Source organism: Ischnura elegans, chromosome 6 (genome assembly GCF_921293095.1).
Source record: "Ischnura elegans chromosome 6, ioIscEleg1.1, whole genome shotgun sequence".
NCBI lineage: Eukaryota > Metazoa > Arthropoda > Insecta > Odonata > Coenagrionidae > Ischnura > Ischnura elegans.
In genome coordinates, this window is record NC_060251.1 from 100,692,682 (window position 1) to 100,764,335 (window position 71,654).

The 71,654-nt window shown below is 41.1% G+C and overlaps 2 protein-coding genes across 4 annotated transcripts; one reads left to right on the forward strand and one right to left on the reverse strand.

Moving 5' to 3' along the window:
- Positions 1-11,949: 11,949 nt before the first annotated feature.
- LOC124161428 (atherin-like) lies at positions 11,950-12,891 on the reverse strand. Its single transcript, XM_046537745.1, has one exon. The coding sequence runs from the start codon at positions 12,889-12,891 to the stop codon at positions 11,950-11,952; it is 942 nt and encodes a 313-aa protein (XP_046393701.1).
- Positions 12,892-16,133: 3,242 nt separating this feature from the next.
- Positions 16,134-53,008, forward strand: LOC124161259 (NEDD8 ultimate buster 1-like). 3 transcript variants are annotated; one of them, XM_046537545.1, is made up of 11 exons: positions 16,134-16,344; positions 16,432-16,665; positions 16,886-17,148; positions 17,229-17,349; positions 17,519-17,614; positions 20,301-20,458; positions 24,449-24,645; positions 27,202-27,363; positions 33,489-33,844; positions 43,151-43,262; positions 52,194-53,008. In XM_046537545.1, exons 2-11 carry the CDS (start codon positions 16,537-16,539, stop codon positions 52,406-52,408), a joined length of 1,809 nt encoding a protein of 602 aa, XP_046393501.1. In that variant the 5' UTR covers positions 16,134-16,344; positions 16,432-16,536; the 3' UTR covers positions 52,409-53,008. The 3 variants fall into 3 exon arrangements, with proteins under 3 accessions (XP_046393501.1, XP_046393502.1, XP_046393503.1); XM_046537546.1 differs by having other exon boundaries at positions 16,437-16,665; XM_046537547.1 differs by lacking the exon at positions 43,151-43,262.
- The last annotated feature ends 18,646 nt before the right edge of the window (positions 53,009-71,654 follow it).

Below are 71,654 nucleotides of genomic sequence, written 5' to 3' on the forward strand. Positions count from 1 at the left end.
GCAGAAGAGACCTGGGTATTCCACGACGAGGAAGTGTGTAGGGGAGGGATTATTCCAAGGAGAGGAGGGGTAGAGAGGGCGATGATCAAACAGCTGGGAATCTGCCCCAAAAATCGCCCCTGTTGACTCTCAGCTCCGCCAAGCATCAGGTAATCCCATCCAGGGGAGGAGGGGGGGAACAGCGTTCAGGCCAGAAATTTCCCCTCAATCTTCTGGGTTGGAGACATCAGTCGAATCAGAGGGATATTCATTGGAACACAAGGAGGGGAGAGACATAGTGGGGTGAGGTGTTGGAGGGAGAGAGAGTTGTGATAGGACTATGGTAATACTTCTCACTCCAAACTGCATACTAGGGACTTAGCACCCATTTCCCCTTGCTTGCCAATGAGTAAGTATTCCTCCGCAGTAGTCCTATATAAGTCTTGCACTGCAGGTAGGCTGGGTTCGGGGCTGGGTTTCTGGGTGCTGGGTTTCTGGGTGCTGGGTTTCTGGATGCAGGGTTTTCCGGAGGCAGGGTTTTCCGGAGGCAGGATTTTCCGGAGGCAGGATTTTCCGTAGGCAGGATTTTCCGGAGGCAGGATTTTCCGGAGGCAGGATTTTCCGGAGGCAGGATTTTCCGGAGGCAGGATTTTCCGGAGGCAGGATTTTCCGGAGGCAGGATTTTCCGGAGGCAGGATTTTCCGGAGACAGGAGTTTCCGGAGACAGGAGTCTCCGAGCCTTTGTCGAAGGGCCTTTGCGCGAAAAACCTTTGTCCTTAGCGGGAAAAGTTCTGCGGATAAGTTCGGAGGAATTTCTGGGGGGGGTACCAGAAATTTTGGGGTGGGGGGAACACTAAAAAATGCCACAAGATATCACCCGTGTTTTAAGTTTTTCATCCAAAATTTTTAAGAATTTTTATTATAATAACGAGAGCTATCAATTATAATAACATCAAAATGCTAATATTAGCAGTTACACACTCATATAACTTCATGATACATTTTCTCCCATGATAATGATGAATAAAGAGTTTCTCGAAAGATAATCGATAATCTTATGTATTTTCTGTAGCAAAAAAGAATGTAAAATGTGTGAATAAATAAGTTTTTATTGATTTTTGTGGATAGCATAACAACAACTGCCGCTAAATTGTTCTGTATTGTTCGATTTGGCCTGCTCTCTGATAGCCTCCTTGATCCCCTGCATCACCTGAACCTGCTTTTCTATTAACACCTGCAAGCCCTTTGTGGCCTCCGTATTGGTCTCCACTGCCATGGCTAGCCTCTCCAAGACACGCCGGGAGCCGCAGGATCTCGTTTGGGGTGGAGACTGGAAGCGGTTTCCCACCCATGGGTCGCCGCAATGGCGAGGATCCTTGTCCATTTGTAGACTATGTTCCTGACCGGAGTGGAAAGAGATAAGCGCCCGGAGCCAGCATTCCGGGCGCGGTGGCCGGGAGAAGCTGTCGAAAAGCCTGATCCAAAGGCACAGCTTGAGAGGCAGGCTGAGATGGCTGGGCTTGGGACCCGGAGAGTTGCGACGGCTCCTGCGTCGCGGGAAGAGAAACGATTGGATGCAAACCCACCTGGGTTAGAGGGATAGTGGAAGAAGTACTCGGCCCAGCTAACGCCCAGGCTCGTGGCTGCTGCTCGAGGAGCTTAATCAAGTTCGCCATCAGCGCGTTGGCATCGGAAGGCTGCGGAGATTGGTGGATGAGAGAAGGGCTGGCCCGGGGAGGCTGCAGTGGTAAAGACGGCGGGATGAGATTTGGAGAGGATCCCGGCGAGCGGAACCGCGATCTGGAACGTCGAGTGGGAGAGCGTTGCGGTGAGCGCTCGGCCCTCTTGCGCCCTTTTCCCTTATTGGTGGCCATAGTATCGTACGTATCCTCCGCGCTGGAAGGATGCCGCGAAAGAGACTGGGCGCTCGTCCCGGTCACAGCCAACTCCGAATCGACCGCGTCCCTTACCTTACCCCGCGTAGATATACTGTATTGTCTCCACCTTACTACTATTTTTACTCAGATACTTTTCGAAAGGAATAATTACAATCTCTAAAACCGTCAACCATTCGCAAGCTTGTTTATTCAACAACTCAACAATCGGCAGGCTTCTTACTCCGCAGGGATGGGGGGGCGGCGCGCGCGTGTTCCGCGACACCTTCTCCTTGGTAGCCGCTGGGATGAGCCTTGGGGTAGGTGACGAGTGTAGTTGCAGCCATTGTCTCCTCCGGGGCCGCTGGCAGTGGTGTCGGTGTTATCGCCCTCCTCCATCGGCGGATGATCAGGCCGCCTATGATGAGCAGGATGACGAGTAGCAGCAGTAGGCGTTGGCGTTGGTCTCTGTAATGACGCACGCGAATGAGTCAATAACGTATTTACAAGCCACCTCCTCCCTAACAACGTCAAAAAGTCTTAAAGGTGAACGCGTGATCCATTATTATCCACGTTGCTTTCGAAATAACTTTTAATCGCAAAGTAAACCATTACATCCAGTTGATAAAGATAAATGATTTATTTCCTTTTTCAACCCCTCCACTCGCCAAACGTTTCGAGGTGTATACCAGGAATTAAATGTCTCTCCCTCAGCAGCGGCATATTATTTCTTTGCATCCATTACACAAGCCTCCCAACACATTACACATGTTAAAACAAATGAACGTATATATTAAAGGAATAAACGAAAAAAGATGTAAATATTATATCACAAAGCACCAAAAATACATGTAACAACTAGCTACACATCACAGCAGTTAAGCTACTTTCCATTGCAACCTAGTCTTCTCCTGCTGGATATTGTCCGTCCTGATAGCAGCCTTACACGCAAAATGAACCCTCGTTAACACGAAGAAATGAACAATGGTTTCTGTTGAGTAAAATAAAGGAGCACGTTATGGTATTTACCAAAATTACAGATTTAAGAACAAGTAATTCAACTGATGGCATTCAAGGTAACTCAACCGAGTTTCTTCATGGGAGGTTATGATACACCGCTGATTTTTGATCAAAGGTGGAAAATCTGAAGAGAACCATAGTCTCCTCGAAGTATCAAATGGGCGAGATGTAGAATCATATCACTTCAAACTCCACTAGCCAATGACATGAAAAGCAATATAAAAAGCCTCTTCATTAAATGCACGGGCCACATCCATCTTATGGTAAGGCTTGGGGTGCACATGATCAGCAGTGAGTTTGGACAGGCTTTCAATTGGAAGCTGTAGACATTGTCCAACATCACAACCGTTTCCCAATGCTTCAGTTTAAGAACAACATCAGGAGTCTATTGAGAAAAATAAAGGAGCACATTATGGTATTTACCTTAATCGCAGATTAAAGGACAACTAATTCAGATGATGGCATTCAAGGTTACTCACCCAAGTTTCTTCACGGGAGGTAATGAAATTCCGCATAGTTTTGATCAAAGGTGTAAAATCTGACGAGAACAACAGCCTCCTCGATAAATCAAATGAGTGCTCATAGCTTGGTTTCTCCTTCTCTATACCAAAGAGCTTCTTTCTACGTGGATCTGTTCTAATGGGCCCCATCGGTTGTAATCAAATCCACGTGAAACCCTGACTTCTCCAAGATAATGATACTCTCCATTATTAGGTGGTGCAAAACTGTGCTTGGAGCACAACCCTGGCTTAAGAAGCAAGCCACAGATTGCACCCATCGTCCCCTGAATGGCTGGTACATCATAACCAACGCGTGGTCCCCTCTTTCATACTTATCGTGGAATGGAGTGTAATCACCCAAGTAAATTGCTTTTGCGAGATTCATCTCATCTACAAGAACACCTACTTACCTGTTTTCAGCAACAATTGCTACATCCTCTGCAAAAGCTAGCACAATAATCTTGTCCGGAATTATGAATCCACCAGGTGTACTCCTGGTTTTCTCTGATGGACTATTCCAATTGAAGAAACGGGATATTTGGAGTCCGATACTGTCGTGGGTTATGTGTCGTGTGGTTGAGGCTTTACGTGAGTTTCGGGAAAAAAAAAACTGATCGGTCGACCGCGCCTGTGGTACGTGCCATTCTGTATCTTCACGGACCTATTGCCTAAATATGAGTATAGGAGTTTTTGATCAAAGTGTTGAGAGCATCTCGACCTACCTTCTGCGCCTAAACAGCTATATGAGGACATTACGTCCTCCTGTTGAGGATCTCGGCAAGAAGGATTTCTTAATTGGTCACATAGGAGGGGCAGCATTGGAGAAGCTAGCTGTGAATCTTCACCCTCTCACACCGGACCAGCTGACTTACGAACAATTAGTGGAGGAGCTTAAGACCATATTTACACCGGTGCGCTTCTTTCGTGCTGAGAGGCTGATCTTTCAACGTCGTGTTCGTGAACCCAATGAAAGTTTTTCGGAGTATGCCCTGGCGTTAAAGAAGTTGGCTGCCACCTGTGATTTTGGGAACAGTATAGAACAATTGTTTTTTTTGTAGAATAATTGTTAGATTGTAGAATACAACAAAACAAACGAAAGCCAAATTGTTCTATTGCAGGAAAACACAAGAGTCCATTAGGAAATAAACTTTTAATTCTGGGCTATGCACGATACAACGCATGGCGTAGTCCCGCCAACAACTGCCGGGCGTGCCCCGTCCTCACATGTCTTATCCTTGGGACAGGGCTACCACCCTGGATACAACAACTCCCCTCCACTAAAATAACCCTTTACTGAGTGTACGAACGTACGTGTTCGGCTGTGGTGCCCAAAAAGAAGGCAAGGTTTTCGAGCTGCATCTGTCTTCTAGCAGCTCTCAGGTGCACGAGAGCCTTCCTAGCAGCCCTGGCAGATCTGGCTGCCACCACCCTCTCATGTTTGATACTCTTAAGCACCATCTCGACGGTGGGTCGATCCTGCCTTGCCTTGTAGCTACGCTTGAGGCGGGCTACCTCCCTATCTACAAACTTGCTGTCATGTTTGGACAGCATGGCATCGTCAATGCGCAGCCCAGCAAATCTGCACCGGATGTGATCTTCCAGCGTAATCTGGGGTTGACGACTTCGCCTAAACGTCAGAACAGGCGCATGATGTCTGACCATTGCATGGCCTTCGAATCTACGCGGCACAAGATTGGCCTGCCGCTGAGACTTCTGCTTCCATTCCTGGTAGCAGAATTCAAGCTCCTCATCGGAGCACTTAAACCCCCATGAGTGAGGCGCGTAGGGGCCGTGTTCTGCAAAATGCGCGGAACGCACTTCGCGCCAGGTCATGTGACAGGTGGATCTGTCACCGGATGCCCTGCTACGTCGCTTGGTGGGTGACACACGCTCGGCATGTTTCTGGGCCCGCAATTCAGTCCGCTCAAGACGGCGAATCAGTCTGCGGTGTCGCTCTTCTTCGACCTCGTGTTCAGGCCTAATAGAAGCATAACGCTTCTTGTCGACGTACTTCACATCAACTACCTCGCCCGCCAGCACAACTGGCACGACCACGGTTTTCAGGCAAACCATGTTCAAAAACTATAAGAAAAGAAAAAGAAAACTTATATTTAAGATAAACAAACAAAGTAACACACAAAAATATAACACTCAGCAAAATAATGTGAAAAAGGAATGACACAAACTATGAAAATGTTAATATTTATAATATATGAAAATAAAAGGAGCTGGAACCGAAATACGGTAATTAGCTCACTCTCACAAATACCTCCAAAAATTGGAGGGGGGTAGCTCGGGAAAATCAAAAACTAAAACAACTAATGAAAGTAATTAAAGTTAGCCTAAACAGGCCCCCTTACTACCAGCGCTTCTGTCCGCAGTTACAATTTATGCCCCTTGCGGGTACACCGGACCTTCAAACCCCCAAGACACTTAAGCTCAGGAGAGTAGAGAAAATACTTAAAACGCTAAAGCAAAAAACACTTTAAATCCGCAAAGGAAACAAAGCAAACCTCTCAAACTCGCACACGAAAACTCGGGTAAACGCTCGAGAAGAACTCTCTATTGTTCTATTGCAGGAAAACACAAGAGTCCATTAGGAAATAAACTTTTAATTCTGGGCTATGCACGATACAACGCATGGCGTAGTCCCGCCAACAACTATGGGATTAGGTCCAGCCAGAGCACTGGCCCTAATCCCAAAAGATAGCTACCTGCTTAAGTTTGACCTCCGGTCGGCCTTCTACCAACTACAAGTTCATTGCCGCCACTGGAGATTCTATGGGATTAAGTACAGAACGAAAGGATACGCGTTTACACGGCTGCCCATGGGTCATCCCTTATCCCCCTTCATACTACAACGTTGGGCAGAAGACGTGAAGATATTGATTCAATCCAAATTTAAAGTGCAAGTGATATGCTACCTAGACGATTGGCTCGTGTTCAGCAAACGACCCCAATGTGGCTATCAAATAGCAACCTATTTAACAGATACGCTCGGTATACAAGTAAATATGTCCAAGTCAGTGCTTGTGCCACGAAAATTAATCAAGTATCTCGGTGTCCAAGTCAATACAGAGGAGTTATCCCTACAACTTACAGCTAAATCCCTCAGACGAGTGCGTGAACTTATCCCAATACTACCTCGACTACGAGCATCGGATATTCCCCGTGCAGCAGACTACCTAGCATGGATCCTGAGACTTCCGACATTTCTTATTAACCATATTTTTATCCGTGATAATGCCATGTTAACCAGGCTCCTAGAAGCCGACTATTTCTCCCATAAGGTGTTCCTGCCAAGGGCATCCGAATCCATTGATGTCTACACGAATGCCACACTGCAGCAAGGGGCGGTGGTGATCCCAACTTGGCAACTTTCCAGATCATTCCTGGTCCCGGAGAACTGGCACATCAACGCCATTGAAATGTACGCAGCCCTCGTCGGACTACGAGAGACAATACTACTTCTAAACGATTTGAACTTAACATGTATTAAAATTGTAATGTATTTGGATAATCAGACTGCTCTGTATACCTTAAGAAAAGGCAATGGCATGTTATATCGCACTCACCCAGAGCTTATGGATATGTACTTTAATATTATAATAAATGCACAGTCACAGGAAGTGACATGGGCCTACGTCCCCACTGCCCAGAATCCGACCGACGAGCCCTCGCGGGCCGCACCCGGCTGATATGCGCGCGCGGCCATATTCTGGTCTGCGCAGACATATCCGCAGGGACGGCGCTGCGACCTCAGTCGATTTGCGGGTTCTGAGTAGTGAGGACGGAGGTCCACAGCAGTTGTGATGGGATCAGGATGCCTCCTGTACAACATCCCCAAAGGATTCAGGGTGGGGTATCCACCGAAGTCTTTCGGGAACTGGAGAATAAACGATATTAATGAGAAGTCAAGGTCTAACTTGTGTTTTCTGACTATCTTGTGCAACCGGTCTCCGAGTAAAACTCCGTGATATATCTCTTTCTGGAGGGTTAATACGAGCTCAAAGTACATCAACCATAGGATTGGAGTCATCAAGAACGATTTCTGACAAGAGGAATGAGCGGTAGAGCAAAGAGAGGCCAATCGAGATGAGAGGTTAGGATAGCAATCAGACATATCGGGGTACATTCTGCTCACCTTCTTCAAGGTGCTTGACAAGAAAATTCCCTTATGTAGGATCTCTTTACCATAATTTATCAGTGATGTGGAAAACCATGTTTCAGACGATTTCAGTTCCCACCCCATTCCCTTAACAAGTTCCTGAAGCTTGAGAAAATAGTTCCTCAACCTCATTTCTGCCTCCTCTTTATGGTTTCTCAAATATTCCACCGCTGAACAGCCCATGATGTTTATTGGCATCTCTATTACTGAAACCTGATTATCTCCTTGTCCTGTGACCGTGGCTCTGATTCCTGTGATGTGCTCTAAAGCAACCAACAACCCGATTGTGGTTGCAGTCCATCCTTTTTGTCTTAACCCTTCACACCCCCCGAATTGACCATACCATGCGCAAGGATCTTCCTGTTCATTAAGGACTTCTGCGTTGCTCACGTTCTCTCCTCTTTTGCGAGGGTGAGTGGGAGAGGAATGCAGATCGACTTTTTTGCAGTCTGGAGGATGATATCTAGATGAGAGATAAAACCAAGCGTGTTGGAAGAATTTGTGAGTGAAGTTATATAGGTTAGGCACACCCATGAGATCCTCCATCATTTGAAAAACCAGAAAGTTGGCAAGAAATGTCTGCAGCCAATTCCATTTGATGAAGTCTAGAGATCCCGACACTTTAAGACTTTCTACTGCTGGAATATGGCCCTTCTTCTTTCTACTGTGTGTTTGAGCCTCATCGTGTGAGGCTGTAGGAAGATCCAACTCGTGCTCAGCCTCTGCTTCTTCCATGTCTCTTGCTGTGCATTTAGTCTCTCTTGAGATAGACATCAAGTGATTGTGCAGCTCTGGTTCTCCCATTGTCATGGTCTGTTGAGGAATATAAGGGAAGATGTTCTTAGATATATTTGCCTCCGTCACTGCGAAATAAACTCTCATCTGCAAGACCATCATAGCAAAGAGTCTTGCTTCTATCTTCATCTCCCTTTCTTTTGAATGGAGACCAACTATGTACCAACTTGCGGGAACGTTTCCTTCCATTACTGTTTGCATTATATTCCTAATTGAAAACTCTGGGTTCTTTAGGATCTCGATCAACACTTCTATTTTCATGGCTTCTTCCCATCTTAAAATGTCTTTCAGAGCCTCCTGTGACTTACCAGCCCACTTCCTGGATGGAAGCCATTTGCTTCTTCAGCTCACCCATATAAACACCAATTATGAAGGATTGGGAAAAACAATTACTGAAAGGATAAAGGTGTAACTTCAAAACACTATTACGACAAATCTGCAAAATTCCATTCACAGAACAAAAGTTGGGAAGAATGTTTTGCGCAGCGCAGAAAAGAAAACTTGCGATGAAGTGGTCCTAAATGTCCCTTTGTTGGATTTGACCCTTTTGACACATGCTTTGCCAACTGAGGGTCCCAATTATATCGACTGTTTATCCAAGCAGCAAGAGAGTACTGTAACAAGGTAGGCGGAGGAGGCCTAGGAAAGGTCTCTTTACACTGAAGATCCATGCTTACTTGCAAACGATGAGCAGAGTAATGGAAGGTAAGTTACAACTCATCTAACAAGCGAGAAACCCTACCGATGTTACTCCTCTGGATTCACAACTGGAACTGATGCCTTTCTCCTATCCACAACCACTTTTATACCAGCGGCGCTACCTTCTGACATGCTGGGTACTTGCCTAGCATAAGATTTCCAATCTTATATTCAACACCAACAGCATCAGCAACCGATGGGTGGGTAGGGGAACGTCCGACCTTGACCTTAAATCGATTTATGCCGGCGCTTTAGCGCCATGGCGAATACATCATGATTAAAGGTCAACATTACTTTTCTTTACAATTTTCTTCATGCGTCCAAACATTTGGTTGTTAGTTGCAATACAAGAATCATCATCTTTTTTTATCCCTTACATAGACTGATATACAATATTTTCTCCCATTACGTAACAAACTTTAAAAAAGCAATTCTTAGCAATAACTCCCTTATCAATGAGGCAGTTACTTTCTTCATCTGAAGAGTTACACTTTTCCCTTTTACCAAGCAGTAATATGCTCTCGCAACGAGCATAATGTTGCAACTTTCTATTCAATCGATTTCCACAAAGTTCAATTACACTTTTTAATGTAGCTAGCTCATTACACAAGGAAGGGAATTACTATGTACCACCTGTTTCAGTACATGACCAGGGCTTTGGACGAACTGCCGCAGATGACGGCTCTGTCCTTCATACATAAAAGCATTGAGTCCATAGTGGGCCCCAGTTCAAGACACCTTGAGTAATATGGCTTATAAGATGAACATTTAATACCATTGATGTGACACCAAAGTAGTTGTTGAACAAGAAAATACACCTGGGAATAATTCTTGGGCTTCCTCTACTTCCTCATTGGAAATTCATCTTTGTAGGATCAGATTTGTGGCCTTAAACAATGATGAAAGGTGAAGTAAATGCTTACTTTTGAGGAGACCTCTCAGGCAAGGCACAATATGTAACACCAACCATGAACCCCTCTCAGATGCTTTCCAGAGACTACTATGAGAGATTCGACGAACTGATCTGGTAATGGAGGACAAAGCACAAATTTTGGTTAGCCATTCATCGATTCCGGAAATTATATGACTGAAGCGTATGTCACCATTTTCCATACCAATCCAAAACATTTTTCTTGTAGATTCCTAAATTAATTGAGTGTGCAACCTTACAACTCCAAGGAAAAGGCAATGCATGTAATCTGGGACAAATCCGGCAATTAAATTAAGGTACATCAATCTTAATTATGCTGTTGGTCCCTTCACTCCTTCAATGGTTTTGCTTTTCTTAACATTTTAATTGCGTTCTACCGTAATGATTAGTGCTAAAAAAGAAAATTTGCAACTAATTATCAGAATTTCACTGATATTAATACACAAGACGGCGTTTCCTGGGTTAATATGTATAAATGTGTGAATCATCAATAATTTCAAAATTTTCCAAGTCGTCATTCTGTAATGCTGCCAACGCTGCCTAGGAGCGCGCTCTCACCCTTGGCTGGCGGAACCATTTCCCTATACTTCTCTTCACCACCACCACCATCGCATAGTCTGAAGTCTTACATTTCTAAAATGAGAATCTCCACAAATATCTAAATCAAAGTTTGAAATTAAACAAGCAGGAGTTCTCTTGAATATCTTATCTCCTTGATATTTCACTCTAATATTAAAAGCAGTCCCTTCACAGAATTTTTTAAAGACCTCCTTTGCTCCTTCCATTGAAATTTCATTACCCATAACCAAGCGTCTATTATAACAATCTTGCAAAGCAAACTGGTTGGTCCGATTATTAACTCTTCCAATATGACCAACATTCATAGCAATAGCATCCCAGAAATAATTTTTACCACTATTAGGAGGATCAATGACAGCAATACAATTTATTTTTGGATTAAGTTGATATTCCCTTATGCCATCCTCATTTATAATAGGAATGGACCAACCCAAGCGATTAAACCAAGTTTTAATATTACCAAGCAATTCCCTTACTTTATCTTCATCGCTACTCATTTGAAATTTAAGCAAATCATTCAAATAATCCGCACTGGTTTGGCGATGGTGATAATAAGAAAAAGGATTCATATCATTGGCATAAACGACAGGAGTCTTGCCTTCGTAATAAGTTTTAAAATCAAGCAAAGTCTTTCTATTTACATTTAACGTGGCCAAGTGACAAGCAGCTTCACACATTTTCAAATTTTTAGGATCATGAAATTCAAGCCTGTAATCAGAGTGATCAGGCGATATTAAATCTTTAAGTTCAGTGGGAGGCATGCAAGAGTACTTATGTAGTAGTATTTGAACCGTTTCGGTGATTCTTTCAAACTTGCCCCTCTTCGGTGGAGTGCCTCCTGCGCTTCTCTGAACACGTTCTCTATTTTCTTCATAACCGGGCTGTTCTCGTTCACTGTTATGTCCAACTCCCTCAGCTTCCCTTGCCAGTATTGTTCCGGCGAGCGCCTGCACGGTTCCCCATCGTACACTTTCACTGTCAGTCGGTAGTCTTTGGCCTGCCTTTTGGTTCAGCCCATAGTTCTTGGAGACAGATGGCTTAGGGAGCATACTCCTTTTTCCTGCATTCTTGGGCAACCCATTGGAGGATGCCATTCGATTATCCACTGCCTTCTTGGACCCTGATCTGGATACATCTGACATGGACACCATCCCAGATTTGCTGGCAGAAGCAGCAGAGGGTTGTCGTATCCTCCGCTTCTGAGTCGCTGAGGGGTCCTTGCTGGGAACGGGTCCGCATGAGTAGACTGGGAGAACGACAAGCAAAACAAATGACACACAACTACAATCTTAGTTTGACCCAAGTTTATTTGGTCGGTTGGTTACACATAGTGGCCTAACTCTGCGTAGGCTTGATCAAACAATAGCAGTTTGCCTGAAGGGCTTCAGGCCGCGGTCTGCGGGCCTAGTTAGTCCTGGGGTGCTGGTCGCCTGGAGGGCCGCTGGTCGCCTGGAGGGCCGCTTCTGGGGCGAGGGCCCGAACAGCATCCTCACCACCCTCGGGTCGCTGATCCTCCGGGGTAGCCTGGTCACGTCTGCGTACGGGGTGAGCGGCGAGTCGAGGAGTCGCAGTTCGTACGGCGGCGGCGTCGGCGGCAGCGGGCTGAGGAGCGGCTCGAACTGGTGTAGTGCGTGCGGCGGCGGCGGCGTAGGCGGCAGCGGGCTGAGGAGCGGCTCGAACTGGTGCAGTGCGTGCGGCGGTGGCGTAGGCGGTAGCGGGCTGAGGAGCGGCTCGAACTGGTGTAGGGCGTACGGCGGCGGCGTCGGGCTGGAACCTCCAGGTTGGTTCGGCTGGCGGCGCGCTGCTTCCTCCTGTAGCTGGCGGGCTCGGGCGGAGTTCCGGGCGAGGCGGGGTCGTCTCGGCATCCGTCCTCAGTGAGGTCTGCACCGTGGGGTGAGATACCGTGTCGCCAAAAGCGCGAGTACGGCGTAGGGGTGAGGATGTACTCGCTCCACCCCCGTAGTTGCTGAAGGTGACGACTCGAGGCTGTGCGCGCTGCGGTCCGACTCCTTGTCCTCCCTCCTCCGTTCTGCCTTTTCGGGCCCTGGGGCCCCCGTTATATTTGGAGCTGGGCCCTGCTGCTAGCCAATGAGCGTTCGTCTTGAGGCCCGGGGTAGGGGAAAAGAGAAAGTCACTGCGTCGTTGGCGTGGGTGGAAAGGGAAGTGAGGAGAGGTGAGGGGAGATTCGGGCTTCCCGGCCACGTGGCCCGATGACGTCCACCCGTCCGCCCCTTCTCCTTGGCGTGGGGGGTGGACGGTGACGCAGGGGAGGTTAGGGGGGGGAGGGTCCACGTGGTCGTCCTTAGTGCCGGGAGATTTGAATTTCTTGGCGCGGGCTTTGGCCATGTTGGTGGCGCACATCAGGGTCCACGACTTCGACTGGAAGGTCCTAGATATTTCATTAATTATAAAGAGCAGTTGTAATAATTACTATTCAAGATATATTTCTTATTTAAACATTTCCAAGATATGTGAAAAGCAAATTACCTGGTGTTGGCGGATCACTCAAATAATCAATATCTGAGCACTCAGCCTCAGAGTTGCTCTCTCCCGGATACCTCTGATCCTTCACCTTCCGTTTCCTCCTAAGCCTCTCAGACGAGGGAAGAAAGACCTCAAGGTCCGTCTCCTCGCAACCCACCACTTCTATTCCAAACTGCGTGGCAGCATGCAATGTTTCTGGAGAAAAAAATAAATGAATCTAAGCACAGTGAATTCATGATTTTCAATAATTTCAAGAAAATGCAAATACATGCCAGAATGGAAAATGATATATATAAGGTTTCTTACCAAATGGAGTTGTTACATATATCAACGGGAGTACGTCCCTTTCCTCACACGGTTTCATCTGTTTCACTATCATCCTCGCAACAATAGTTGACTTGCAAATGCGAGAAGGATACAGAGCGAAGAACTTGTCCCCCACTCTGTTCACCCAACTATTACGAATTGTTTAGACAGTTTTGTCAAAATCCCTGTGCGGCAGGAGTTCAGCAATCACCCACGGCATTCTGGAACGTAATATATGTGGTGAAGCATTGGGTCATGGAAATTGGGTTATGAAGATAATTACGACAAACAGTAATTTACATTATCTTACCCACAGGTTAATGGCAGTGAATAAGCTCAGAAATAAAAATACTTTGGTGCGATCCAGCATAGGGAATAGCACAAGCCTTTCCCCTAACATCTTTCACCGCCCATACATTTAAATTCGACAAATCACTAGTTTCACATACACCAACATTCTGTGACAGTGATAGACTATTGTAAAAAGGGGACACATTTTCAAAACTTTTCCCTACAACGAAGACTTGGAGAAGAAATCCCACAAGTTTTTATGTTGATTTAATTGTAAGAGTACCTCTTTCTGTACCTACTAGGCTTTTTGAGAATGGTCTGACATGATTCCTGTTAGATTATTTTCTGTTTTTACTTCTCAAGGTATTGTACGAATGTTTTAGAATTGTTTTCTTTTGTTATTGTTTCTCTATTCCAAGTACATATTTCCCAGGAAATTACCCGAGTGGTTCACCTAGGCTTGTATTTATTAAATTTTATTTCCATTAGAAATGCACTAAACAATGGAAGGGCTTGCATTGGTATGTTAATAAGCAAGGCGTCTAAACCGTGATTCAGGTTTGTTTTTTCTAGGTTGCTGCAAGCTTGATTCTGGCTTGCATTGCTATATGGGTACAAGGGTGGACTGGCCAGGTTGGCAATCTCTGAGGCACCCAAGGTTAGGGGGGCCCTGCTGCATCTTGAAGGGATATTAAAGGTGTAATTAAAAAAGATATTCATTACTTAGATTACTTGAACCAATGTTTTTTGTAATTATAAAATTTTTCGTATTCATTTGTTGCTTTCTTAACTGCATACTCATTGTAAAAAAATGAAGTGATTTAGGTGTCCCGAAGACAAAAAAGAAACTGCAAGTGCTTATTTGGAAGGGTTATTCGAAAAGATTGTATTTAGTTTCTTTTTTTAGATTTCATTGCTGTTTATGGGGCAAATTCACGAAAGAGATATCAGCTCCCTAATACTTTAATAATTTTCTCACTTTTCATAGTATTTTTTCATGCTAAACTTCTTTTTTATTAACTTTATCTACTATTTAAGAGTGAGAATAGTGTCAAAGTCCATTTTCGGGCATGCAGTTTCCTAAAATTTTCGAAGAAGGACCTCCGAATTCCCCCATCAGGACCCAAATCACCCCAGACCGCTAAATACTACCATCATTGGAACAGATATACCCTCTGTCTGTTTCTATCATTCACGTTTGGTATTGAGCACATCTATTCATGTGAGTACCCAGTAGGGATGCAGCTAGGAATTAAGGCTGGGGGGGGGTTTAGGTGCAACTAATACATGTGTGTGTGGGGGTATAGAATACCCTCCAGGATTAGTGATAGGTGCGAGATCAGTAAATTGGCGAATTTTAAGATAAATGGTGAGTTTTACTGCTTTCTGAGGGATATTTTATTAGTCCTTACACTATTCTCTTGGTAATATTAATCCAATTAAGTAAAATGGATAAAACTTAAAAATTTCTCTTGAGCTCTGGGGGGGGGGAGAATTTATCCCCCAAAACCCCCCTCGCTGCTCCACTGGTACCCAGGATCAAAAAAAGGAGGGCATGTCGTGGTCTTTCAATTAGTAACATTTTTGCAAATAAAGAAGAAACCAAAATTGTAAGTAAATTATGACAGCGTTTCATTGGCCTATACAATGAAGAGAATGATTTTTAAATTTGTTCCATGCCTTATGCGAGTATAGTTTTAAAAATAATTTCTTTAAAATTTTCGTTACGAGCTTAATTTATTTTCGCTTCTAAGGGGGGGGGGCGTAGCCAGGAATTTCGTTCGGGTTAATGATCGAAAAAACTTTATTTGTCAAAGAAATCTCTTGTAAACTCGTCATTTCTCAATATTTTGTTTTTTATATTAATCAAAGTAACTGTGTTTTCATATTGTCGGGGGGGGGGGGCAGGGGGGTCCGATCCCACCGCGCTACGCCGCTGAAGGGCTGTTTCCAGCTGGTTACGCCCATTCATGTACCCGCTGTCCTACTATCTGATTTCAGTCATTAAACTCGCGGCGGAATTGCTTGTGTCAGTACATATTTTGCAAAGAGCCTTTTTATTGAGGGTAAGAGTTTCCGTTAATAGTACTTTCAGTGATTATTTAGCGCAATTGGGTGTCAACCCATTAAAATAAGGGTTCAATCAGGTCGTAATACGCTTAGCCTTTGCCGTGGTTTTATTTTTATTATCGTCGTTTCCATTGTTGTCATGCCTAGAAAATTTGTATTTATGTTACTGAAGGTTTCGAGAATCAATATCAACTATCCGAAAATTACCAACATTCTTCGCTTACCAAAAAAACGAAGAAATTTTACCACATCTCCTTATGGGAAAACGGGGTGTTTGTACTAACAATGGCGGACGTCGTGAATCCCATAGTGGAAGCCTATGCGACGACTCGACATGATGAGAGAGTAGTGTTGAGAGAGCAATCTAGAGGACTCTGGTGTACGTTGGTGTGTGCCGCCACCTACGGCCATTCTACAAATTATCACGTTTGGTCAAGCACGTTTTGTATACAGACCATGGTGATACAGGGAAAGCGCATGTTTGTGGATTGTGGATGATAGCGTGGTCTCCTGTGGACAATTAGGATCATAAATATTCGGAAAGTTTGCTGTTGAGTTTAAGTAAATATTCTATAATTCGCCTATCAGCAGTTATGAAATCATTTGACTCATCATGGCGATTACATAGTCCCTGGCAAGCGGTGAACGGTGAGTAATGCAAGACTATTCACATGTGGTGAAAATTATATTCTTGTCGTGGTGGTTCTTATTATTTAATTCCATACCCAATTTCAGTGCAGTTATCGGGGAGTTATGCATGTGCTCACATGTTGGAAATGATTTTATAATCTGCGGTACATAAATAATCAAAAAGCGTAGCTAAGTTGTATATCCTTCAAAATGAATGCGATTCAGAAACGTGAGGATGTACTTATGAAAGTACGAAATAAGCTTAATATAGACGGTATTAAGCTTTGGATTCAACCTTACTTCATCGAAGGCTCTGGAAGGTGTGATGAGCAATTGGAGGTAATTTTTTTTATATGTTTCTGTACTCACAGAACGACAGCTGCTAAAGTAATACCATTTATATGGAACCTAAATCCTCATTTTTAGCATCATTGGTAGTCTCTAATCTCTACTCCATTGTAGTTAACAGCCTTTTGCTTGCTAGTTACTAATTTTATGCCTTTTATGTTGTAATTAAGCCCCTGCAATAGCTCTTGCCTGAAATATTTTATTTTTACAGGGACTTGCTGTTAATTTAAGTAAAGAACTCAAATTAGATTCGTCGAGTATTATTCCTGTATTACAAGATTTGCAGGCGAATGCTCTCGAGAAGATAGCAGCACGTGAAAAATTTCAAAAAACGGGTGTTGCTACGTTGAAAGTTCGAGTTTCAGCTAACCATCGAGAAGCTGCATTCGTGCAAACCGTAGAAATACCGCTCTCCGAAAATGGATTGGCTCTTAAGGTAGCCTTGGCTGAGAAACTAAACATTGACCCTGTTTGGTAAGTAATACATACCTGTTGCTTACTTGATAGGGGCAAGATAATCAATTATTAATAGACACAAACCTTTCATTATGCAGGTTGAAACTCATTTCTAGTGGTCAAGTCATAAAGGATGAGCTCCTGTTATCTTCTCAATCCATCCGCAATGGAATGCAGTTGATGGCACTTCAGTTGGATGGATCACAGTCAGACTTTCAGGTATGCTAAGTGCATTAATGTGCGTCGCCTGCATTTTGATATGTTTACCGTGATTGGAAAATCATATTTTTTAAATCATGATTTTTATCAACCCTTATCAGTTGCCATTTGTACTTATAAATGTAATTTCAGTGCCAAACTTTATCATTTCAATCCTTTCATTTTCTAGGATGAAGAGAAGAGGCAAAGGCACTTAAATTCCATCAAGGCTGATGCTCAGCTTTTGGCCTGTAGAAGAAATGATCATAATGTTTCGTATCTTCAGGTTTGTTTCTAATTTTATTGCCACTTTACTGCAATAGATATTTTAACTCTTGAAATTTGTTTCTTATGGAAGTGTTGCTCTAAGCAATGTCGACTTAAGTTCATACAAGGAACGTGAAGAAAGTAAAGAGTACTGAAGTTTTCTTTTTTATAGAAAAGAAATTCGTTTTTTAAAATTTCATGATATTGAAGGTATGTACAGTGTTATAATGCAGATTTTAAGCCATGGCGCAAGTGTTTGATTCCCTCTTCATAGAACTCTCCCACCATCTACTTCGTCCACTTAGAGACCTCTTGTTTCACCTTGTCATCGGTTGAGAATTTTTTTCTACCCATGCAAGTATTCAGAAAGGTGGGAAGATGATAATCTGAAGTTACCAAGTTTGGGGAGTATGCAGGGTGGTTTAAAATATCCCAACCAAGCCAGTTCATGAACTCCTTCAGTGACAATGAACCTTATGACGGTGTGCACTTGGCAGCATTTATTATCAATGTATTTTACAGTGTCCTTATGATGAATAATCCTTATGAAGCAGTATCCTTATGATGAATAATGATCACTTTATCTTAGCTCAGAACCAAACCATTATAAAGTTACCATCCTTTGGACATTGCCGAGTCAGACCTCAGAGTAAAAAAATGAAAAATCACATAAATGCTGATTACTAAGGAACCATAGCCCATGAAGCAGTGGTTATTGTTTTATTTTGAAGAAATTCATTTATGCACATTGTGACATAACTTGCAAGTCATTGGAAGCAATAATAAACAAATAGGACGTGTTTAAACAATAAAAATTAGTCATTATTTAACAATTTATTACTAAAAAAGGCCACCTTTTATGTTCAGTGCCCCACTATCACTCAATGTTGCCAACTGTCATAAAAAAATCACATGGCACAAGAGGCACTTACTTTCTGGACATGTATCGTAATTATCACTACTCTTTACGAGTGGTAACCACTTCATGTTGCTACAACTAGCTTCATTTCATTACTTTTGATTCATACAGAGTTTCTGGTTTGCAATTACTAGCGGAGTGTCATACCTTGTTTAACATGTTGATGGCTAAGTTCTAACAACACGTATCTCAATAATAGCAACATTTCAAGCAAGGGTTCAAAAGAAACTATTTATATTTTTAATTGTACTCTGAAAGTAAAAACCAAAAATCCATAAAACTGAAAAAGAAGCATACATTTGCAAAAAAGTTGTTATTTGCTTGAATTTTATTTTTTAAATGTGATTACACTTTGTTTAAGATGGCTGTCTCAAACCGGCCAAATTTTGAGATACGTGTTGTTAGAACTTAGCGGTCGATGTACAGTTTTGTTGTAAATTGATATCAGCTCAGAACCAAAAACTTTTTATGTCCCAAACTGATGCCTCTGTGACAGCATGTAAATATTTTTTTGCTGATAACTATGCAAAATGTACAAATATGTTTAGGTTTAATGTCACCTCTTTTTATTTTAATTAGATTTTCTAACTATTAGTGTTTCAGTCAGAATGTTTGTGTTATAAGGTAAGGGGAGGGCTTCCCCAGATTGAGACACAGGCTTCTAAATAACTGATAGTCTTGTTGGAGGGGGCAATTGTTTTCCATGGGCCATCTATTACATGGATTTTTAGAAATTTGGAAGTGTGAGAAGGTTTTTCTCTGGGCGTGAACCTGGTAAGCTTTAACACATGTGCAGGGTTGCTATGAAAACCACTGTCTAATTACCCTCACATCAAGGGATGGTGCCTGCATATCCACTCATTGCCTGCAACTGCCTGTGATACTCATGAAATCTCTTGATTTTAGGCATTTATTTAATTACATACATTTCCAAAGTTCAGCCACCTTATCTCACATACTTGCAAATGGGCATGTTTCTAGTGGAAACTATAAACTGGAGCACAAATGTATGTATGTATTGTCATGAGATAATTTTTTAGTGTTAAATTATTTTACTGAATTTAGTTATACACTTATTGAGTGGACTTTTTCCGTAACTAAAATGTTAAACTGCTTCTCATTTTTTGGGCCAAATCTAATTGCTCTGAAGCCAGTTCAGTTCAGTTGCCTACCCCTGCACTAAAGTATCTACTGTTCTTGTAAAAAGGCGATATACCTGATATGCTGTACCTCAGTAACTACTACGTTGGTTGTACTGACATAAACTGAAAATAAAATGGAATTGGGAAGGCAAGGCTTTAAATTTGAAAGTCTTGAAATTATGCGTATAGTAGAGTTTTCTTTAGCAATAATTTTTAATGCTAATTAAATTATTGTAAGGATCTTCTCTGGCATATGCATTCAAGGATCCATTCTATTGTTTTCTTTACTGAAACTTTACGTCAATACTTCGAGGAGTTCTTAAGAAAATAGTCTTCTAAGGGGTGCTACTGTTTTCTGAGAATCGCAAACTGCATATTTTACTTTAATAAGCAGGTTAAGAAAATTGTTTTTGCAAGGATAAATTTCTGATGATATTGAGAAAACACAAATGAATTCTCTTTCATTTCCAGTTTATTTCAGTTTTTTTGATTGAGTGGATACTGAGATACAACACTTCAAACTTATGTATCTTGACTTTTTTCAAGGACAGTATGTGCCAGTGCAAGAATTATTGCTACTGCAATAGATTCAGAAATTTGTTCTGGAAAATTGAAATCGATTTTTGCCCCATTAATGTTTTTAGGTTGCTGACCAATCTGGTAAGGTTTTGAATCTCCCGAAGGAGGAAGCACAGGCATTGTCTGTGGCCATGGCACTGAACGAGAAAGGGAGAGCTGCCTTGAAATCAGAAGACTATTCATTGGCTCTCTTGTTCTTCCTAGAGGCTGAAAAAGAATTTAAGTAAGTGTTTATTGCTGGGCATTTCCATGAAAATGTCAACTGTATCTCTCAAATCAAAATTTGGGATGAAAATATTTTATCTTGGTAAATCTACAGCTAAATGTTTTAATTTTATGAAATCAGTACAAATTTGAAACATTATTCGAAGCGTTTCAAATTATACTTGGTTTTCAAATTATACTTCGCTCCACAAAAGTTTTGAAGACGTTTGAAATCATTACACTTAGGAGGTTGACCTGGTAGTAATTCCATCACATGTTAATTTTGGGCATATTAGAAAGTATTTCGATAATTTATTTTATTTCCGTACATGAAAATCTCTTACATAATTTTTTTTTGATCCTGCTTAATTAGAAGTTTGACATTTTTTTGCATGCTACAATTTTATCAAAATATCACATGGCATAATTTTCTCCTAAGGTAATTGCATCATAAATGGAATTTCCCTGCTCTACACACCTTTGAAGTTGAGTAAATAAAGGTTGAGCTCTAAGTGGTGATCTGAGATCTCATTTCAGTAAGTGGTGATGTTCTGAGCATAAAAGGATAAATTTTTACATTACTGTTTTTGTAGGATTGGACTGTGCTGTGAGGTGATATTCAGCTGTAGTTTTTATTTTGCTGGTTGTTGGTCTTGGTGTTAGGAAGCTTATAATCACACACAAATATTTGAAATATGTTATGCAGAATTTATTTTAACACCTGAAGGTCCGGTGTTGTATGGCTACCTAGAAGGACAATTACCCTTCATTTTGACGAATAGTAATTATTTTTAGTACAGTAGATTCACGTTAATATGAACAATGTTATTACGAAGCAAATCGTTGGTCCCAACAAAAAGGCATATGTAATCTATGGTAAAAGAATCGTTATTACGAAATTAATAACCTCAGTCCCGGTCCCAGTGGTTACAAAATGAACTTTATTACGAAGTTCCACAACTAAGCAACGGCATTTAGGTTGATATACTCTACGCTACGTTATCATCATTGATCAATGTTTAAGTTCTCTTTGTGTACAGTACCCTAGAGTGTCAATTATGGTTCTTCCTTCAGTAAAAGATACTTCAGTATGCACTCAACATCATATAATAACCTTCATTCTTGTGGAATTATGGTGACACACTCAATAACGCTCGTAAATTGGACGTACTGTTGGTCCTCTTCGTATGCTCATTCGATTTATGAACTTTCAGAGATACGAACATTTGAAGAAATTAAGCGTGCCCAAAATTTCAAATTTGGCCCCTTTGGAGTTAGCCGATGCGACGTGGTACAGAGGAACTCGCACTTTGGGTATAATCTGAATAAAGTACCATGTAATCCTGTGTGATTTCGAGGACTGTTCAGCAATTTTTTTCGGCTCCGCCTACGTCGCACGCCCAGTTCATGTAAGTTCATCACAATCGAGTTAAGATAAGTTCTTCACAATCAAGAGTTAAGGCATGATAGTGATGCAGTTACATTCTGCAGGATAAACACACACCTTGATGCCTTGTATAGGTTTATCAACTGACGAGCAAGGTCTGGGATGCATCTTCTTAGTATATCGAGGACTTGCACGTAATTTAATCGTGTATATTATTCACTTTACTGTGAAGATTTTAAGTTCAGGAGATTGAAGAGACAAGACATTGTGACAAAGTATGTTTTTTCGATGATTCGTAAAAGAAATGTTCATTTGAACTTCGTTTTATTACAAACCTCCAGGTTTTCAGTCCTGTGAACTTCGTAATAACAAGAGTCTACTGTATTTCTTTACGTGAAAATTGATTGATAATCATTAAATATACAGTAGACTCTCGTTAATACGAACAACGTTATTACGAAGTTCTCGTTATTACGAAGCAACTCGTTGGTCCCGACGAAAAGGCCTATACAAGCTATAGTAAAAGAAACGTTATCACGAAATTTTCGTTTTTACGAAATTACGAACCTCAATCCTGGTCCCAGCGATTACAAAATGAACTTTATTACGAAGTTCCACACATAAGCAACGGTATTTTGGTGGAAATTCACTACGATAAGTTTTAATAATCGCGCCACGTTTAAGTTCTTCTCGTGTTCTGTGCTCTAGAGCGTCAGTTATGGTTCTTTATTCAGTTTATACTCAACATTATATAGTAAGCTTCATTCCTGTGGAGTCATTGTGACCCACTCATAACTGCTCGTAAATTGGACGTATAGTCTTCTTACGCACATTCTATTTACGAATTTTCAGAGGTACGAGCATTCAAAATTGTCAAATTTCGGGATTTAGCGCATACGTGTAATGCAGTGTTGCATTCGGAAGGATAACTGCACTTCTCGATTCCTTGCATACAGTCCGGCCGGCGAGATTTGTCCGATGATGGCACAATAAAAGGGGCAGATAACCCTGGGCCAGCACGGTTTACAGCCAATCGCTGTCCCCCAAACGCACCTAACACACCCTCGCCCAGTCATACAACGTCAAATGCATAAGGAGTATTGAAATAAGCCTGATCCACCCAAACACTCGGCGGCCGGACTGTAGGTTTGTCAACTTAGGAACAAGGTCTTGGGACGCATCTAGTTCGTATATCGGACTGACTGCGTTCGGGAAGATATCAACCCACAGATTGCATCATACCGCATTCTTCTATCGAGAAACTGAAACGTATTTTCCTATTTATATGTATTTTCACGTAATTTAAACTCGTTTATTATATCCTGTTTTTTTTCGACGATTCCTAAAAGAAACGTTCATACGAACTTCGTTATTACGAACCTCCGGTTTTTCGGTCCCGTGAACTTCGTAATAACGAGAGTCTACTGTAACATCTTTCTATATTTAAAAAACAACTTTTAATTATAATTAAAATAAATAATTTGATAAGAGTAATTTTTGAAAATCATTTTACAATAAAAAATCTGCAATGAACAAGCGGTCACATCACTTCTGCTTCCCCTATCCCAGCCCACCACACGCCACTTGGTATGGCGGATATGCCTCTTATTTCAATTCAAAATAAAATATTTAATGCGTACATGTGACTTCTAAAACATCAATTTGGCCTGATGTAATGTAGTGCAGTGATTTCCTGGATGAAGTAATCGTTACTTTTGCAAATAAAAAATGCTAAATCTGTCATTTTGAGGGTTGTTGGTCTTTTAAGGTAGACCACTGGTATAATTCCATTTCTATGCAAAAAAATTGAATTAAATTATAGCAGAATACGTTCCATAAAATATAAAGGAAAGTTAGAAAGAATAAAGATGTTCTGAAATCTAGGCTATATAATTACAGTACAGGTTACCCATAAAAAATTACAGGTCTGGTCCTTCTAGTGCTAATTAGCATATTCCCTGCTAGGCTTCAATGGATCTACTACTCATGTGCTAAGCATTTTATCCAGCATTACATTTGTGGAGGCACCATTATTTGACTCAAATTGCATATAAGGTCATTTATTTCATTTATGTTTAAGTGCCTTGTAAACATCAAATATTGGCCTTTACATTGGGGTTACCAACAATGTGATCAGTCACCCATGACCTTTGCTTAGGCAAGCTCGGGACTATAGGCCACAGCCACCAAGGCCAGCTAAGGTTAGCACACAGTGCCATAGGGCATATGAAATGCCCTGTGTGCCAGGGAATGTTTTAAATACGCAACAGTTTGGGGCAAAAATGATTTTTGTGCTTTTAATAAAAAGTAGATTATGTAAATGTACCTAGGTTTAACCTGGTGGTGTCTAAGGCTTCCTTGTAAATCTTTTACGTTTTTACTTCTACTTTTTCACGCTCTCTAGATTTAATGCTGCCTCCATATGTTGGCCCTTCCCGCTGTGTAAAATCTAGGTTTTATCCTATTTACTCCTGAGATAATGGTCTTCAAAAATAGTGTGAAGTTTAGAACTTTGCTTTCCATTGTAAACATTTAGTCAGAGGTCTAGAGGAATACATGAGTCATATCAGGTTTGGTACTTAGTATTTCTACTTGATTTGTTGTTTTTGGTTTTCTTTTCAGTCAGTGCAACTCCAATCTTCTAAAATCTGTAGATAACTATGCCCTTTTGAACCTGGACATTGTATGGTGCTATTTATGCTTAAGGAGTGTCAGTCATCTTCCTGATGCTGAACAGAGGTTGAAGAAGTGTGAAGAAAACTTCCATAACAGTTATGGTACTAATTTGGAGCGACTTATCACCTTGAAAGGAACCACTGGTAATTATTTCTTCCATTTTTGTAATTTTATATAATAAGAAAGTGGTGTAATTTTTCTTAACACATTGCATAGAATTCTCGCCATTTTTTCCAGTGCGTTAAGGACAGTTGAAGAATATTTTTATCATTCAGGCACGTCAACTTGAACAATTTCAAAGCATACTACTAGTATTTTGTAGTATGATTGGTCAATTTTTTGTAAAAACAACACGCAACCACTGAAAACGTGCAATGATGCCACGTGCAAATCATCTCCGGGGAACAAACTCCTGATCAATGAAACAGCAAAATTTCGGTCCCTTGAGTTTCATTTAAGAGGGGTTTCACTGTAGTTGTAATTACACTGTGGAACTATCGCATCTACCAGGGATAGGTCGATGGAATGATAGGATTTTTTGTGACTTAGGACAGTAATTCCTAACAAAATTATATTAATAACTTAAAATATTCTAGTTTGTCTTTGAAATCATCTGTTTGAAAAGTGATCCTAAGGAAAAAATAATGTTTGACTGCCTAGCTCTTGCCCTCGAAATTCCTTTGGCAGTTCCTTGTCGTTCTTCCCATGGATGTGTGAAATGTATAATCCTTGGCCACACCACGAAGAAATAAAGAGTTGATATCTATCCAAATACACCCATGCCTCGCTTAGCGCAGTTATGTTTAACACAATTTCGATATAACGCAAATTCGTTCCTCAGGGAAACATCCCAACGCTGCTTAGCCTAATCAAATAACCTTAACACTCTCTTGACGTAAACTTGTGCTACGTACACAAGAAATTTATCTCATTTATGCATTTATTAGTATTACTAGCCTCAAATCTTATTCTCTGTTAGTATATATTTGTTGAAATTCATTGCTACGCAATGGCCGAAATAACTACTCGTCATGCTGTCCAGACAGCCGACCTACCAAAGTAATTTATCTCGTCTCCTTAACTGAATGACATTAGTTAATTTATATCATCAATTAAGTTTGGAGCTTGTGGAAATGAGTTTTCTTTGGAGCAATACGGTGAGAGATGTAATTTTTTCCATCGTAGGTAATCGGGCCAATTGACTTCCATGTAAAGGGTCCCCTCTAAAGCCTTCAAGGTCATCGGAAATAATGAGGGAGAAATGGAGCAATGGCCGAGTTGCGCAAGAATAGCATCAACGCGTAAAAGGGTCCAAGAGAGAGTCTCAAACACATTGGCTTCATTCCCTCTCAGCAGTTGTAGGCCCTCTGTGTCTCCGAAATATAGTGTGGCAGTTATTCAGCCGTAGAAGGTGATTTTGATACAGCCAAATAGTAAAAACCAAGTGAGCAGTGGTAAAAAATAGGAATGTCAATAAAAAAATAAAACAGTTATCAAGAAACATCATAAACCTAGAAGAGGAATTAAAAGTGATTGATTGCTTTGAAAATGGAGAGTGTTAAAGCGATATTGCACGAAAGTTTAAGCTCACAACGTCGATGGTCCACACTATTATTCTGAATGAAGACTGAGACAAGACTGAGTTAAAATGTCAATGACATCAGCCACGCCAACTTCAGCCAAGCGGTTAACACATACAGGAAGGCCATGGCTGGAAAAAAATGGAAACACTTCTAATTACCTGAATTTATAATTAACAGTCAAATGATGCTCCTCTATCATAGGCTGTTATTTGTGCAAAAGCTCTGGTTTTACTTTGGTTTCTGGAATTGCTTTGAGACATGAGACATTTAGTGAAAGCTCGGGTTGGTTCTGGAATTTTAAACTGTGAGCTGGTTAATATTTTCAGTGAATCTGCTAGTGCTGATAGTACAGTCGTCGCAACGTTTTTCGATGAACTCCCAAGCTGTGATTGAGACTGGCTCGAGCTCAAAGTAGCATTCAAAGTAGCATTTGCTTTTCATTTGGATGAGCAACAAAGAGGCCTGGGTGACGCAAGAGTTCTTTTTAGACTTGTTTGAAAATTCATTGACTGTCGGCAATGGCAATGCATTACGGACCCCTGAGGTAGCATGCATTTTTTCCTGGTTGTTAGCCTACCCGCAGTTAAGGAGAGAATTCCAAGAAGGATCACAATAGATGCTCTTGGGCACTGTGAATGAGGAGAATTTAAACGTAGCACTTAACGGGACTGGGACATAATTGGGTAATAATGAATCTTTTACTAAAGATTGGATTGGCCTTTTCGTTTGGAACAATGATTTGCTTCATAAAAATAAGAACTTTGTAATGAGGGTATTTGATTTAATAAGAACCTACTGCACTCACACATCCCTACTCATTTTGCTTGTGTTTCATTTGAAATCTAACCTAATCTATAGTATTGAATTATTGATGTAGCTGAAAAAAATGTTGCTAGTATGAATTTAAGGTATCCATTTTTTTTAATGTTAAAGGTATTTCATTGTTCCAAGAGATGTCTTTGGTTTTTCTGCTAGAACCACATGGTTGAAGTTCAAATTATAATCTGGATTGTGTACTTGCGTTTTCCTTTATGAATGACTAAACACTCCTTGTTTCTAAGTACATGTATGGTTATAAGTTTGTCAGCTTTTGCTTAACTTTATTTCATTTTGCAGGCAATGAAAGAGCCCTATTCTTCCGCCTTCATCTACTACAGGCAATTGTGAGTTATCATCTGGGCAAGAGTGATGCTGCTAAGAGACTTATACAAAGGGCTGAAAATGAATATAAACTTTTGGCTGTTGATGATGCTAGTCTTAGCCAAGTTTTAGAACTAGGTAAGCTTTAGCACATGGTTGCTTGTATTCTCCTACAACTTGGATTAGATTTTTTATAACCTGTATATAATACCTTTGAGGTAAACGAAAAACTGCTGTCATTGCTTATGCCCCACTTCCATGTGAAAGCATACAGTAAATGTAAATTCTGATAAATTGTGTCCTCGCTTCTATGATTACATTTCCTGCTGTTAGTAGATATTTCTTTTGGTTGAATGCTCCCATCTCCTGGGCTATTTATTCTACTAATTACAGTAAAACCCCTTATTTACACTTTTCTAGGGACCCAAGAAAAAAAGTGTAAATTGCGGGAAAATGCAAATAGTGGGAAGTAGAGAATTTTCACTTTTATTCATATACTGGCTTTGGAAATGTTAATTTTTTTATTGTTAACTAAGCATTATTCCACAACACTGTTTCCCTCTGAAGCACAGTGTTTTTGCTGGCAGAAAAAATTAAAAGATAATCCTGTTTTGTCTGCTCTGAAAACATCTTTTGGGCTGTAACCTTCCAGAACTCTAATATATTCAAATTCTTTCCACTGAGTTGCTGTCTCTATGTTAACATATTTGCTTTCACCACTCACCATCTTATATACAAGACTGTACCTATTTTTGAATCTATCCAACCAACCATTATAGATGCCGTGGAATCTTCGATTCCCAATCTTGTGGGGAAATACTTTTTCTCAAGGGCCTTTGGGCCTGTTTACACGATACATTAACACGTACGAGTTAATTTCTGCTTGCGTGAATGATTTTTGTGGACCGGAGCGGGACATGTACGAATGTAGGCAGGTGCAGATCCAGGATTTTTTTCTGGGAGGGGCACAGAGGGCCTGACAGGCAAAAGATCTTGTCTTAATTGAGATTAAAAACAAGATATAACGATGACTTTACAAAATTCTCTTTATTTTTATATCAAAGTTATTCTTATTGAATTAAATGATTGAGCCTCCTTGAGTAATTCACAAAACAAAGCGAACATAATGATGTCCATCAGGGGGGGATCCAGGATTTCTTTCTGAAGGGGGGGGGGGGAACAATGATACCACGTTATACAAAACGAACGCAATGATAACCGGACCGTATTAAAAATCTTGCATATTTTTAAGTGTCTGGGGGGGCACGTGCCCCCCCCCCCCAATAGATCCTCCTATGATAACCATATTCAAATTTTGTCTCTTTTTTTAAGCATCTGGGGGGGCACGTCTCCTGCCCCTAAATCCGACTATGAATGCATGAACCAAATTTGAACAGGTTCTATTTTCTGTTCGTGCATACGCACAAGTTGGGTGAATACAGGGTGCATTTTTGTGTTCATAATTTAGACATTAACTTGTACGGGTTTATGTACTATGTAAACAGGCCTTTAGATGACACCATTTGCTGGGACATTTGATGATCTTGTACCTAAAAACTAATCTTGTAGAATGCGTTCTATTTATTCTTACCTGGAATTCTTCACATATATTCTCTTTTTCTATAAATGTCCGCACTGGTTTGCATATTTTACAATGGCATCGCGATTTTTCACCACGGTATTGAATGTTGAGACTGGGAATCCGATCGGATTGCCAGCCCCAACATTCGAGTTGCTTCGCCAGCGTTTGAATCGATGCGGATTCCGGTGTGGGAATCAACTATCTCTAAAATTTTCATTTTCTCGTCAATTAAAAATGTCCGTTTTTCACCTCGAATTTCCATTTTCAAGCCGGATCAATTCTATTTCCCGTACGAATTGAGGGTAACTCGGCAACACACGAGTATCTGAACTACTCCTATCGGCGATCAAGTGCGTAGTACAAACTGTCATGGGACTTCATAATTTTTGAAGGTTACAATAGTTTGCGATACAATACTATTTGAATGGGATAATTCAAGTTTAAATAAGTTTTTTTTAAGTATTTATGTTGAATGAAGTCAGCGCAAATGATCCCAGTTGACGGTCTAGTTTTATAGTTCCGGCATTTATCACGTTTCATCACGTCTGGTTTCCTTTCAAACTCTCGTATCAAATTATCGACTACATGATTATTGTCAATATTCCTTCAGGAGTTCTTGCTTTATAATTAATACAGTGCAACCTCGATATAACGACACCCCACGGTGTACTAATAAACACTCGCTATAGCGAGTTGTCGCTTTACCGGAGGTGGAGCAAATAATAGCCAATATACCTGTTGTGAACAGATATACAGGAACAGGAGTGGTGCGGCGACAGATAAACATCTATCCGATAAATGTAAGCATAAATCCAGACGAAAGGCGATGTTTTTTTGCATCACTAAATTTCCTTACTCAAACAATGACTAACTATTCAAACAATTTATAAGCGCCGCACTGAGTAAAAATCATGGAAAGCATTGTTTCGTCAATCATTATGCCAATGCACAACCGACGAAGCCATTTTTCTATGCACTTAATTAGTTCATTTACGTGATCATTCTATTATTTTGGTATTTTCCACTGAAAATTCAAAAATTAATTGATAAAACAGTATCGCAGTAATGCCTCAAATGTTTCCATTGGTGTATGTTTATTGTTTCTGTACGTTATGCGGCAGTGAAGTGAAATAACGCATTACATTTGTTTCTACAGGCGAAAACGGTGGAAGTTTGTATAACGTTCCCGCCTTGGAAGACTTTTCTATCAAATAATGTAATACCTACATAATCTACGGTAAAAAGTTTGCTAAGCTTGAAAAATGATGTGATTAAAATTGCCGTTGTTGAAAAAAAGTTTCTTTTTGAGTGTTACGCTCGCGACGTATTTGAAGTAATACACCGAGTTTACCACGGCACTGCAAACGAGAGTTAGTTGTTCTGCGAGTTCTTCCAGCGGCCACCAGGGGATGCTCGGCTACCCACGTGACAAAAGAGAGCGCCAGTACGACTCCGACCACTGACGCGAATAGTTCACCCTTGTAAATCCGCAACGGAGAATAAATACGTCCATCCGGGCAATTCACGCTGAGTATCATTGCATCGTACATCCTACATCATCGCTAAGGCGCACTACCTACCTTTAGAGGCATCATTGCAAGAAATACCTCATACTGCAAGGGTTTTGTCGAGGAGTTGTATGTAAAAAAAGTTCCGTTTCGTCTATGTTATATGATGCGGGGAATACTTCTAAAGATACTTACGATCGAAGTCCTTTCTTCCACCACTTCGCGTTTACACCGCAGGCATGACCAGAAATTATGAGGGGAGATAACGCTTTGGTGCTTCGCATTAGTATAATCAACCTTCTGCACTCTTAAAATTCTCGATTCGCGATCTATCCCTGAAATGTTCCGCTGTAGGCTTGGGCGTAGCCCCTTTCTCAGAAGTTCCCGCAGATTGGAATGGGCATAACCACCCGAACAAAGCTCCTTATAACTATTCATCGTCTGCATTCCTTGGGCGCTTCTGTGTTTTTATAATTTTGCAGAGCGAAAAGGAAGATAAATTAATTTCGACACTCTCATATTACTCCTTTATTTTTATTTTCTCACTTAGACGTGTTTGGTGTTTTTTTTGGCCATGGTGACTGCCATCAAATGCTTTCTATTCACGCAACTCACGGACGTGCGGGTATGCTGACGTCAGCTTTCTGCCGTCCGAGGAACAAAAGAAGATGAAGCATTCGCGAATGCTAATGCCACAATATTTTCACCAAAATTAACTACTTATTTATCGAACGACAGTTTACCACATAAATTTGAGACTGAGCACTCCATTAACTTCATATCTAACAGATCGCTAGAAATTACAGAGGTTAAGGAGTCTTGATGAAAGTCTTCCGGCGGTAGAACCCTCGCTATGGCGAGAGGCAGCACCAAAAGGGTGTCTTGTAAAAACGAATTTTTTAACACGCTTATTATAGGGTCAATTGACGGTGCATCGGCTATCTCTCGTTATAGCGGGAGTGTCGCTATAGCCCGTACTCGCTTTAACGAGGTTGCACTGTACATAGCTCGATTGCTCAAAACACCAACTTTCATATCGTGAATCTTTTCGCCGCTGACAGAAAACGAGATGACGTAGTTCAACTTTCCGACGTTAGTGGCGTTCTGTCCCGCCACATTCAAATTCTTTCCGAAAATAGTTCTCATTACGTCGCTCTCTCTTGGATTTTTAATTAAAAATGCGCGAAAGGAAGCCAAAAGACAGTTTTTAAGGGCTGATATGTGCGATTAATTGTTTTACTACGCAAAAAATTTTTTTTAGTCGGCACGTCGTGATGCACATGGCGGGAAAACGAGAAAAACACGGCGTAAATACCGGGTTCTATTTACATTGGAGGGATAGGAAATATGACGGGACCCAGAAAAAAACTTGCAATTTGCGGTAAAACGTAAATTCCGATAACGCAAATACGGGGTTTTACTGTATTTCATTCCTGCTTCTACTATCACTAGGTATTCTGCTTCCCAAATAAAAGAACTTGATCTCCTCTTCCATATTTTGTTTCTCTATTTATTTGTCTTCACTTTTCTTCTACTGAATATATTTATCTAAGTTTTCTTTGTGCTTATTTTCAGCTGATATCCACTCATACTTACTTTAACCAGAATCTTCTTCAAATCCTTCTCTGGCTTTGCTGTGATAGCTATTTCATCAGCAAAATATATCATGCCATTCTTTTCTTTGGAAACATCCACACCTGATGCCTTTTCATTGATTTCATAATTGGTTTTCTTGATGCGAATGTTGAGAGTTATGGGTGACGAAGCATAGCCTAGTCTCACTTTCTTAATTCTAGCTTCTTCACAGCTGAGTCCTTATTTCATCACGACTGCTTGGTTTTTGTATAATCTATGGATAATTCTCTTGCCATTGTGAAGAACTTCAATTTCTTTCAGGATTCTAAGATAAGAGTTCCAATTAACATTTTCAAATGCCTTCACTGAGGCCACAAAAGCCACAAACATGGGCTTGTTCTCTTCTATTCTCTTCTCTACGAGCAGCTTAAGGGATTCTCTTTTGTGTACGCTTTTTTTAAATCTGAATTGGCCCTCATCCAGGTACACTCTTCTGCTCATCATTCTCCTCTTCTGTAGATGATCCTTGTCAGTATCTTCAACGTATGTGTCTTCAGGCTGGTCCTAAAATTACAGGTCTCCATTCTTTTTTCTCTTGGGAATCAGGAAGATGATATTCATCTTGAAGTTATTTGGTATTGATTACATTTCAATGATAATTTTGCACAGCTGGTTCAAGGTCTGCTTTTTTTTATTAGCTTTGTTGGAATATCATCCCTGATGCTTCATTCATCTGCTGCTGCTGCTGCTACTGCTGCATTCTATCTTAATTATTTACCCTTGAGACTCTGGTAGTTTTCCAGCGTGACACTTTTTCCTATGATAAATATTAGACTTTCAGAAGCCATGATGTGCCTTGGTACTGAAATTCACATTTCCCTTCTTGTGCTTCCATATCACAGATCACTTTACTTAGATCCTATTCAATATAATATTTCTCTGATTATTTCCCTTAATTTTTCAAGGCTCCAAGAATTTCTAATCCTAATTATAAAATACTTAATATCTCTTTTAAAATTTTCCATGTTTCTCTTGTGGAAAATTTGACTGCAATTTTAGTCAGGCTTAATATCCCTTAAGAACTGAAAGTTGTATTATAGTTTTATTACCAGGGCTAACTTGAACCACTGGCAAAGTTGGTCATCAATGTCTGAGCCAAGAAAAAATATGGTGATCTAAAGAAGAGTGTAAAAAAGTTGAGGGAAATTTCGATTTGTGGTAGGATTTCGGGTTGGTGTGGTGGATAGTATCTGGCTTCCCACCAGGTGATGGAAATTTCTTATGAGAATTCCCAATCTCTATTTGAGTATTTTGTGGAGGGCAATTAAGTGTTCAGCACTCCGTCTGTCATACAGTTGTGGTTCCATGGTGCCTTTCATTGAGAGCTGCCATCACCAAGTTTCTATCCACCCTCCATTGCCTTTCCCTCATGCAACGTATGACCTCAGCTGTTGTTTGCCTCCTCCAAAACCTTCTCCTTTGAAGATTTTTGTTGGGGAGAGTCAGGAAATATGCATATAAGTAGAAGGTCAAAGACTTTCTTGTGAAAGGTGTTTAATAGGGGCATTTTTGATTGAATGAAAATTCTTCATTTGCAGGCTACACTCCTCCCGAGGCACGATTGGCTCTGCGTGCAACCCATGGCAACGTTGAAGAAGCTGTGGCAATAATTGAACAGAAGAGGAGAGAAAAGGCTGAGTTGAGGCGGAAGGAAAGCTTTGAGCGCAAGCTGGGACTGTGCAAAGATGGAAGACAGTTTGTTGATGTCAAGGCGTATAGTCTCCTAACGGATTCCATGGGATTTGCCCCTCAAATGGCTGCAGCTGCTCTGCGCCTTTCTAACAATGCCACTCCTTTGGCAATCCAAATGCTTCAGGAGCAAGAAGCTGTCGTGTTGGAAGAAGCAGAGCGTTTCAATTTGACCAACAGTGACAAAAAGGCTCTTATCAAGCAGGTAGGCATTGATTTTTTCTTTTGGAATACATTAGAACCCTGGATACGTGGCCTCCATGCATACGAAAACCTCAGTTATTTAATGCTATTTTTTTGTGTAGTCAATATCCCTATATTTCTAAGTTAAAATTATTTATTCCATTGTTTTGTTGAGATCTCTGCTGGATATAACTCCGTTGGCAAAGTTGCCCCAGTTGCAGAGAATCTTTGCCAACTATGTTTTCAATTTTTTTAATGCATAAACTTTTAATTAAGTTGTAATTTTTTCACACATTTTGTAAGTAGAGACCAAGAGTAATGGCTGATAATGGTTTCAAATCATTGTCGCACATGAACTTACAAGAATGCAGTTGAAAAAGAAAAAAAGTGGCAAAGTTGTCCCGGTTTACGGTGGTACTTTTCCACAATATTTTAATGCATACGACACGTTTTGGCTCACAGAGCCATCACTTGTCTTGTACCAGATGATGGGTCTGTGAGCCGAAATGCATTATACGCATTAAAATATTGTGGAAAAGTGCTACCATCTTTTATTTAAATTAAAGATGTGCGAATAGTATCCACGAATACTTGAATACCTCGAATACTAGAAAGTATTCGATATCAGAGGTCTCGAATAATTATGCTAAAGGTATGCTCTCGAATACTTTGAATTTCGCGCCGTACACTGTTGCACGCTGTCGTTGGTAGTTGACTCGGAAAATTGGAAAGAACTCGAGTCATTTAGTGCATGCAGTGCCGTTATACGTAAGTTGATATACTACATCAAATTCGTGGATTAAAGCGGTGAAAAGAGTTCGACATAGGGAACCGAAAATGATTGGGTGAAAGAATCCGAAAATCCCCGGTTTCCCCTACCAGGAGAACCTCAGTGCCGTGGGATAGCAACATTAGGGCATTTCCCACGATCCGCTATCCCCTTCCATTCAGCACTCACCTCACCCACTCTGACCCGTTCCCCTTCTCCAAAATCAAACAAAAGGTCCCGTATTAGGAAGACCTTAGCTTCGAAAAAAATTGCAAAACGCCTCAGATTGTCCGCTAGCACTTGACAGCAGGAGTGGGGGTAAAGCGAGCTACCTGTTGAAAATGAGAAGTTGGATGAAGCCGAGTATCAGATGGGCGTGCCGCTGAAATGGCGTTTGGTAGATAAGAATGTATACATCAGACAGAAATCCATCGTACCAGTGTAAATGCCAAGACGGCATGCAATCATTTTTCTTGAGGTGGTGTGTCCCCTTAGAATATTTGAAAGAGATGTTTGTTGAATCAACTATATGCCCAATTGTTACCACAAAATTAAAATATTCCGTTAATCAACTAAATTCCTGTTCGAATCCTTGAAAGGAAATAAATTTACTCCCCAAAATCTTGTGTTTCCTGCTGCATAGGCAACCGAGTTAAACATTCCCGCATTCATCGTTTAGTATTCGAATTCGAAGGTTCGAATCGTTAGGTATTCGAATATTCGAGCTATGGATTAATATTCGAATTCAATATTCGAGTTCGAGAAATCTGCTATTCGACCCATCTCTAATTTAAATATTTCAAACTTTCTCTGTATAAAGCATGAATCTGTTGAACTTATCATTTTGAAACTATTATTTGTGCTACGTACTCTGTTGTGGACTTCTTTTTCCGGGACTATGAAGTAAAATTCCTCACTTATATGACTTAATAATAAGGAAACAGAATCTTTTGCCAATGTACATCATTTAGCACCTGATATCGCATATCGAGTGTCATTTGTGTACATTGCAAGGTCAAACTTAATATTTTTTATAGACAAGCGATGATATTCCATCATTTTTTCTTTAAATCTATTGTATATACTTTTTGTATAAAATAAACTTCCATAGCACTGAAAATACCTTGGGCTTCTACTGTTCAATTGCAACTGGAGCACTAACCACACTTATTAATGTGAGTATTTTCTTGCAACTTGTTGTAACTCGTTGGCTCTGCTGTGGGGATGTTGGATGTGTGACAAGTGTGCAAAGAAAATTTGTAGTAATGGCACCAGTGCTGGAGAGAAAAATTCTTTCATTGAAAGATAAATTAGATAAATTTTCCAGAAAAAAATTCTCACAAGTAGGTAGCTGTAATCGAAAAAGTATTATCCATACTGAATCAACTTCAAAAACCGGTCTTATGAACAAAGACAGTATACTAAGAGGTGAGCAGTGCTACAGTAATGAGTCTTTGAAATTTGCTTGTATGTAAAGCAGTATGTACGAAGGCTTAGAAAAATTTCTAATAATCTGGTTGAAGCAAGCGAGACTAAAAAACATTCCTGTTGATTGAGTATCCTTAAAAGAAGAAGCCGTAGCTTGTGCAAAACCTCTTAGTGTTAGTGTAGAGAATTTCAAAGCATCAAATGAAAGCTTTACAGTATGAAGAGAAGTCACAGCTTGGTGAGCAGGAATATGTCAGTACTGTCATCCCTCCATGCACTCCTCACTCTCATCCTACTTTTATTTCTAACGAGGGGAGTATCACAAAATTGGGTTCTCAAATTTCAATCAAACCTTGTAGTGTTGTAGTCCATTGGGAGCTGTCCAAGAATCACCCCTCAAGTGGAATTATATAACCAATAGCTTAAACAAAAAATGCAGTTAAACATTTGCAGGTGAAATGTATTCCCTTGAGAACACACTCCCACTAATGTCTGGCATAGACAAGTGGTTACGGTATGGGATTACCATGATGAAGGACCCGGGATCGAATCTCCATCATGGCGTTTATCTGTCATGTATTATTTTTCATTTTTCCTAACAAAAGCCTGCCATTCAACATTATTTTAACAATTTTCCCCGTAAATTTTATTTTTATGCTTGGAATTTTTTCAAGCACATGCATTATACTTGAAATTGTTATTTCTGTGTTGCAACACGAAGCAATTTTACGATACACATGCACTTGGTTTTCTATTATGTTGCAATATCATATTAAGGCCTCATATTTTAAAATTGATTGTTTTAAGAATTCGATTGCTTTTATTAGCTGAAATTTCAGCACAGCAGGATGGGAAAGGAATAATTTAGCCTGGAAGGTAGGTGTATGTTTTATCCATTGGAATTGATAATTCTCTTGCTGTGTTAAGAAAAGCAAAATTTACCTGGGGTATGATTTTCGAAAGCCCATGTTACAGTTGGTTTGTATACAGTTGAGTGACTGCTCGCTGAGTAGGTGGTTTACCGACCCCATCTCCGAAGGAACCCTTACCTCCCTGGCTCGCCCTCTCTGGATTTCAACGGTTCTTTTCCAAAAATTTTTATGACCCTTTTTGCCCTTGTGGCCACTACTGGAGCGTGGGGGATGGAAAGAAAGGAGTGTTACTTATCTTCTGTCTTTTGAATCATGCATAAGATTTGAGTTTTCAGTGTAGGTATAAGATTATATGTAGAGCTGGTGTTTAATACGAGGGTTGTACCAAAAGTAAGGTTCCCATATTTTTTATAAATAGAAAAAAAATGTTATTTGTTATAAATTTTTATGTCGCTGAAAAGCTTACACTTTTGCCTATTTTTCAATGTAGTATCATTTTTTTCGAGACACTTGAAGACGTTGCTCCAGCTTTTGTATCCCTAAGTTAAAGTAGTCTCCCGCCAACACGTTGAGGAAGCGTGTGACCTCTGTCTGGACTTCATTGTCACTCTTGAAGCGTTTGCCGCCTAAGTGTTCCTTTAGCGTGGGGAAGAGGTGATAATCCCTTGGAGCTAAGTCCGGGCTGTACAGGCATAACTGATCCAGGCTGATGGGGCATAATAGTCCACCCAAATTTCTCCAAAAGCTCTTGAGTTTGACGAATGGCGTGTGATCGAGCATTGTAGTGAAGAAGCACTACAATGTCAGAGTCGGTCGTCCTCTTCGGCGATTCTGGATAGCTCGCAGGAGTTTAGTCAGTGATTCACAATATCTTTTAGAGTTTATTGTCGTCTCTGGTTGCATGAAATCGATGAGGAGTACCCCCTTTCAATACAAAACACAGTCGCCATAACCTTTCCTGCCGACTGTGTCTGTTTGAATTTCTTCGGTGGCGGTGAACCGAAGTGATGCCACTGACGAGATTGCTGTTTTGTTTCAGGGGTGTAACAAAACACCCATGTTTCATCACCGGTGACGATCTAGTCCAACAACTTCTCCTTGTTGCCTCCCCCTTCAGACTACTGAAGAAATTTGCGAGCGCAGTCAAAGGGTTCCTCCTTGTGTCCGTCAGTCAGCATCCGGGGGACCCAGCAAGCACACATCTTTCGATAACCTAACGTTTCTGTTAAAGTCTTTCAATTGTGCCATGGGAAGCTTCTGGAATCCGTTCAGCAAGTTCACGGACAGTGACCCTCCGATCTTTGAGCAGCTCATTGTTGATCTTCTCGACAATCGCATCCGAAACCGGCGGTCTTCCACTCCGTTCTTCATTGTGAACTTCAGTGCGACGTCTTTCAGCACGTCGCACTGAATGGACATGCACTCTTCACCATAAACGTCAGTCAGTTGCTGATGAATCTCCATAGGCGGTAACTCCCTTGCATGGAGAAATCTGATTATTGCTCAAACCTCACACTTGGCAGGAATGGGGATCAACACTTCCATTGTTGATGGTTGCTAAGCCAACTCCGAGCGAAGTAGTGAATCGTGGACGGGAGGGCTCGAGAGTAGGGGAACCACTGCACACGGCACTGTATTTGGATTTATCCTAGGATCTTCCCTCTACATTGTAGCTAATTGGGAACCTTACTTTTGGTACAACCCTCGTATATTTACGTTTCCTCTAGTAAGTATATTTTGATAAAAATGAAATTATAACTATCAGAGCAAGTTTGGGTTACTCCAGTGGAATCTCTTCCAGGGATCTCTTCGGATAGGAGTAACACTCCACCAATTGAAGATGCTGCAGAAAAAGCAAGGTTATACACTGCAGCCTTTTATCATTGTGCGGCTCTTTTGTATTCATTGCAGAGCGAACAGATGAAGTACCCTCCTCACGTGCCATTGCAGTAGGCCAAGAGATGTTTTGTTGAATTATGGAGTTGATGGACGAGATGGAATTTGAGTTGGCTGACGATTAGGTGGAGGAAAATGATCCTAGTTGTAGAGATGTGAATTTGGATGTCTCCTCTACCACAGATGATGATGAAAGTGTTGAGAGAACGTCATCTTCCAGTGATTTGAACATTGAACGTTCCCCAAAGAAAAGAATCAGGGTCTCCTCAGAAATGAAAGTGAAGGCAGCGTCAGCTGCTAAACTACATTCATCGTTGTCCATTAAATCACTTCACTCCCTTGTGACCCATCATCTGAAGGGCCGAGAACATTTGTCTATTTGGGAAAGAGATGTTAGTTCTGGTGGAACCAGAAGGGACGAAGGTGATATGAAAGACAGGTGGACCTACAACAGGTTCTGCGCGTGCAGGAAAAATTGCAATCACGTCACCACGAGAATGCTGCAGCAGTGGACTGTGGCAGCAGCATTCCAATTTTTTAATGGGGATTTTCAATTCAGCGCGTCATTGGCATGGACCATCCGCTTTAAAAGGAAGCATAAAATTTGCCAGAGGAAGGTCACTAGGTATGTGAGTAGGAGAGAAAAGTCTTCCACAGAGGAGATCTTGAGGGCCGCTCTTCTCTTTCAGGAGCAATGCCGAAAGGCAATGCCACTATTTAACCCTTCCCTAGTCATCATAACGGGTCAGACAGTGTGTGTGTACCACACACATTAGACGTACTCTATCACATCAGGGAGAAAAAGCTACTGAAGTATGTGTTAGTTGATTAAATAAAATGGCGCACTCATACACCGCACAATATAGCGTGGTGACTGCTTCCTAAAGTTTTCATATGCCTACTGGAGGTATCGGGGAAGTTTGGCCGGAGAGTGAAACTTGAGGTGGAAGAAGCTATGGGACCATACAAAAATGTTTTTGTGACTTGTACAAAGTCAGGGAAACTTTTTACTACTAGTTCTTTTGAACTTTACTTGGACAATGTTTTGAACCTGTACGTTAAGGAAGAAAAATTTCTTCTTTTTTCTGATTCCTGGTCGGGGCAGACAAATGAGGCACTGTATGATGAACAATTGCATTGTAATAATGAGCCCAAGTGCACAGTGATAGTTATCCTGCCGAAGTGTACCCCTACCTGCTAACCATGTGGTGTATAATTTTATAGGCAGCTAAAAATAATTATTTCTCGAAATCCGAATGCTGCTACTCTACTGAAAGAGAGATGCAATTTGACTAGTGGTAGTGACACAAATAAAATACATGCACTTATTCATGGACGATTGTTTGCACCAGAATTTTGCCCCATGCTTCTGTATGCATGGTATGGATCTGGACTGTGCAGTGCGCGCCAGTTTTTAGAAAATGTATATTTTATTTTATTATTTTTATGCTATTTTTTTAATATTCACAATCGAAGCGGTAAATTTTAAATAAATATACGTATTTCTTTACAAACAAAAAATATGTAAGACCTGAAATGACGAATGTAAAGGCCAAAAAACTATATATTTATAGGTATGTATTTACGTGATTTAGGGGAAGTTGGTATAGTGGTTATCCTTTTTCGATGTTGTTACCAGAGATCCCGGCCAGTTTCGAGCAGTTTTTTGCAAATATCTTTCTTATTTCACCATGAACTTATACTTTCCCGTACTTATTTTAAATTGGCATCAAATTTCTCAAAAACGGCAAATGGGAATACCTTTTTCTGGATCACTGAAAGTGCATCTTTCAAAGAATATGTGACCAAGTTTCATCAAAGTCTTGCTACTTTAACCGAGGGGTTCTCTCTCTTAAAGGCCATTGTACACGAGGCACGGAATAGGGTAGTTTCCTTCATCAAAGAAAACGAAAGGCACTGATTGCGATTCGTTACCCACCATTAGTGTATTAATAATATACAAATTATTTGGTTTTAGATATCCCAGTTTAAACGAATTTCAGGGGTCAATTTTAACCTCATTTGAAAAAGGCCAGAATGGCGCCCATGCGATGCCACTCCACGTGACGTCACAGGGACCTAGCTTCTACACGAGAGGATAGGAGTTTCACGTCGTCTGAGATTACCAATGCATGCACGAGGCACAGAGCTCAGGGAAACATTTGTCATTAATAACCTATTAAAATTACCTATGGTTGGAAAGTTTTCTTCGCTTGATAAGGTATTAATAATCCTTAAGCAAGGCAAGCGCTACCTGCCAGCAAGGTGCTCTACGCTACCGCCATGCTCTGCTTTTCTTCGACTTCGGAATTTCTTTGTACATGCACAGGCATGCATTGCGCATAAAAATGAATAACGAAATTTGTGTGCCGATAGTACCGTTATATTATAATACATATACCGATACAGATTCTCTCAATTTCAATGCAATGGATTTTTCAATGTAAACCAACCTCCTCTCAGTGTATGAATATTCGTTTTACTTGCACTTCGTCGATAAGTAAGCTCTAACCTTAAAATGGTCTATACAGTAATGAAAGCGAGTATTTTTATTACGGATTGTATAATCCCTTCTGACCGCTTCAAACCACAGAAGTCTCTTCTTCTCGCTCAGTGGAACCGTGACGAACGATTTTCCGCTAGCTTTAAGCATTGTAGAACGACATTTTGGCACAAAACACTCTTTATATGTAGATTTTTTGCTGGCATCCATGCTACCACGGGCATTCAAGTAATTCAGCAGATGCTGTGAATCACTGGATTTAAGGACTTTGGGGAGGAGAGTGTTCAGTGTAGAGGAGTGCCCTACGTAAGGCATTGCATTATTGTTTCAATCATGATATAAGCCTTCGTATTCAATCGTTATTAATTACGACGCGGATCCGAGGCGGCTAGAGCCATGTGAATTTCTTTTGCCAGTCGTAATAAATTGCTAATTATTGTATGAAAACTATTTGGAGTCACATCGTGAAGGTATTATGACCCAACAGTTAATATTTACATTATTGTAACTCAACACTAGTGTCGTAATACATGTCGATATTTGTTTTTCCTTTGAAAGAAGGGATTATGCTTCTAGCCCTACCGCCAAACCTCGTCAGAATACTGTTAAGTATTTTTAATGAATTTAATACAATTCGACATGATATCCATCCAGCGTAATATTTTGCTATGATTAAAATACAATGAATTTCCTCTAATTAAAAGTTCTTCTCATCATATTCACTTCTGTATGTACCATAATCAATTGTTAACAATGCTATTACATTTTTTATATTGAAGAAGACGTGCACCACTTTTGTCAACGCATTTTAATATCTTGGAAGATCCATTACAAAGCGGTTATCTAAGATACTGTGCATTTGGAGTGCAGGTAAAACTTAGTTTTTCTTTGAGAAATATAGTTTTTGCTTGAAGCGTTGAAGGTATCCTCTCAGATGGTGCGTCGTCTGCATCGAAGCGGCGTGGCGCTCTCGTACCAAGGTCACCTACCGCTGACGTCACACGGCGATTACCCATCATTCATACTTACCCGTCGCGTTTTTGCGCGCTTGAAATTTTTCACTTTTTCATTTAATCTCAAAAAATATATATTGTCATTAAAAAATCTAAAACCGTGAAATACATACTCCAGGAGTAAAAATCTTTCGATTAAGGCAATAAAAAAAAATTGGAAACCACCCTATTGCGCAGGTTAGAACTGCATTGATTTCTGAAATGACATGGAATTGCATGGATGAAATTAGAACGGGTTATTTTGCCATCTCATATCCATGCCTTCTCCCATGTGTTCTAGCTATTCACCACTTTACACGACGCAATTTTGACTGCGCCTTCATACACATGTCAGATTGTGCAAGAATGTGCCCCGTGTAAAATGGCCTTAATAATCAGTTGGCGCTAGCATCCTGACCACTTAAATCATTGACATATCTCCAATTGGGGCTTCATAGATCTGTAACTTTGCTGCACGTTGCTGCCACTCTTGAAAAATTAACTGGACATTCTACTCATTCATTGATGATTTTTTGCATCATTGCATTGCTCAGCGTGAAGAAATGAAACTGCAGCATGCCCTTCACACTTAGTGGGAGATACTGGTGTTATAGGCATGTTTTAAGTGCTCAATGCTAACTCAGAATTAACAATAGCCATGTGATACAGTTAACGGACATACTAGAGATACTTTACTACACATGTATTCAGAGCTTCATTGGATTGTCCCTGGGGTTTTAATTTCGTGATCAGTTGGACCTGGAAAAAGATTACCCTTGTATTTATTTAGTTGTTAATTTCATTTATTCTTCTTCATTTTATTAAACTTGTGGTATAGCTAGTAGATTCATTTCTCTGATTTTTTCAGCTGGCAGATATGGGGTTTAATATGAAGAAGGTGAGGTTGGCATTGAAGAAATGCAAATGGAACCCAATGAAAGCAGCAGAATACCTCACTCGTAGTAATGAGCATGATGAGGGTAAGCTTTTCAGCACTTTCTCTCGTGGGCTTTAATTCTCTTTGTTTTGTTCTGGCTGGTTTAATTATTTTCTTATTGGGTTCTGATGAAGAAGTTTTGGCCACTTTCAGCTGCAACTGACCTCACATGTGGTGCTTGGCATTGGAAATTCTTTCCTTTCAATGAAGTGCCAAGGTTTTATGTAAGGTGCTAATTTCTATCATTATAATAACAAGTAGCTTGGCTGATATTAAAGTTCAAGCTAAGTTTTTTCTCTGGTTTTGATCTAAATTTTACTTGTCGACCCTTTCATGCCGAATGCCACACCTGTGCGGCGAGGATTTTCTTCCATAAACAACGAATGCCACACCTGTGCGGCATTAATTTTCCTAACCTAAGCAATGAATGCCGCGCCCCTGCGGCACAGGTCGAAAAAAGTGACCGTGGCAGACTCAATAGACCCACGGACGCGGTCGCCCCTCATGATCCACCTTAGCGAGAGCCCAGTCTCTTCTTCGGCCGCTCAGGTCGACCCTTTCCTATCCCCTCCACGCGCAGTCAACTACTGTTATTTGCAGTGTTTTTGCCAAAACATATTTGTTGCTTACTTTTGAAATCCAACACTAGAAATGAATTCATCTTTTTTTGCTGACCACATGGAAATTTCAAACAAAATTCTAACATTAATATCAACGGAGTTATAGACCAACTAGTAAATATACTAAATCCGTCTATATCAACGTTAGAACTTCGTTTAAAATTTCTGCACGCTCAGTAAAAAAACACAAAATTCATTTTGAATGTAAAAAATCGATGCGAACAACAAATATTTGCATATATTTTGCATTAATATTTTAGCCAGCGACCGCGGACTCGTCCTAGGAAGGGGCTTTTAATCCTTCTAGGGTCTGGGACAGAGGCCGAAGGAAAGGGATCGGCGCCCCGCTGAGTTGGGTCCAAACATGGTTAGGGAGGGAACCACTGCCTTCAGTCGACGCGAAAAAGCTTCGTACAGGGGAGTAAAGAAAACTTTCAAGAGACTTGTATTGAGGAAGAATTTCCCTCAACGAAGGTCCGGCGCGAAAGGGTTAATTGGGCATTTTTGGTGTAATGGCTAGCATAGTTGCCTTACAAGCAGTTTATCTGGATTTGATTCTTGGGTGCCTTACTTTTTGCCAGCCTCAGTAAAAGGGGTAGTCCTTGCCTGCCCATCCAAAATTTTTGAGTTTGAGTCCCGCTTAGTTTAATTGCCCCTGTCTAGGGCATGGATGCTTTTGATTGTTGTCATTACTATGTTGTCATTTATTGGATTCCCTTGCTGTAAAGACCTGCAATGTGCTGTTTCTGGATGGTGAAGATGAATATAAAAAATAAAATCAAACTTAAATAGATCACAAGAAAGAGCCGAAACAGAACTAACAGAAATGTTCATTGAACCAATTAAAGTTTGCTCCTCTTATCATTTTATCGTGGCTTTCAGAAATTAGGTACCTCTACCTAAACTGAATTACAGTAGAACCTCGTTAAAGCGAGTACGGGCTATAGCGACACCCCCGCTATTACGAGAGATAGCCGATGCACCGTCAATTGACCGTATAATAAGAGTGTTAAAAAATTCGTTTTTACGAGACCCTTTCGGTGTTGGCTCTTGCCATAGCGAGGGTTTCACTGCCGGAAGACTTTCATCAAGACTCCTTAACCTCTGTAATTGCTAGCGATCTGTTAGAAATGAAGTTAATGGAGTGCTCAGTCTCAAATTTATGTGGTAAACTGTCATTCGATAAATATAATGATTGACGAAACAATGCTCTGCATGATTTTTATTCAGTGCGGCGCTTGTAAATTGTTTGAATAGTTAGTCGTTATTTGAGTAAGGAAATTTAGTGATCCAAAAAAACATCGCCTTTTGTCTGGATTTATGCTTACGTTTATCGGATAGATGTTTATCTGTCGCCGCACCACTCCTGTTCCTGTATATCTGTTCGCAACAGGTATATTGGCTATTATTTGCTCCACCTCCGGTAAAGCGACAATTCGCTATAGCGAGTGTTCATTAGTGCACCGTGGGGTGTCGTTATATCGAGGTTGAACTGTAATATGCAATCTTCAGCGTATGTTTATCCTGCTAAAATAGCTTTTATTATAGTATGTATCTTCCTCATTTTTCTACAACCTCTGCCCCCTTATGTTTCATTCAGTTGGATTTTGCGCAGAAAGAATGCAGCTTATTCTTTTTGGTAGCTCAGCCTTTTATTTTTCTTTACTTTAGAAAGGCGCGTAAACTAGAACAACAATGGTGATAACAAACTGTTTACAAACATCAACTGTTACTATATCTCCAACACCCCCACTTAACAGCTTATGTCGTCAGGCCCATTCCATTCCTTAATTCTTCAAATTTTATTTTTGGAAGTGGCTTCGTCAGTGCATCAGCAATCATGTCCTCACTCCTGCAGTAAACAAGCTGAATAACATTATTTTTCATTAAATCTCTTATGAAAAGGTGCCGGACATAGATGTGCTTCGTTCTGGCACTAAATTTTTCATTTGAAAATATTTTAATGCATCCCTGGATGTCTTCATAGATTATTATTGGTTCATTCTGCACCTCCCCCAGATCATGCAGTAATTGTCGTAGCCAAACACCTTCCTGACTGGCAGATGCTGCAGAAACATACTCAGTCTCTGTTGTAGACAGAGCGACAGAAGACTGCTTCCTGCTGGACCAGGAAATTGCACTGTTTCCCAAATTAAAAATATATGCACTTGTAGATTTCCTATCTTGTATATCTCCACCCCAGTCGGCATCTACATATCCAGTCAATTTAAGATCTTCACAGGCATAAATATTCAATGCCATATCACTGGTTTGCTTGAGATAACGCATTAGTTTCTTTAAAGCTTCCCAATCTCGCTGTCTGGGATTACTAACCCGTCTGCAGAGAATACTCATTGCTCCAGAAATATCTGGTCTAGTAGTTGTTGAAATATACAGAAGTGCCCCCACTGCTTCCCTATATTTGCCATTATTTGGCAAGGCATCATTCTCTCCTTTCAATTTGGGGTATTCAGGATCCATCGGTATAGATACACCTTTTGCATCTTCCATCCCGAACTTTTTCAATATTCCATCTATTTTGGATTTCTGATTTAACTGAAAACTTCCATCCTCTTTTCTCTGGATTTGTATTCCTAAATAGTTAGTTGCATCTCCCAAATCTTTCACTTCAAAGTGATGATTCAACATTTGTCTTAGTTCCTTAATTTTATCTTCATTATCATGAATTATAATCAGGTCATCTACATAAATCAGAATATACATCCTTTTCTCATTTTCATTCTTCGTATAAAGACATGGATCTGCTAGGCTGCGCTGAAATCATTTTTCAAGCAAAACATCATTTATTTTGACATTCCAAGCTCTTGCTGACTGCTTCAGTCCATTTATTGATTTTTGAAGCTAGCAAACTAGCTTATCTTCAGTGGTTTTTGTGTAGCCCGGTGGTTGTTTCATGTATAATTCTTCTTCGATGTCGCCATTAAGAAATGCTGTTTTCACATCAAACTGTCGGACAAACAGCCTTCGTACTGCTGCTATGCTCATAAGGACTCTAAAGGTGCTTTGTCTTACAACTGGTGCAAAGGTTGAATCGTAGTCTTTTCCATATTTTTGAGAGTAACCTTTTGCAACAAGTCTTCCTTTTCGTCGACAAATATCTCCATTTGAATCATATTTTGTTTTGAACACCCATTTGCATCCAATGGAATGTTTTCCTTCAGGCAATTTAGTTAAAATCCATGTTTTATTTTCTTCGAGAGATTTTATTTCTTCATCAGCGGCTTTCATCCACTCCTCTCTTTCATTTGCAGGCAATTCCATTACCTCTTCTAAAGACTCTGGATCGGGCTTTGGGTTAATTTTAAGTGTATGATAACCATTTTGGTGGCACCCCCTTGCATTCTCTTGATGATTTTCGAACTGGCTGATCTGTTCTGTCCATTTCCAGTTTGGTGTTATCATCTATCTTGGTGATTGGTATTTCTCTTTCTCTCATCAACCTATCATCCAGGTATGTATAACGCTCAGATGATTCTAGGTCGATATCCTTGATTAATTCCTCTTTATCTGTAACATTTTCATCAAATACTACAGTTCTGCTGATGATAATTCTATTCGTACTGGGTTGTAGGATCCTGTAACCTTTGGACGTTTCATTATATCCTACCATAATTCCTTTTTGAGCACGTGAATCCCACTTGCTCCGTTTTTCTTTGAGAAGATAAGCATAAGCTTTGCTTCCAAATACAGTGGAAGCCCCTTATAACGACAGCTGTTGGGAACAGAGAAATCTGTCGCTATAGTGAATTGTCGTTGTTACCGAATGCAATCACATCGTCACAAAAAAATCACTCATCAGGCGTCACCACGGCTGTTTCTGCTGAGAGGCGAAAATTGCAGCATGATAGCCGTTTTAAATCATTATTTTGAACATTTAATTCACTAATGATCATATTCACATGCAATCTATGATCAAATCATATGTAATTATGCAGGATGCTATGAGCCGAGGCATTAAGAAGTCGATTTTAAAAGTCCCAGCTTCAGACTCACTCGTACTGAACTGTGCATTATGAGCTGTTATTATCCTTATTTCTTGGATGCTCCAAATATACATGTCATAACTACCAGTTATGGCTATGCATCAGACTATTAAATGCTAAAACTTCGGAATCTGTTAAAAAATTCATACCTTCTATCTTTCCGAGTAGTAATGAAAATGATGGGTGACTGCTGCAATTGGATGACGAAAGGAGCGTGATAAAATTTTAGGGTTCCACATGAGCATTGCAATTCTATCTTTTTCAGGTTAACGGCGGAATGAAGGTGGAAGTAATCTTCTTATGCTTCAAGTCTGCCTGTATGAATGGTTTACTAACGTTTTTCAAATCAGCCGACTCAAATGCTATCGGAATCATGAAACCGAACAGCATTACGGCATCTAAAAGCATATTAGTCATATCAATTATCTTCGGTGGAAAGGGTGAAAAACTGTTTCAAATAAATAGAAGGACAAATGATAAATGAAGTCCACTCTTTGTCTGTCTGTTAGCAATATTTATGTTTCGTAGAGATTCACGCAATCAGACGCAATATCAGCGGATGTAGAGACCTCTAGCGGGAGTAGCGCACACTTTTTGATATGAATGCTGACTGGAACTGAAGAACGCTCGTAGTGTTAGGTGGCAATAACACAATTTTAACGTTTCTTAGTTCTATTGGTAGGTGGGCTGGGCAATTGTCAATGAATAATAGTACTTTTTTATTACTTTCACCAATCCTGGCATCAAACGCTCATAACCACTGCGTGAAGATAGCAGCCGTCATCCAAGCATTTTTATTTGCTTCGTAAGTGCAAGGGAGAGTTTTAACTCCCTTAAAACATAGGGGATGGGCGGATTTCCCCACCACGAACGGTTTTAACTTATCCGAACCATCCATATTGGCGCATAAAAGAACAGTTACGCGGTCTTTACTTTTCTTCCCTCCTTTGCAGGGGTCCGTTCGAGTGGCGAGAGTTTTGTCCGGGAGAAGGTTAAAAATATATGCCCGTCTCATCCGCGTTGTAAATATCACAGGGGCTGTAATTGTCCAAATAGTCTTTAAGGACCAGAGCCCAGCCTTCCACAGCATTAACATCAACACTTGATGATTCACCGGATAGTTTGTGAAGGGATATCCCCTTCCTATTTTTAAATTGTGCAAACCATCCATCCGAGCACTTAAAATTGTCTTCACCAAGCCTCTCACACAAATACTCAGCTTTAGCCTTCATCATTGGGCCGGTGATAGGAATCCCTGCGGCTCTTTGCTGGCAAAACCACGAGAATAGAGCAGTTTCTAGCTGCGGATGCTCTCCGGGCCGCAGGTGTTTTTGGGTGCTTGGACGCCCTTCTTTAAGCACTGCCGAACGAATTTGCTCTTTTTTCTTTAAAATAGTGAACAATGTCGATGTATTAATTCCAAATCGCCTCGCTATTTCACTCTTTGAACACTCTCCACTTTCACAATCTGCAATAATTCTCATTTTGGTCTTTAAATCCAAGGACTTGCGTTTACCAGCCATGGTGCAAGCAGACGGGCGGAATAATTTTTAATCTCACTGCGGAGGCGTGGGAGGGAGATGACAAAAGAGCAATGAAATTTGTACTCGAGAAATTTATTATGGAAAGAAGAATAGGAGAATACGGAACATGTGGACGTCGACGTTGGCGGAAAAAATGCCGTTTTAAAAGCATTGAATTCCAGAGATGTGGCACGTGGTCAAAAAGTCAACCTGTCGTAATTACGAATGGCGCAAGAGAGGAATCGAGCCATTATCGCTAATACGAATTTATTTTACATTTAAATCATAGGGTTTAAAATGGTTCCTTGGGTAGCTGTCGCTAATTCGAGCTTGTCGCTATATCCCGTACTCGTTATAAGGGGCTTCCACTGTACTCGTATATGCTGAAGATCAGGTTTTTCAGCAGTCCACAGCTCATATGGGGTTTTATCAATGGCTTTACTGGGCAAGCGATTTTGCAAATAGCATGCAGTCATGATAGCTTCTCCCCAATACTGTTTTGGCAAATTCGCATCTAGCAGCATGCATCGAGCTGATTCAACTAGAGAACGATTCTTTCTTTCTGCTATTCCATTCTGCTCAGGGCTGTATGGCACTGTGGTCTGAAACTCAATTCCTTCTTTCTTTAAAATATCCTGAGTTTTCTTTCCTATATACCTATTCACCGCCATTGTCCGTTCGCAGAATTTTCGGTTTTCTTCCGAATTTAGTAGAAACTGCTGCAACATATTCTTCCACTTTGATTGACACTTCTTCCTTTAAGCGTAGCAGATATACAGTTGTGTAACGAGAGTAATCATCAATAAATGTGAGAAAATAACGTTTCTTCCCTGGAGTTTCTGTGCTCATTGGACCACAAATATCTGAGTGAATGAGTTCTATGGGTCTTTGAGCTTTATAACTGCTTGTTTTGGGAAATGATTTCTTCGATAATTTTCCTTTTACACAGTCCCAACACCTCAAGAATTTATTGCAGTTATCAATTTCTATTCCTATAGCAAGTTTATCATCAATTAATCTTTTCACTGCAACTGGGTCTCTATGTCCAAGCCGCCTATGCCATAGATGAATACAATTCCGGTGATTCCCAAACTTCACAGAATTAGCCATTTCTTGACATGATAATTTATAAAGATCACCATCAATCTTTCCCACAGCTTGCATTGTGCTTTTCTTATCAATTATGCAGTCATTCTCCTTGAAAGTCACCACATTACCTTCTTTAGCTAATTTCTTTACCGAGAGTAGGCTGCCTCGCAAATCAGGTACATACAGAACATCCTTGAATAGTATCCTGTTTATTTCTGTCGGAGATATCTTGCAATTGAGGTATCCTTCACCTGTCCCTTCAATAGCAATGAATTCCCCATTGGCAACGATTACCTTTCCTTCTTTATTTCGACGAATTCTTGTAAAGAATTCAATATCATTTGTCATGTGGCTCGTAGCGCCCGAATCTACGTACCATGAACAAAACGCAGTAGCAAACGATGCGTTCAGGCTGGCATCTGTAGCACCTCGCGCCTCGTGACTGTCTTTTTCCTTTTTGAACTCTTTCATTTTTGCTTTCCATATTCTGCAATCCTTCTTTAAATGTCCCCGTTTCTTGCAAACGAAACACTCGCGAGTCTCTTTATAATTACTTCTTTCCGATCTGGATTCATGTGTTTTTCGTGTTTTCAAAGCTGATTCCGATTGCAGGTTGCGTGATTCATCGCATATTATGGACTCATTCTTACGCGTGAATTCATCAATCAGTTTTCCTTTTACGCATTCTAATGTGAGTTCGTCATCTGGACGCGTATCAAGGGCTGTTACAAGGGTGCTATATTCATCTGTCAAACCACTAAGCAAGAGAGCAGCTATATTAAAATCTTTAATTTCTTCTCCGATGCTCCACAAACGTTCGATTAGTTCTAATGTTGACTTTATATATTCTTGCATTGATTGACCCTTTTTAAGTTTTGATTGATAAAGTTTTCGAAGTAGATACAATTTATTGCTTAAATTGGCCCTTTCATGCACTTTTTGCAATTCTAACCACATTTCTCTGGCACTTTTACACTTACAAATGTGTATTATCTGACCATCCTCGACACTAAGGGATATGGTACTTTGTGCTTTCTCGTCCTTTCCTTTCCATCCCGCCTCGGATTTGTCTGGTTTATCTTCATCAACTACTTTCCACGTACCTTCTCTTATTAACACCATTCTCATCTTGAACTTCCATGCTTGATAATTATTATCATTTAGCTTCTGGACGGTTATTCTTTCGCTATGAGCATCCAATGACATCGTGAAAAATTAAATTGTCCAGATTCTGTTTCTTTTTCTTCTTTCACAATTTTACTTTCTATTACTGCGTTCCTCTTATCCTTGCGTAACCTCTGGGCCCATAACCAGTTGGATTTTGCGCAGAAAGAATGCAGCTTATTCTTTTCGGTAGCTCAGCCTTTTATTTTTCTTTACTTTTGAAAGGCACGTAAACTAGAACAACAATGGTGATAACAAACTGTTTACAAACATCAACTGTTACTATATCTCCAACACATTCCGTATCGTAAGTCTTACCATTGCTCAGATGTATCTTCTGATTATTCAATTGTAGTATATTCTCTTGCTGCACTGAGATTTTAGCATTGTATCCTATCTCTGGCTCAATTTGTCTTTAAAGTTGTATCACTTTATCCATGCTGTTAATTTGCATTAATTTCAGTTTTTCGTTTTATAAGGTGTGCTTTTTATCTTTTTCTTTATCTTTTTCGTTATCTTTTTCTTTTGAAATTTGTTTTTCATCTATCTTTTATGCCCATTTGTCTCCTTATAGATGATGATTGTTCAAGTGATTCCGACGAAGGGTCAAGTTCATGGGAAAGGAAACGCAAGGAGGAAGATGATGCCTTTGGAAGACTGAGTGAAGGCTTGTCCTCTAATGAAGAAGACCACTTAGATTTAACTCTTGTGCTGGAGGCACAATTTCTTCGGGAGTACAAAGAGTTATTGTCACTGGACGAGGGAGGATGCTCCACCAGTAATCAGTAAATTCCTTCAAGTGCCTAACATTTCATTTAATGTTTGAATGAAGTACAAAAAGTTTTCATTCACTAATTTATAAGAGTTTCTTTAACGAAGACTGATAGGTAGTGTACAGAATATTGAAAGCCTTTTTAATTCCCGTCCATTGATTTCATAAAATGGAGGTATTTTTTCTGTATGTTGACAGCCTGGCCAATTCTCTTTCTTCTTACCAAAAACTTCATGTCTTTCAATATAGTCAAAAATTTTATCCTATTTATGAATTGGATTGATATTTTTATATACATACAATCCCAAAGATTATTTAATGCTTTATATTGTTCGTTACTTCATTGTTCGTTTATGATGTTTTAAGTATTAATACACAATGATGTGTTGAATGAGATGTAGTCTTCAATTTTTTGTGATGAAGTAATTCATGCAATGAAAATGTGTCGTCTTTTGTTATTTACGGTGCTTTAAGTTAAATATGAAATTTTTTCTCACCATCTGTAACTCTTTTATGTATTTTTTGGTTGTGAAATTATTGTCTAAATAATATCTGGACATCCAGTATTTGCATAGTGCTGTGAAAATTTTGAAGAGAGTAAATATAATGGCTGTTCACTTCGTCTCATTCATTTCCATTTGGCTCCTTAAAAATGATGAATATGAGGCATTGTTTTTAACCTAAGTTAGTACCTGAGCAAATATTTTTTTCTAATTTGCTGATTTTCAATACACAGAGCATTGATTTTAACTGCATGTGGAAAAAAATGGTATAAAAATCATGGAATTGAGGCTTTCTATACATTCTTTAATCAATTCAGCTCTGTATTTACTTAGTACTTTTAGAACATAGTATTTTTTTTAGATATATTGCCCCTGCAGGATGGGGATAAGAATTTTCCTGCAGTATCCCTGCTTGTCGTAGAAGGCGACTAAAAGGGTTGACAAATGTGTGTTGTTTGAAATGTAGCAGTTCCATTTCCTGAGTGGCAGTGGTCTTAATTTTTCTGCTTTCCCGGCAGATGCTCAGACCACCAAGCTATCCAGGTTAATCTTATCTCCAGTGTTTTTGGTGGGGGTTTATGCAACCTATTCCCCCAAGATGTTGCCCAATGAGTCTGCGAAGAGATGGCTTTGGGCGTAGGTCCCACCTGATGGTTCTTACACACCTAAGGCACATGAAATGTCTGATTGGTTTTCCAATGGGTAAGCCAGTTATTTTTGACTGATTTAAAAAGATGGACTGTGTCGAAAACAATGAAAACAATTCATTACTTCAAAGGGATTTTTAAATGACGTGGCCAGAGAACCTCCTCAAAGTAACGGAAACATGTTTCTGTTGACTCTCTTGTTATAAGAAATTATACGTAATGCTTTATACCCAATTTCCATAAGCATATGCAAAACTTCCATACTAACTTTTGCAAATTGGAAGCGGTTAAATGGTTTACAGGACAAAGGACCACAACATCCTTATTCTTGGAAAGTAATGATGTTATCATGAAACATTGAAGGGTAACAGCTTCAGCAGCATTACCCTTTGTTTGTCCCACAACCTTTCCCCCAATATAAGATAGCCCTGGTTGAACATAAATTTCGTCTAATAAAATTAACACTAGTCTTTCACTTTCCTCCAGTGTTTTGAATTTTCGACCAAGTACGAGACATTAGTATTTTTTGGCCCAGTTCTTCCCACAGACATGTTTGAGCCCAGCTGCCTTAAATAAGATACAGATGGAAGAGATACAACCCTCAAATAACCATCTTGCAGAAGTGAATATGAGGCAATGTAGAAAAAATACAGGGAGTAACACCAGACTAGAAAATTGGAAAAATATTTAGGTTGGCCTTTATTATTGGATTTACAGCCCGGCACACAGCACTTCCTCCCCATCTTAAATCACTCCAAAACTCTCTAGTGCAATTTACAACGATATACCGCAAAATATCATCAATACAACAACCAAAACATCATGAGACACAATGTTCACGCATGAGGAGCAAGGCTTGAAACAAGTGAGCTATGCTATTCCCTTAGATTTCTTTCATGATGATAGACTAACTCCGCAGCTCTAGTGACGGGCCTGTATATCGAGACGGCCTTGCCTCTAACAATCCAACTGATGTACATAATAACAAGACATATAGCAAAATACTTGGAGTGATAAAAGAGGCCAAAAAAGGCAAATGATTCTTACCTATGCAATTCAAAGAATTACAAGCCAACCTGGGAAGTAATAAAAAACGAATTTGGAACCTCACACAATACAAACAAGCAAGTGGATACTACAAAGAAATTGGAATTGAAATCATTGAGCCTTAACATTGCTAATTGAATGAACGGCTATTTTGTCAATGTTACCCATGACTTGGGCACTAAGTTTGATATTCAAATAGCTTGTAACGAAATGGTATCAATAGATAACAGCTATATGAATCACACCATATTCCCATTTCAGCCAGTAAGGCAGGAGTAGGTGAAGAAGATTATCTCAATGCTGCAAAATGAAAGATATTTGGCTCGAAACAGCATTCATAATGAAATATGCTAAATTTCATTAAAGAAAACCATAAATATTAATCAAACCAACGTTATAAAATATGCAGTTGTGACCACTATTAAAGAGGAAATCATAAATAGATATTGAGATATTAGTCAGCAGCTCTGTGTCTTCCTTAGAAAATGTATTTAAGGCAAGACTTCTCTGATGTGCAAAGTTGGACGTCAAAATTAATGCACGGGAAATAACTTTCCAAAGCCTCACGCAAATCACACAACAGCCAACCACTATTGAATATCAGAAAACAGTGAATGTGCTTGGTAACCACAACAGAGGTTCTAGACACTTCGAGAGCAATACAGTAACTGACAAGTTCTGGCTCGAAAGCCTCCAATATATCAGTGCGGGTCAAAGTGCCACTTGCGTCACTCAATGTCGCAAAGAACAAGTGGGAGGGCTTCCGCCGCCGCCTTATCTCCTGGGAGGGGGCTGACCCTGACCTTTTCCCTCTGGACTTTGAGTCTGCAATGGAGATAATAGTGTGTTATCCCGGATGTGTATAGGTTATTCTAGTATACACGTCCAGGAAAATTTCCCAAGTCCTTAGCAGTCACGTGCACAGTCAAAGTATAATTTGAATTGAATAAATTAAAAATAACTTAATATCCCAAGGAGATTTCCTCATTGAAAGAGGATATGCAACCAGCAAGTCAAAATGTAATTCGTTTCCCCAAAAAAAAAAAAGATTGACTCTGTCAGTCCACCCAAGGTTAAATCTCTTAAAGCACAGCAGATCATGGGAATAGACTGGACAGAGATGGACATTTCGGTCAGCCTGTCTTTCAATGAGCAGCAAGAGACTCCTCTTCGGCATCGAAAGGTATCGAGCCATTCGTGCCGCAGACATACCCAGCACCCGCTCTGCTTGTACCTGTATAACAACAGGCAGGGCACACAGTTGTATAAATTGGTACAAACCGGCTTGGGGTTGTTGTGCCGCCGCTGGTATGTCTCGTTTTTGGGCTGCCGACATGATGGAACGGTTGCTTTGGTTTTATGCAAATAAAACACCTGTGAATCACATATGGTTTTCTATATTTCTATCACAGAAAGCAAAGTTTATTACATATGTGATTTTATAACGCACTGACACTTTAAAAAAATTACAAATATTTAAAGAATCCACACTGTCTGGTGGAATGCACCCAATATAACAAGAGGGCAATGATCTCACAGAACCAGATTCACTTAACATATTGAATAAGTCCTTATATTTATCAGAGGATAATAACCAGTCAGAACACTTTTACAAGGTACACTTACAACCTGGATACAATTTAAAAACGGCGTTTACTCGCCGACTATATTTTGAATTATCAACATCAGTATAGTTCCCAATTGGGATAGCAGCAGGGACTTGATTTTTAACGTATTCATCTGCAACATAATCTCTCGAAATGAATTTCGTGAAAACAGCTTTCGCGTCCTTTTCCAACAATGATACAGTAGTGTCGGTACTATGGTACTATGTTCCCGCCAATGGCTGGATACTGTCAGCAACCAATTGCAACTATTACAGGTAGAGGTCCAACTCTAAGAGCGAGGCTAGAGGCCAACCCATAAGAGCGGAGCTAGATGCATCCATGAGGGCATTGCAACCGTTCCCGATTCGAGACTCAAATCACCGATGGCGGCGCTGAAGGCGCTGACAATATAGCCGACGCAGCGAGGTTAGTGTTCTGACGATAGCATAGGCGCAGTAGGAGCTCTACAATGGTTCAAAGTATCGTCAAGGACGAGAGAGAGAACGAGCAATAAAACTATCTCTCGTTGCTAAGAATCCAATAGAGCTAAATAGTGCGAGAATAACTACCTGCTATCCAATCTATCAAGAACATTACGAAAAATACAAGCAAAAATCTTATAGGAAATCCAGTTTTAAACCGTAACGAAAAGCGACCCCTAGCTCCTTCTCCAACTGTGGGAAGCAACTGACAAACTAAACCACACTCAGTGGGGGCAAAGCCCCCGCGGACCCTCCTCCACCCCCCTGGGTTTCAAGTAATTTACTTATCTCCCAGGGGCCGCTTTTCTAAGCCTTTTCATTATTTTGCCGATTTTTATTGTTGTTTTTGCGTTTAAAGCAAGATTTGTTTGCCCCGGCTTTCGCCGGGTGAGTGTCCCCCTCACCTTAAAAAAGGATCATTGGGATCGGCTTAGGCTTGTGTGAGTTTCACTTTCATTTTCATAATTTTTCTTTGCGGCGAGTATTTGATTCATTGTCATTTTCGTTGTTTCATAGATGCAAGGCTGAAGTATTGCTTTTTTGTTCATGTTGAAATTATTTTCATGTAATTTTAGAGTCAATGCATTTCTTATTTCCGTTAATTTTCTGCAATTTGCCAGCAGGTGCCAAGCGGTTTCATTTTCTTCTTTGCAGAAAGTGCATTTCTCATTTTCTACAAGTTTAAATTGGTGCAACTTCATATTGAAATCACCATGACCAGTGAAGAATTGTACGGTCACGTGAGTCAGATCCGTCCCTTTTCTTTGGGCTCTTTCCTGGACATTATCAAAGAATGAGTAAGTGTCCCTCCCAACAGTGGAGTTCTCCCAGCGACTCTGCCATTTGGTTATTATTGCTTTCCTGTGATTTCTTCTTTGAAGGGCGCTATCAGTGTTTGTCTTTTTATCTTTGAAGATTAACATTCTTTCTTCAATCATTAGATCGATTGGTATGCAGCCTGCAAGAACACATAGGGCTTCTGTGGAGACTGTACGATAAGCTTTGGTGACAGTGAGAAGTGCAAATCTTTGCGCTCTCATGAGTTGTTCTCTGCTTTTACCTCTTATTTGGATTTCATCCCCCCATGCCTCACATGCGTATAGTATGATCGGTTCTGCGATTCCTTTGTACAATTTTCTAAGCGATGCGCAAGTGTAGCCGTTATTTTCCTTGGCGAGTCTTCTTAGTTTTGTAAAAATGTCTTTAATTTTATTGGTTATGTACTCGCAGTGGTCGCTGAATTTCAATCCTTCGGTTATAATTACTCCCAAGTACTTAACTTTGGTATTATATTTTAGCGTTAGTCCGTTCATTTTGACTATAGGTTTACGTTTTAGTTTTCCTTTTAACAGAGTACATTCACTCTTTTCTTGTGAAAAACTCAGTTTTTTGTTTTTACCCCACAGAGTAATTTTTTCAAGTGCAAGTGTTCCTTTTTCTTCAATTTCTCTGCGGTTTTCCCCTTTAATTACCACCAGCGCGTCGTCTGCGTAAGCTACAATTTCTGTATCTGGAGGGAGTTCTATCTTAAAAAAGTCATTGAATAAAATTAACCAAAATAGGGGACCAAGAACGGATCCCTGTGGGCAGCCTTTTGATAGTGTTTTCCCAGCAGTTACTCCGTTCATGTTTAGCTCCGTCCACCTATTTGTAAAATAATCAATGGTTATGTTAAAAACATTCTTCGTGCATTCCTGCGTCCGTAGTTCATTTAAAATCGTGGGCCACCAGGCGTTGTCAAAAGCCCCTGAAATATCTAAGAAAATACCAAGTACGTATTTCTGGGAGGAGTTTCTGGTAATAGATATGGCTTTTTCAATTGCGTTGATCGTTCCTTTTCCTCTTCTGGATCCGTATTGATGTGGATTAAAATATTCCTGCATGCCCAGCTCTTCGTTTATTTTTCCTGCTAGTAATTTTTCAAACACCTTTCCTAGTACTGGCAGTAGAGTAATTGGTCTATATGCCTTGGGGTTCTGGGGATTTTTATTAGGCTTTGGGAAGATTTTTAGGATCCCTTTTTTCCATTCAGCCGGGAAAGTTTCATTTTCTAATAAGTTGTTGAATAAGGTTAACATTTCGTTTCTTAGATGTGGATACGCGTGTTTTATCATTTCACACTTAATACCGTCGTGCCCCGGGGCTTTTTTATTACTTAGGCCTTTAATTATTTCGTTAAGGTCACTTTGTCTGAAGGGCGTTGCCTCTTTGCCTGCTGTTAGTTTCTTTTCAGTGATTTTCCGTATTCTACTTTGTTCTATGGTTTCGTGAGTGTTATAGTCGGAAGGTAGGAGCGTTTCCAGCAACAGCTTGGAGGTTTCCTGCACACTTTTTGTAAATTCACCATCTGGCTTCATCAGAGTACTTGGTACGGGTGTCGTTTTTCTCTTTCTTAAAACCTTATAGGCACATCCCCAGGGGTCATCGTTTCCTTTAGTAACTAATCTTTCCCAGCTTTCTTTTTTTGCCTTTTTAATTTCGTTTGTGTATTTGGTTCTTGCATTCGTATACTCACTCTTCCAGATCTCTAAATTATGAGCTTCAATTCTCTGTTTTTCCCTATACTTTTTCCTTAACTTTTTGCATTTTATTCTCAAATTAGTGAGCTTTTTGCTCCACCAGGGTGCGTTTCTGTTATTAGCCCTTTTTTGAGGAATTGACTTTTTACTCGCATCTAGTATTAACTTAGTCAACGTTGACACTTTAAGGTTGCTTTTTAAATCGTTACCACTGCTTGTTATTATCTCTTCAAATTCTGCCCAGTTTGCTTTCCTGACGTTGTAACTGTTATTGTTTAATTGGACACTGGATTGCTGTTTTTCGTAGAGAAGTTCGAAGGTGATGAGTCGGTGATCGCTCAACGTTTCCTCATCTTGAACGTTCCAATTATTGATGTAATTATTTAAGCCTTTTGATAAGGTTACATCAATGTTGGTCGTGAAACCATTCGGACTCTCGTAGGTCGTTAATTCAGTTAATTCATTTTCAATTGTCAAATTATTAAAAACAATAAAATCTTCGAGCTTAATTCCGCGGTCGTCACTTTTAACGTCAAACCACATTGTCGATTTAGCATTCGCATCACATGCTAGAATCACCTTATGATTGGGATAAGCTCGAAGTGCTCTTTCAATTTCGTTTAGATATGGTTCAATTTCCTCACTGAATTGAAAGTAGCTGTTTATTAGTAGGATTTCTTTATCCTCAATTTTTATGATTGCAGTCACTGTGTTTGAATTGCTGAATTGTGAAATTAACGTCGTTTTAACGCTGGCATTGTTGTTTATGATGCAGGCCCATATGCACTCGGCGTTTGGCGATTTTAGTACTACGCCGCTGGAGAAAGGGACGTTACCGTGTACTGCGTATGGTTCCTGCACCATCAATACATCGATGTTCAGATCTTTAGATAATGTTTCGAGGTTAGCTGTAGCTGCATGACTCCTACCAGCGTTGATTTGTCCTATTTTTAGTTTATGGGGGCGAGCCTCCATATCCAAGCCGTTCACACTCCTTGTCTCTAGCCATTTTAAAGAACGGACAGTTTCTGTCCCCAGATCGATGCTCTGCTTGTTTCTCTGCCGAAGAGCAGTGGTGGCATTTCGGTGGCTTCTCTTTGCCGGTGCAGTCTTCAAGCTTATGGTTTCCTGCACAATGTGCACACACATCTTCTGGTTTCCTGCAAGCAGAGGTCTTATGGCCGTATGCCTGGCATTTGTAGCACCTTAAGACTGTAATATAGTCTTTTATTTTGCAGCAATGCCATTCGAGGTATAATTTCTCCTTCTCTATAAGAATGTGTCTTATTTCCATAGAGCACTCAAAGATCCAATGCTCCTTCTCTGCGTCGTTGGATTTTAACTGGTGCACCTTCTTGAAGTTATTCTTGAATTCTGGTTCTAGCATCATCAATCCTATGTTTTGTTTGTAAAGCTTTTCTATTACAACGTCGGGTGAGAGGTGTTTCGGAACGTCGTAGAGCATCACCTGCGGTCTTCTTTTTTCTATTCTCTCAACTATGAAACCTTTAGATTTTAGTATTTCACTATTTAACATTCTATCGATGTGTGTTTCTTTTTCTAACTCCACTAAAATTCCTCTTTCGACATTTCTGCTTCTCTTCACGTTTACACCTAACTCTGCTGGCGTCACCGTCTTCTTCAAGAGTTCCTGAAGCTCCTTACTAGATTTTTCTTTATTCGAGTGTTTAATAATTACGAGTTGCGGAGCAGGTTTCAGTGGCACCGTTACTCCAGAAACTTTAGGTCTCTGCACCGTAACCTGTGATTGAGTAATTTCAGAGAAGGATTTGGGCTTCATAGCCGGCATTGCGATTTTATTTTCGTTTATTAGATTAACAATTTCTTTCCTCTCTTCAGTCCTACCTTCTAATTTTGCATTATTTAAGGCCATCTTGAGGGTAATGTTGTCTATTTCTCTGATCCTCCAAGTTAGTTTTATTCAACTTTCCATTCTTGTGCTGACTTTTCAATGAATTTTGGATCTGCTCCAGCAGGCTTCTAATCTTTCCATAACTCTCCAGGATCTCTTCGCTTACTGCCATTTCAGAGTTGTCCTCGGTGGTTACTTCCCTTCGCTTGGGCGTGTTTCCATCTGGTTCCTCACTACCCTGCCTACCTCTTTTCTCATTACTAGGCGTCTCCACATTTTCGTTTGGGGGGGTCCTCATGAGAAGTGAGGACCTCCCGAATGCCTTTTCTGCATCGGAATCCTCCATCTTCCGGTCACTAGTATCCATTTCTCAATGTAGTTAAAGTTTCAATGCATGGGGTTCCCCACCGAGGGGGAACGACGGGAGCTCCCGGGGATTTTCCCTAGTCTGGGGGGATTTGGCTGGCCAGCCGGGGATCGAAGCACTGTATGCACCTTGGGGGTATTTCAGGGGAGCGGGTTCCCGGGCAAGGCGATGGGACTCCTGGGGGTCTGGGATCCCGGGCTTGGCGATGAGGGTTTCACTGGGGAGGGCGGCGATCCTGGTTGATCCTGGGAGAATCCCGGGCACTGAGCAGTGCTCGGGCGATGATTCCGGACCTGGGACGTTGAACACTGGGGGGATCTGGGACGATGAGTCCCAGGGGGACCTGGGACGACCGCTACGTCGCCTTTTGCTTTCTCCAACGTTGGAGTCCTCGTACCTATGGACAAAGCACAGTCACACTCGCACACTTGCAGTCAAACACTTCTGCTGCTAAGGCAGTCCAAAGACATTCACACAGTTCACTCTCACTCACTCGCTCACACACAAGGGTTTTAGGGTCTCTATCCCACTGTCCTACTGTCCGAAGCGCGCTAGTCCTCTTAGCCGGCAACAGGTGCTTATTGCGAGGCAAGGGCCCCGACTGATTGCCTGTGCGCGTTGCCCGGCCCCAGCCTCGTGGAGGCGGGACTGCCCAGCTGTTATTGAGCTCTCGACTATATGCTCGTTTCGGTTCACAGTTTGACACAAAACACTCCCTCCAACTGACTAATTAGTTCAGTAAGTAAGTTCAAAATACGGTTTCCGCACTAAACGCAAAACAACAGGAATACAACAATTCCTGCTGGGCCTGGGGCCTAAACTAAACCACAATTCGCATCATTTGTCACCCGCAATGCCAAATCTAAATGATGTTGCACACATTGGGAGAATTTCTTATTCATAGTGTCAAGCAACGCCATTGAATCTAAATACAACAAATTTTGAAGCGTCATTTTTCCAAGTGAAGAAATCAACCCAAATGAAAGTCTGCATTCAAAGTCACTATCATAATCCTCAACAAGACTATTAACACTGACTTCCATTGCACGCAAAAAATCAATAACCGTTCTAATTTCCACCTTCAGAAAACGGCACTCAGCGTCGCCTTGAATGCAGTATGCACGAATAGCTGCAGGTAATCCCCTGTTAATCCAACAGATTAAATCATCTCTTAAAGCGCCACTAAATATCTTATGATCAATGTCCACTCTTAACGGGTCTTCCAAAATTTTTCCTTCAATAAATGATCTCGATGTAAAAGAGAATTTTTCATCAAAATAATTAAAAACTACGTCCTTTCTCTCATGACATACGTCCTTGACTTTCTCAGCAACTTCAACTAGAATCCTATTCTCAGCAGAATTTAATCACGTCTCAAAACCACTAGGAAGATTTGTTTTACAAAATAAGCATCGTAAAACAGCAGGTATGATATGAAATTGATCTTCTCCTTTCTTTAACTTTTCATTAAAAACCGGAATTGAACATAAGACGCTGTTCGGGGGAACAAATTGGTCCATTGCAAGTCTACCTGTGTGAGGGTTCAGTAACAAGGAATAAACTCATTAGCTTTCAATTCTTGGAGTTCTTGCAAACGATCAGGAGAGAATGAATTCAAATTACTCTCTTTCGTAGATAGGTGTTCTCCTAGTTTTTCAATCAAAGCATAAATTTCAATGCCATCAATTTGGTCGTAACGGTTTTCGTTACATTTTAATTAAGTGAAAACATTCGCCAGTTTTTCTTCAATAAGAGCGAATTGATTCTCTAACAGAACTCCCGCTTGGTTAATTGCATCAGTTGATACACACAACACTGAAACCCTTCCTCGTGTGTGGCATTACGTCGTTAAATCTGGTAGATTGTCCACGTAAGCCCAGACATAGGGAAAACTCCAACCGTCGGTCACAAGCTGCTTCAGGGAAAGACTCCACAAACAAGAAATCAGCACACAACAATAAAATTGCCAAAAATATTTACGAGTTATTTTCGTTCAATATCTATTTGAAGTAGAGTATTCAAAATCAGAATTATTACAGAAAACAACGATGATAACTAATGATCCCATAGGAAACATTACCAAACTAAATACCAGCAGTATAATTTTTCTAAAATCGGCCATGTCAGTCACGCCGTCCATCCACCACAAGAGCCCGGGCAGAAGAGACCTGGGTATTCCACGACGAGGAAGTGTGTAGGGGAGGGATTATTCCAAGGAGAGGAGGGGTAGAGAGGGCGATGATCAAACAGCTGGGAATCTGCCCCAAAAATCGCCCCTGTTGACTCTCAGCTCCGCCAAGCATCAGGTAATCCCATCCAGGGGAGGAGGGGGGGAACAGCGTTCAGGCCAGAAATTTCCCCTCAATCTTCTGGGTTGGAGACATCAGTCGAATCAGAGGGATATTCATTGGAACACAAGGAGGGGAGAGACATAGGGGGGTGAGGTGTTGGAGGGAGAGAGAGTTGTGATAGGACTATGGTAATACTTCTCACTCCAAACTGCATACTAGGGACTTAGCACCCATTTCCCCTTGCTTGCCAATGAGTAAGTATTCCTCCGCAGTAGTCCTATATAAGTCTTGCACTGCAGGTAGGCTGGGTTCGGGGCTGGGTTTCTGGGTGCTGGGTTTCTGGGTGCTGGGTTTCTGGATGCAGGGTTTTCCGGAGGCAGGGTTTTCCGGAGGCAGGATTTTCCGGAGGCAGGATTTTCCGGAGGCAGGATTTTCCGGAGGCAGGATTTTCCGGAGGCAGGATTTTCCGGAGGCAGGATTTTCCGGAGGCAGGATTTTCCGGAGGCAGGATTTTCCGGAGGCAGGATTTTCCGGAGGCAGGATTTTCCGGAGGCAGGATTTTCCGGAGGCAGGATTTTCCGGAGGCAGGATTTTCCGGAGGCAGGATTTTCCGGAGACAGGAGTTTCCGGAGACAGGAGTCTCCGAGCCTTTGTCGAAGGGCCTTTGCGCGAAAAACCTTTGTCCTTAGCGGGAAAAGTTCTGCGGATAAGTTCGGAGGAATTTCTGGGGGGGGTACCAGAAATTTTGGGGTGGGGGGAACACTAAAAAATGCCACAAGATATCACCCGTGTTTTAAGTTTTTCATCCAAAATTTTTAAGAATTTTTATTATAATAACGAGAGCTATCAATTATAATAACATCAAAATGCTAATATTAGCAGTTACACACTCATATAACTTCATGATACATTTTCTCCCATGATAATGATGAATAAAGAGTTTCTCGAAAGATAATCGATAATCTTATGTATTTTCTGTAGCAAAAAAGAATGTAAAATGTGTGAATAAATAAGTTTTTATTGATTTTTGTGGATAGCATAACAACAACTGCCGCTAAATTGTTCTGTATTGTTCGATTTGGCCTGCTCTCTGATAGCCTCCTTGATCCCCTGCATCACCTGAACCTGCTTTTCTATTAACACCTGCAAGCCCTTTGTGGCCTCCGTATTGGTCTCCACTGCCATGGCTAGCCTCTCCAAGACACGCCGGGAGCCGCAGGATCTCGTTTGGGGTGGAGACTGGAAGCGGTTTCCCACCCATGGGTCGCCGCAATGGCGAGGATCCTTGTCCATTTGTAGACTATGTTCCTGACCGGAGTGGAAAGAGATAAGCGCCCGGAGCCAGCATTCCGGGCGCGGTGGCCGGGAGAAGCTGTCGAAAAGCCTGATCCAAAGGCACAGCTTGAGAGGCAGGCTGAGATGGCTGGGCTTGGGACCCGGAGAGTTGCGACGGCTCCTGCGTCGCGGGAAGAGAAACGATTGGATGCAAACCCACCTGGGTTAGAGGGATAGTGGAAGAAGTACTCGGCCCAGCTAACGCCCAGGCTCGTGGCTGCTGCTCGAGGAGCTTAATCAAGTTCGCCATCAGCGCGTTGGCATCGGAAGGCTGCGGAGATTGGTGGATGAGAGAAGGGCTGGCCCGGGGAGGCTGCAGTGGTAAAGACGGCGGGATGAGATTTGGAGAGGATCCCGGCGAGCGGAACCGCGATCTGGAACGTCGAGTGGGAGAGCGTTGCGGTGAGCGCTCGGCCCTCTTGCGCCCTTTTCCCTTATTGGTGGCCATAGTATCGTACGTATCCTCCGCGCTGGAAGGATGCCGCGAAAGAGACTGGGCGCTCGTCCCGGTCACAGCCAACTCCGAATCGACCGCGTCCCTTACCTTACCCCGCGTAGATATACTGTATTGTCTCCACCTTACTACTATTTTTACTCAGATACTTTTCGAAAGGAATAATTACAATCTCTAAAACCGTCAACCATTCGCAAGCTTGTTTATTCAACAACTCAACAATCGGCAGGCTTCTTACTCCGCAGGGATGGGGGGGCGGCGCGCGCGTGTTCCGCGACACCTTCTCCTTGGTAGCCGCTGGGATGAGCCTTGGGGTAGGTGACGAGTGTAGTTGCAGCCATTGTCTCCTCCGGGGCCGCTGGCAGTGGTGTCGGTGTTATCGCCCTCCTCCATCGGCGGATGATCAGGCCGCCTATGATGAGCAGGATGACGAGTAGCAGCAGTAGGCGTTGGCGTTGGTCTCTGTAATGACGCACGCGAATGAGTCAATAACGTATTTACAAGCCACCTCCTCCCTAACAACGTCAAAAAGTCTTAAAGGTGAACGCGTGATCCATTATTATCCACGTTGCTTTCGAAATAACTTTTAATCGCAAAGTAAACCATTACATCCAGTTGATAAAGATAAATGATTTATTTCCTTTTTCAACCCCTCCACTCGCCAAACGTTTCGAGGTGTATACCAGGAATTAAATGTCTCTCCCTCAGCAGCGGCATATTATTTCTTTGCATCCATTACACAAGCCTCCCAACACATTACACATGTTAAAACAAATGAACGTATATATTAAAGGAATAAACGAAAAAAGATGTAAATATTATATCACAAAGCACCAAAAATACATGTAACAACTAGCTACACATCACAGCAGTTAAGCTACTTTCCATTGCAACCTAGTCTTCTCCTGCTGGATATTGTCCGTCCTGATAGCAGCCTTACACGCAAAATGAACCCTCGTTAACACGAAGAAATGAACAATGGTTTCTGTTGAGTAAAATAAAGGAGCACGTTATGGTATTTACCAAAATTACAGATTTAAGAACAAGTAATTCAACTGATGGCATTCAAGGTAACTCAACCGAGTTTCTTCATGGGAGGTTATGATACACCGCTGATTTTTGATCAAAGGTGGAAAATCTGAAGAGAACCATAGTCTCCTCGAAGTATCAAATGGGCGAGATGTAGAATCATATCACTTCAAACTCCACTAGCCAATGACATGAAAAGCAATATAAAAAGCCTCTTCATTAAATGCACGGGCCACATCCATCTTATGGTAAGGCTTGGGGTGCACATGATCAGCAGTGAGTTTGGACAGGCTTTCAATTGGAAGCTGTAGACATTGTCCAACATCACAACCGTTTCCCAATGCTTCAGTTTAAGAACAACATCAGGAGTCTATTGAGAAAAATAAAGGAGCACATTATGGTATTTACCTTAATCGCAGATTAAAGGACAACTAATTCAGATGATGGCATTCAAGGTTACTCACCCAAGTTTCTTCACGGGAGGTAATGAAATTCCGCATAGTTTTGATCAAAGGTGTAAAATCTGACGAGAACAACAGCCTCCTCGATAAATCAAATGAGTGCTCATAGCTTGGTTTCTCCTTCTCTATACCAAAGAGCTTCTTTCTACGTGGATCTGTTCTAATGGGCCCCATCGGTTGTAATCAAATCCACGTGAAACCCTGACTTCTCCAAGATAATGATACTCTCCATTATTAGGTGGTGCAAAACTGTGCTTGGAGCACAACCCTGGCTTAAGAAGCAAGCCACAGATTGCACCCATCGTCCCCTGAATGGCTGGTACATCATAACCAACGCGTGGTCCCCTCTTTCATACTTATCGTGGAATGGAGTGTAATCACCCAAGTAAATTGCTTTTGCGAGATTCATCTCATCTACAAGAACACCTACTTACCTGTTTTCAGCAACAATTGCTACATCCTCTGCAAAAGCTAGCACAATAATCTTGTCCGGAATTATGAATCCACCAGGTGTACTCCTGGTTTTCTCTGATGGACTATTCCAATTGAAGAAACGGGATATTTGGAGTCCGATACTGTCGTGGGTTATGTGTCGTGTGGTTGAGGCTTTACGTGAGTTTCGGGAAAAAAAAAACTGATCGGTCGACCGCGCCTGTGGTACGTGCCATTCTGTATCTTCACGGACCTATTGCCTAAATATGAGTATAGGAGTTTTTGATCAAAGTGTTGAGAGCATCTCGACCTACCTTCTGCGCCTAAACAGCTATATGAGGACATTACGTCCTCCTGTTGAGGATCTCGGCAAGAAGGATTTCTTAATTGGTCACATAGGAGGGGCAGCATTGGAGAAGCTAGCTGTGAATCTTCACCCTCTCACACCGGACCAGCTGACTTACGAACAATTAGTGGAGGAGCTTAAGACCATATTTACACCGGTGCGCTTCTTTCGTGCTGAGAGGCTGATCTTTCAACGTCGTGTTCGTGAACCCAATGAAAGTTTTTCGGAGTATGCCCTGGCGTTAAAGAAGTTGGCTGCCACCTGTGATTTTGGGAACAGTATAGAACAATTGTTTTTTTTGTAGAATAATTGTTAGATTGTAGAATACAACAAAACAAACGAAAGCCAAATTGTTCTATTGCAGGAAAACACAAGAGTCCATTAGGAAATAAACTTTTAATTCTGGGCTATGCACGATACAACGCATGGCGTAGTCCCGCCAACAACTGCCGGGCGTGCCCCGTCCTCACATGTCTTATCCTTGGGACAGGGCTACCACCCTGGATACAACAACTCCCCTCCACTAAAATAACCCTTTACTGAGTGTACGAACGTACGTGTTCGGCTGTGGTGCCCAAAAAGAAGGCAAGGTTTTCGAGCTGCATCTGTCTTCTAGCAGCTCTCAGGTGCACGAGAGCCTTCCTAGCAGCCCTGGCAGATCTGGCTGCCACCACCCTCTCATGTTTGATACTCTTAAGCACCATCTCGACGGTGGGTCGATCCTGCCTTGCCTTGTAGCTACGCTTGAGGCGGGCTACCTCCCTATCTACAAACTTGCTGTCATGTTTGGACAGCATGGCATCGTCAATGCGCAGCCCAGCAAATCTGCACCGGATGTGATCTTCCAGCGTAATCTGGGGTTGACGACTTCGCCTAAACGTCAGAACAGGCGCATGATGTCTGACCATTGCATGGCCTTCGAATCTACGCGGCACAAGATTGGCCTGCCGCTGAGACTTCTGCTTCCATTCCTGGTAGCAGAATTCAAGCTCCTCATCGGAGCACTTAAACCCCCATGAGTGAGGCGCGTAGGGGCCGTGTTCTGCAAAATGCGCGGAACGCACTTCGCGCCAGGTCATGTGACAGGTGGATCTGTCACCGGATGCCCTGCTACGTCGCTTGGTGGGTGACACACGCTCGGCATGTTTCTGGGCCCGCAATTCAGTCCGCTCAAGACGGCGAATCAGTCTGCGGTGTCGCTCTTCTTCGACCTCGTGTTCAGGCCTAATAGAAGCATAACGCTTCTTGTCGACGTACTTCACATCAACTACCTCGCCCGCCAGCACAACTGGCACGACCACGGTTTTCAGGCAAACCATGTTCAAAAACTATAAGAAAAGAAAAAGAAAACTTATATTTAAGATAAACAAACAAAGTAACACACAAAAATATAACACTCAGCAAAATAATGTGAAAAAGGAATGACACAAACTATGAAAATGTTAATATTTATAATATATGAAAATAAAAGGAGCTGGAACCGAAATACGGTAATTAGCTCACTCTCACAAATACCTCCAAAAATTGGAGGGGGGTAGCTCGGGAAAATCAAAAACTAAAACAACTAATGAAAGTAATTAAAGTTAGCCTAAACAGGCCCCCTTACTACCAGCGCTTCTGTCCGCAGTTACAATTTATGCCCCTTGCGGGTACACCGGACCTTCAAACCCCCAAGACACTTAAGCTCAGGAGAGTAGAGAAAATACTTAAAACGCTAAAGCAAAAAACACTTTAAATCCGCAAAGGAAACAAAGCAAACCTCTCAAACTCGCACACGAAAACTCGGGTAAACGCTCGAGAAGAACTCTCTATTGTTCTATTGCAGGAAAACACAAGAGTCCATTAGGAAATAAACTTTTAATTCTGGGCTATGCACGATACAACGCATGGCGTAGTCCCGCCAACAACTATGGGATTAGGTCCAGCCAGAGCACTGGCCCTAATCCCAAAAGATAGCTACCTGCTTAAGTTTGACCTCCGGTCGGCCTTCTACCAACTACAAGTTCATTGCCGCCACTGGAGATTCTATGGGATTAAGTACAGAACGAAAGGATACGCGTTTACACGGCTGCCCATGGGTCATCCCTTATCCCCCTTCATACTACAACGTTGGGCAGAAGACGTGAAGATATTGATTCAATCCAAATTTAAAGTGCAAGTGATATGCTACCTAGACGATTGGCTCGTGTTCAGCAAACGACCCCAATGTGGCTATCAAATAGCAACCTATTTAACAGATACGCTCGGTATACAAGTAAATATGTCCAAGTCAGTGCTTGTGCCACGAAAATTAATCAAGTATCTCGGTGTCCAAGTCAATACAGAGGAGTTATCCCTACAACTTACAGCTAAATCCCTCAGACGAGTGCGTGAACTTATCCCAATACTACCTCGACTACGAGCATCGGATATTCCCCGTGCAGCAGACTACCTAGCATGGATCCTGAGACTTCCGACATTTCTTATTAACCATATTTTTATCCGTGATAATGCCATGTTAACCAGGCTCCTAGAAGCCGACTATTTCTCCCATAAGGTGTTCCTGCCAAGGGCATCCGAATCCATTGATGTCTACACGAATGCCACACTGCAGCAAGGGGCGGTGGTGATCCCAACTTGGCAACTTTCCAGATCATTCCTGGTCCCGGAGAACTGGCACATCAACGCCATTGAAATGTACGCAGCCCTCGTCGGACTACGAGAGACAATACTACTTCTAAACGATTTGAACTTAACATGTATTAAAATTGTAATGTATTTGGATAATCAGACTGCTCTGTATACCTTAAGAAAAGGCAATGGCATGTTATATCGCACTCACCCAGAGCTTATGGATATGTACTTTAATATTATAATAAATGCACAGTCACAGGAAGTGACATGGGCCTACGTCCCCACTGCCCAGAATCCGACCGACGAGCCCTCGCGGGCCGCACCCGGCTGATATGCGCGCGCGGCCATATTCTGGTCTGCGCAGACATATCCGCAGGGACGGCGCTGCGACCTCAGTCGATTTGCGGGTTCTGAGTAGTGAGGACGGAGGTCCACAGCAGTTGTGATGGGATCAGGATGCCTCCTGTACAACATCCCCAAAGGATTCAGGGTGGGGTATCCACCGAAGTCTTTCGGGAACTGGAGAATAAACGATATTAATGAGAAGTCAAGGTCTAACTTGTGTTTTCTGACTATCTTGTGCAACCGGTCTCCGAGTAAAACTCCGTGATATATCTCTTTCTGGAGGGTTAATACGAGCTCAAAGTACATCAACCATAGGATTGGAGTCATCAAGAACGATTTCTGACAAGAGGAATGAGCGGTAGAGCAAAGAGAGGCCAATCGAGATGAGAGGTTAGGATAGCAATCAGACATATCGGGGTACATTCTGCTCACCTTCTTCAAGGTGCTTGACAAGAAAATTCCCTTATGTAGGATCTCTTTACCATAATTTATCAGTGATGTGGAAAACCATGTTTCAGACGATTTCAGTTCCCACCCCATTCCCTTAACAAGTTCCTGAAGCTTGAGAAAATAGTTCCTCAACCTCATTTCTGCCTCCTCTTTATGGTTTCTCAAATATTCCACCGCTGAACAGCCCATGATGTTTATTGGCATCTCTATTACTGAAACCTGATTATCTCCTTGTCCTGTGACCGTGGCTCTGATTCCTGTGATGTGCTCTAAAGCAACCAACAACCCGATTGTGGTTGCAGTCCATCCTTTTTGTCTTAACCCTTCACACCCCCCGAATTGACCATACCATGCGCAAGGATCTTCCTGTTCATTAAGGACTTCTGCGTTGCTCACGTTCTCTCCTCTTTTGCGAGGGTGAGTGGGAGAGGAATGCAGATCGACTTTTTTGCAGTCTGGAGG

Bases quoted from the DNA above. Each gene is read 5' to 3' on its own strand.
- LOC124161428 (XM_046537745.1), bottom strand. From the start codon at position 12,891: ATGGCCAAAGCCCGCGCCAAGAAATTCAAATCTCCCGGCACTAAGGAC.
- LOC124161259 (XM_046537545.1), top strand. From the start codon at position 16,537: ATGAATGCGATTCAGAAACGTGAGGATGTACTTATGAAAGTACGAAAT. The intron at 17,149-17,228 runs GTAAGTAATACA...TTCATTATGCAG, and splicing joins CTAAACATTGACCCTGTTTG to GTTGAAACTCATTTCTAGTG. The intron at 17,615-20,300 runs GTTTGTTTCTAA...TAATGTTTTTAG, and splicing joins ATAATGTTTCGTATCTTCAG to GTTGCTGACCAATCTGGTAA.